Source organism: Telmatherina bonti (assembly GCF_933228915.1).
Source record: "Telmatherina bonti genome assembly, chromosome: 17".
Taxonomy (NCBI): domain Eukaryota; kingdom Metazoa; phylum Chordata; class Actinopteri; order Atheriniformes; family Telmatherinidae; genus Telmatherina; species Telmatherina bonti.
In genome coordinates this window covers 33,207,207-33,279,122 of record NC_136615.1, presented here as the reverse complement: position 1 = coordinate 33,279,122, position 71,916 = coordinate 33,207,207, and the positions used below count along the sequence as shown (strand labels likewise).

Here is a 71,916-nt window from a genome sequence, read left to right as displayed (position 1 = left end):
GTATCTGCTTCCAGTCACCTTCATCTGCTTCCAGTCACCTTCATCTGCTTCCAGTCACCAGTATCTGCTTCCAGTCACCAGTATCTGCTTCCAGTCACCAGTATCTGCTTCCAGTCGCCTTCATCTGCTTCCAGTCACCAGTATCTGCTTCCAGTCGCCAGTATCTGCTTCCAGTCGCCTTCATCTGCTTCCAGTCACCAGTATCTGCTTCCAGTCGCCTTCATCTGCTTCCAGTCACCAGTATCTGCTTCCAGTCGCCAGTATCTGCTTCCAGTCGCCTTCATCTGCTTCCAGTCACCAGTATCTGCTTCCAGTCACCAGTATCTGCTTCCAGTCACCTTCATCTGCTTCCAGTCGCCGGTATCTGCTTCCAGTCGCCAGTATCTGCTTCCAGTCGCCAGTATCTGCTTCCAGTCGCCAGTATCTGCTTCCAGTCACCAGTGTCTCCTTCCAGTCACCAGTATCTGCTTCCAGTCGCCTTCATCTGCTTCCAGTCACCAGTATCTGCTTCCAGTCACCAGTATCTGCTTCCAGTCACCTTCATCTGCTTCCAGTCGCCAGTATCTGCTTCCAGTCGCCTTCATCTGCTTCCAGTCGCCAGTATCTGCTTCCAGTCGCCAGTATCTGCTTCCAGTCACCAGTATCTGCTTCCAGTCGCCAGTATCTGCTTCCAGTCGCCAGTATCTGCTTCCAGTCACCAGTATCTGCTTCCAGTCACCTTCATCTGCTTCCAGTCACCAGTATCTGCTTCCAGTCGCAAGTATCTGCTTCCAGTCGCCAGTATCTGCTTCCAGTCACCAGTATCTGTTTCCAGTCACCAGTATCTGCTTCCAGTCGCCAGTATCTCCTTCCAGTCACCAGTATCTGCTTCCAGTCGCCAGTATCTGCTTCCAGTCACGAGTATCTGCTTCCAGTCTCCAGTATCTGCTTCCAGTCGCCAGTATCTGCTTCCAGTTGCCATTATCTGCTTCCAGTCGCCAGTATCTGCTTCCAGTCGCCAGTATCTGCTTCCAGTCACCTTCATCTGCTTCCAGTCACCAGTATCTGCTTCCAGTCACCTTCATCTGCGTCCAGTCGCCTTCATCTGCTTCCAGTCGCCAGTATCTGCTTCCAGTCACCAGTATCTGCTTCCAGTCGCCAGTATCTGCTTCCAGTCGCCAGTATCTGCTTCCAGTCGCCAGTATCTGCTTCCAGTCGCCAGTATCTGCTTCCAGTCACCAGTATCTGCTTCCAATCGCCAGTATCGGCTTCCAGTCACCAGTATCTGCTTCCAGTCGCCTTCATCTGCTTCCAGTCACCAGTATCTCTTTCCAGCCACCAGTATCTGCTTCCAGTCGCCTTCATCTGCTTCCAGTCACCAGTATCTGTTTCCAGTCACCAGTATCTGCTTCCAGTCACCAGTATCTCCTTCCAGTCGCCAATATCTGCTTCCAGTCGCCAGTATCTGCTTCCAGTCGCCAGTATCTGCTTCCAGTCGCCTTCATCTGCTTCCAGTCACCTTCATCTGCTTCCAGTCACCAGTATCTGCTTCCAGTCACCAGTATCTGCTTCCAGTCACCAGTATCTGCTTCCAGTCACCAGTATCTGCTTCCAGTCACCAGTATCTGCTTCCAGTCGCCTTCATCTGCTTCCAGTCGCCAGTATCTGCTTCCAGTCGCCAGTATCTGCTTCCAGTCACCAGTATCTGCTTCCAGTCGCCAGTATCTGCTTCCAGTCGCCAGTATCTGCTTCCAGTCGCCAGTATCTGCTTCCAGTCACCAGTATCTGCTTCCAGTCGCCAGTATCTGCTGCCAGTCACCAGTATCTGCTTCCAGTCGCCAGTATCTTCTTCCAGTCGCCAGTATCTGCTTCCAGTCACCTTCTTCTGCTTCCAGTCGCCAGTATCTGCTTCCAGTCACCAGTATCTGCTTCCAGTCGCCAGTATCTGCTTCCAGTCACCAGTATCTGCTTCCAGTCACCAGTATCTGCTTCCAGTCGCCAGTTTCTGCTTCCAGTCACCAATATCTGCTTCCAGTCGCCAGTTTCTGCTTCCAGTCACCAGTATCTGCTTCCAGTCACCAGTATCTGCTTCCAGTCGCCTTCATCTGCTTCCAATCACCAGTATCTGCTTCCAGTCACCTTCATCTGATTCCAGTCACCAGTATCTGCTTCCAGTCACCTTCATCTGCTTCCAGTCACCAGTATCTGCTTCCAGTCGCAAGTATCTGCTTCCAGTCACCAGTATCTGCTTCCAGTCACCAGTATCTGCTTCCAGTCGCCTTCATCTGCTTCAAGTCACCAGTATCTGCTTCCAGTCGCCAGTATCTGCTTCCAGTCGCCAGTATCTGCTTCCAGTCACCAGTATCTGCTTCCAGTCACCTTCATCTGATTCTAGTCGCCAGTATCTGCTTCCAGTCACCAGTATCTGCTTCCAGTCACCAGTATCTGCTTCCAGTCGCCTTCATCTGCTTCCAGTCACCAGTATCTGCTTCCAGTCACCTTCATCTGATTCCAGTCGCCAGTATCTGCTTCCAGTCACCAGTATCTGCTTCCAGTCACCAGTATCTGCTTCCAGTCGCCAGTATCTGCTTCCAGTCGCCAGTATCTGCTTCCAGTCGCCAGTATCTGCTTCCAGTCACCAGTATCTGCTTCCAGTCACCAGTATCTGCTTCCAGTCGCCTTCATCTGATTCCAGTCGCCAGTATCTGCTTCCAGTCACCAGTATCTGCTTCCAGTCACCAGTATCTGCTTCCAGTCACCAGTTTCTCCTTCCAGTCACCAGTATCTGCTTCCAGTCGCCAGTATCTGCTTCCAGTCACCAGTATCTGCTTCCAGTCACCAGTATCTGCTTCCAGTCGCCAGTATCTGCTTCCAGTCACCTTCATCTGCTTCCAGTCGCCAGTATCTGCTTCCAGTCACCAGTATCTGCTTCCAGTCACCAGTATCTGCTTCCAGTCGCCTTCATCTGCTTCCAGTCACCAGTATCTGCTTCCAATCACCAGTATCTGCTTCCAGTCGCCAGTTTCTGCTTCCAGTCGCCTTCATCTGCTTCCAGTCACCAGTATCTGCTTCCAGTCACCTTCATCTGATTCCAGTCACCAGTATCTGCTTCCAGTCACCTTCATCTGCTTCCAGTAACCAGTATCTGCTTCCAGTCGCCAGTATCTGCTTCCAGTCGCCAGTATCTGCTTCCAGTCGCCAGTATCTGCTTCCAGTCACCAGTATCTGCTTCCAGTCACCAGTATCTGCTTCCAGTCACCAGTTTCTGCTTCCAGTCACCAGTATCTGCTTCCAGTCGCCAGTATCTGCTTCCAGTCACCTTCATCTGCTTCCAGTCGCCAGTATCTGCTTCCAGTCACCTTCATCTGCTTCCAGTCGCCTTCATCTGCTTCCAGTCACCAGTATCTGCTTCCAGTCGCCAGTATCTGCTTCCAGTCACCTTCATCTGCTTCCAGTCACCAGTATCTGCTTCCAGTCACCAGTATCTGCTTCCAGTCGCCAGTATCTGCTTCCAGTCGCCAGTATCTGCTTCCAGTCGCCTTCATCTGCTTCCAGTCACCAGTATCTGCTTCCAGTCACCAGTATCTGCTTCCAGTCGCCTTCATCTGCTTCCAGTCGCCACTTTCTGCTTCCAGTCACAGGTATCTGCTTCCAGTCACCAGTATCTGCTTCCAGTCACCAGTATCTGCTTCCAGTCACCAGTATCTGCTTCCAGTCGCCAGTATCTGCTTCCAGTCGCCTTCATCTGCTTCCAGTCACCAGTATCTGCTTCCAGTCACCAGTATCTGCTTCCAGTCGCCAGTTTCTGCTTCCAGTCACCAGTATCTGCTTCCAGTCCCCAGTATCTGCTTCCAGTCGCCAGTATCTGCTTCCAGTCGCCAGTATCTGCTTCCAGTCGCCAGTATCTGCTTCCAGTCGCCAGTATCTGCTTCCAGTCGCCAGTATCTGCTTCCAGTCGCCAGTATCTGCTTCCAGTCGCCAGTTTCTGCTTCCAGTCGCCAGTTTCTGCTTCCAGTCGCCAGTTTCTGCTTCCAGTCGCCAGTATCTGCTTCCAGTCGCCAGTATCTGCTTCCAGTCGCCAGTATCTGCTTCCAGTCGCCAGTATCTTCTTCCAGTCGCCAGTATCTGCTTGCAGTCACCTTCATCTGCTTCCAGTCGCCAGTATCTGCTTCCAGTCACCAGTATCTGCTTCCAGTCGCCAGTATCTGCTTCCAGTCACCAGTATCTGCTTCCAGTCACCAGTATCTGCTTCCAGTCGCCAGTTTCTGCTTCCAGTCACCAATATCTGCTTCCAGTCGCCAGTTTCTGCTTCCAGTCACCAGTATCTGCTTCCAGTCACCAGTATCTGCTTCCAGTCGCCTTCATCTGCTTCCAATCACCAGTATCTGCTTCCAGTCACCTTCATCTGATTCCAGTCACCAGTATCTGCTTCCAGTCACCTTCATCTGCTTCCAGTCACCAGTATCTGCTTCCAGTCGCCAGTATCTGCTTCCAGTCACCAGTATCTGCTTCCAGTCACCAGTATCTGCTTCCAGTCGCCTTCATCTGCTTCAAGTCACCAGTATCTGCTTCCAGTCGCCAGTATCTGCTTCCAGTCGCCAGTATCTGCTTCCAGTCACCAGTATCTGCTTCCAGTCACCTTCATCTGATTCCAGTCGCCAGTATCTGCTTCCAGTCACCAGTATCTGCTTCCAGTCACCAGTATCTGCTTCCAGTCGCCTTCATCTGCTTCCAGTCACCAGTATCTGCTTCCAGTCACCTTCATCTGATTCCAGTCGCCAGTATCTGCTTCCAGTCACCAGTATCTGCTTCCAGTCACCAGTATCTGCTTCCAGTCGCCAGTATCTGCTTCCAGTCGCCAGTATCTGCTTCCAGTCGCCAGTATCTGCTTCCAGTCGCCAGTATCTGCTTCCAGTCACCAGTATCTGCTTCCAGTCACCAGTATCTGCTTCCAGTCGCCTTCATCTGATTCCAGTCGCCAGTATCTGCTTCCAGTCACCAGTATCTGCTTCCAGTCACCAGTATCTGCTTCCAGTCACCAGTTTCTGCTTCCAGTCACCAGTATCTGCTTCCAGTCGCCAGTATCTGCTTCCAGTCACCAGTATCTGCTTCCAGTCACCAGTATCTGCTTCCAGTCGCCAGTATCTGCTTCCAGTCACCTTCATCTGCTTCCAGTCGCCAGTATCTGCTTCCAGTCACCAGTATCTGCTTCCAGTCACCAGTATCTGCTTCCAGTCGCCAGTATCTGCTTCCAGTCGCCAGTATCTGCTTCCAGTCGCCAGTATCTGCTTCCAGTCGCCAGTATCTGCTTCCAGTCGCCAGTTTCTGCTTCCAGTCGCCAGTTTCTGCTTCCAGTCGCCAGTTTCTGCTTCCAGTCGCCAGTATCTGCTTCCAGTCGCCAGTATCTGCTTCCAGTCGCCAGTATCTGCTTCCAGTCGCCAGTATCTTCTTCCAGTCGCCAGTATCTGCTTGCAGTCACCTTCATCTGCTTCCAGTCGCCAGTATCTGCTTCCAGTCACCAGTATCTGCTTCCAGTCGCCAGTATCTGCTTCCAGTCACCAGTATCTGCTTCCAGTCACCAGTATCTGCTTCCAGTCGCCAGTTTCTGCTTCCAGTCACCAATATCTGCTTCCAGTCGCCAGTTTCTGCTTCCAGTCACCAGTATCTGCTTCCAGTCACCAGTATCTGCTTCCAGTCGCCTTCATCTGCTTCCAATCACCAGTATCTGCTTCCAGTCACCTTCATCTGATTCCAGTCACCAGTATCTGCTTCCAGTCACCTTCATCTGCTTCCAGTCACCAGTATCTGCTTCCAGTCGCCAGTATCTGCTTCCAGTCACCAGTATCTGCTTCCAGTCACCAGTATCTGCTTCCAGTCGCCTTCATCTGCTTCAAGTCACCAGTATCTGCTTCCAGTCGCCAGTATCTGCTTCCAGTCGCCAGTATCTGCTTCCAGTCACCAGTATCTGCTTCCAGTCACCTTCATCTGATTCCAGTCGCCAGTATCTGCTTCCAGTCACCAGTATCTGCTTCCAGTCACCAGTATCTGCTTCCAGTCGCCTTCATCTGCTTCCAGTCACCAGTATCTGCTTCCAGTCACCTTCATCTGATTCCAGTCGCCAGTATCTGCTTCCAGTCACCAGTATCTGCTTCCAGTCACCAGTATCTGCTTCCAGTCGCCAGTATCTGCTTCCAGTCGCCAGTATCTGCTTCCAGTCGCCAGTATCTGCTTCCAGTCACCAGTATCTGCTTCCAGTCACCAGTATCTGCTTCCAGTCGCCTTCATCTGATTCCAGTCGCCAGTATCTGCTTCCAGTCACCAGTATCTGCTTCCAGTCACCAGTATCTGCTTCCAGTCACCAGTTTCTGCTTCCAGTCACCAGTATCTGCTTCCAGTCGCCAGTATCTGCTTCCAGTCACCAGTATCTGCTTCCAGTCACCAGTATCTGCTTCCAGTCGCCAGTATCTGCTTCCAGTCACCTTCATCTGCTTCCAGTCGCCAGTATCTGCTTCCAGTCACCAGTATCTGCTTCCAGTCACCAGTATCTGCTTCCAGTCGCCTTCATCTGCTTCCAGTCACCAGTATCTGCTTCCAATCACCAGTATCTGCTTCCAGTCGCCAGTTTCTGCTTCCAGTCGCCTTCATCTGCTTCCAGTCACCAGTATCTGCTTCCAGTCACCTTCATCTGATTCCAGTCACCAGTATCTGCTTCCAGTCACCTTCATCTGCTTCCAGTAACCAGTATCTGCTTCCAGTCGCCAGTATCTGCTTCCAGTCGCCAGTATCTGCTTCCAGTCGCCAGTATCTGCTTCCAGTCACCAGTATCTGCTTCCAGTCACCAGTATCTGCTTCCAGTCACCAGTTTCTGCTTCCAGTCACCAGTATCTGCTTCCAGTCGCCAGTATCTGCTTCCAGTCACCTTCATCTGCTTCCAGTCGCCAGTATCTGCTTCCAGTCACCTTCATCTGCTTCCAGTCGCCTTCATCTGCTTCCAGTCACCAGTATCTGCTTCCAGTCGCCAGTATCTGCTTCCAGTCACCTTCATCTGCTTCCAGTCACCAGTATCTGCTTCCAGTCACCAGTATCTGCTTCCAGTCGCCAGTATCTGCTTCCAGTCGCCAGTATCTGCTTCCAGTCGCCTTCATCTGCTTCCAGTCACCAGTATCTGCTTCCAGTCACCAGTATCTGCTTCCAGTCGCCTTCATCTGCTTCCAGTCGCCACTTTCTGCTTCCAGTCACAGGTATCTGCTTCCAGTCACCAGTATCTGCTTCCAGTCACCAGTATCTGCTTCCAGTCACCAGTATCTGCTTCCAGTCGCCAGTATCTGCTTCCAGTCGCCTTCATCTGCTTCCAGTCACCAGTATCTGCTTCCAGTCACCAGTATCTGCTTCCAGTCGCCAGTTTCTGCTTCCAGTCACCAGTATCTGCTTCCAGTCCCCAGTATCTGCTTCCAGTCGCCAGTATCTGCTTCCAGTCGCCAGTATCTGCTTCCAGTCGCCAGTATCTGCTTCCAGTCGCCAGTATCTGCTTCCAGTCGCCAGTATCTGCTTCCAGTCGCCAGTTTCTGCTTCCAGTCGCCAGTTTCTGCTTCCAGTCGCCAGTATCTGCTTCCAGTCGCCAGTATCTGCTTCCAGTCGCCAGTATCTGCTTCCAGTCGCCAGTATCTTCTTCCAGTCGCCAGTATCTGCTTGCAGTCACCTTCATCTGCTTCCAGTCGCCAGTATCTGCTTCCAGTCACCAGTATCTGCTTCCAGTCGCCAGTATCTGCTTCCAGTCACCAGTATCTGCTTCCAGTCACCAGTATCTGCTTCCAGTCGCCAGTTTCTGCTTCCAGTCACCAATATCTGCTTCCAGTCGCCAGTTTCTGCTTCCAGTCACCAGTATCTGCTTCCAGTCACCAGTATCTGCTTCCAGTCGCCTTCATCTGCTTCCAGTCACCAGTATCTGCTTCCAGTCACCTTCATCTGATTCCAGTCACCAGTATCTGCTTCCAGTCACCTTCATCTGCTTCCAGTCGCCAGTATCTGCTTCCAGTCGCCAGTATCTGCTTCCAGTCGCCAGTATCTGCTTCCAGTCACCAGTATCTGCTTCCAGTCGCCTTAATCTGCTTCCAGTCACCAGTATCTGCTTCCAGTCACCTTCATCTGATTCCAGTCGCCAGTATCTGCTTCCAGTCGCCAGTATCTGCTTCCAGTCACCAGTATCTGCTTCCAGTCGCCTTCATCTGCTTCCAGTCACCAGTATCTGCTTCCAGTCACCTTCATCTGATTCCAGTCGCCAGTATCTGCTTCCAGTCACCAGTATCTGCTTCCAGTCACCAGTATCTGCTTCCAGTCGCCAGTATCTGCTTCCAGTCGCCAGTATCTGCTTCCAGTCGCCAGTATCTGCTTCCAGTCACCAGTATCTGCTTCCAGTCGCCTTCATCTGATTCCAGTCGCCAGTATCTGCTTCCAGTCGCCAGTATCTGCTTCCAGTCACCAGTATCTGCTTCCAGTCACCAGTATCTGCTTCCAGTCGCCAGTATCTGCTTCCAGTCACCAGTATCTGCTTCCAGTCACCAGTATCTGCTTCCAGTCGCCAGTATCTGCTTCCAGTCGACAGTATCTGCTTCCAGTCACCTTCATCTGCTTCCAGTCACCTTCATCTGCTTCCAGTCACCAGTATCTGCTTCCAGTCACCAGTATCTGCTTCCAGTCACCAGTATCTGCTTCCAGTCGCCTTCATCTGCTTCCAGTCACCAGTATCTGCTTCCAGTCGCCAGTATCTGCTTCCAGTCGCCTTCATCTGCTTCCAGTCACCAGTATCTGCTTCCAGTCACCAGTATCTGCTTCCAGTCGCCAGTTTCTGCTTCCAGTCACCAGTATCTGCTTCCAGTCACCAGTATCTGCTTCCAGTCGCCAGTTTCTGCTTCCAGTCGCCAGTTTCTGCTTCCAGTCACCAGTATCTGCTTCCAGTCACCAGTATCTGCTTCCAGTCGCCAGTTTCTGCTTCCAGTCACCAGTATCTGCTTCCAGTCGCCAGTTTCTGCTTCCAGTCGCCAGTTTCTGCTTCCAGTCGCCAGTATCTGCTTCCAGTCGCCAGTATCTGCTTCCAGTCACCAGTATCTGCTTCCAGTCGCCTTCATCTGATTCCAGTCGCCAGTATCTGCTTCCAGTCACCAGTATCTGCTTCCAGTCACCAGTATCTGCTTCCAGTCACCAGTTTCTGCTTCCAGTCACCAGTATCTGCTTCCAGTCGCCAGTATCTGCTTCCAGTCACCAGTATCTGCTTCCAGTCGCCTTCATCTGCTTCCAGTCACCAGTATCTGCTTCCAGTCACCTTCATCTGATTCCAGTCGCCAGTATCTGCTTCCAGTCACCAGTATCTGCTTCCAGTCACCAGTATCTGCTTCCAGTCGCCAGTATCTGCTTCCAGTCGCCAGTATCTGCTTCAAGTCGCCAGTATCTGCTTCCAGTCGCCAGTATCTGCTTCCAGTCGCCTTCATCTGATTCCAGTCGCCAGTATCTGCTTCCAGTCACACGTATCTGCTTCCAGTCACCAGTATCTGCTTCCAGTCACCAGTTTCTGCTTCCAGTCACCAGTATCTGCTTCCAGTCGCCAGTATCTGCTTCCAGTCACCAGTATCTGCTTCCAGTCACCAGTATCTGCTTCCAGTCGCCAGTATCTGCTTCCAGTCGACAGTATCTGCTTCCAGTCACCTTCATCTGCTTCCAGTCACCAGTATCTGCTTCCAGTCACCAGTATCTGCTTCCAGTCGCCAGTATCTGCTTCCAGTCACCAGTATCTGCTTCCAGTCACCAGTATCTGCTTCCAGTCGCCAGTATCTGCTTCCAGTCGCCTTCATCTGCTTCCAGTCACCAGTGTCTGCTTCCAGTCACCAGTATCTGCTTCCAGTCACCTTCATCTGCTTCCAGTCACCTTCATCTGCTTCCAGTCACCAGTATCTGCTTCCAGTCACCAGTATCTGCTTCCAGTCACCAGTATCTGCTTCCAGTCGCCAATATCTGCTTCCAGTCACCAGTATCTGCTTCCAGTCGCCAGTATCTGCTTCCAGTCGCCTTCATCTGCTTCCAGTCACCAGTATCTGCTTCCAGTCACCAGTATCTGCTTCCAGTCACCAGTATCTGCTTCCAGTCGCCAGTATCTGCTTCCAGTCACCAGTATCTGCTTCCAGTCACCAGTATCTGCTTCCAGTCACCAGTATCTGCTTCCAGTCGCCAGTTTCTGCTTCCAGTCGCCAGTTTCTGCTTCCAGTCACCAGTATCTGCTTCCAGTCACCAGTATCTGCTTCCAGTCGCCAGTTTCTGCTTCCAGTCACCAGTATCTGCTTCCAGTCGCCAGTATCTGCTTCCAGTCGCCAGTATCTGCTTCCAGTCGCCAGTATCTGCTTCCAGTCGCCAGTATCTGCTTCCAGTCGCCTTCATCTGCTTCCAGTCGCCAGTATCTGCTTCCAGTCGCCAGTATCTGCTTCCAGTCGCCAGTATCTGCTTCCAGTCGCCAGTATCTGCTTCCAGTCGCCTTCATCTGCTTCCAGTCGACAGTATCTGCTTCCAGTCGCCAGTATCTGCTTCCAGTCGCCAGTATCTGCTTCCAGTCACCAGTATCTGCTTCCAGTCGCCAGTATCTGCTTCCAGTCGCCAGTATCTGCTTCCAGTCGCCTTCATCTGCTTCCAGTCGCCAGTATCTGCTTCCAGTCGCCAGTATCTGCTTCCAGTCGCCAGTATCTGCTTCCAGTCACCAGTATCTGCTTCCAGTCGCCAGTATCTGCTTCCAGTCGCCTTCATCTGCTTCCAGTCGACAGTATCTGCTTCCAGTCGCCAGTATCTGCTTCCAGTCGCCAGTATCTGCTTCCAGTCGCCAGTATCTGCTTCCAGTCACCAGTATCTGCTTCCAGTCGCCTTCATCTGATTCCAGTCGCCAGTATCTGCTTCCAGTCACCAGTATCTGCTTCCAGTCACCAGTATCTGCTTCCAGTCACCAGTTTCTGCTTCCAGTCACCAGTATCTGCTTCCAGTCGCCAGTATCTGCTTCCAGTCACCAGTATCTGCTTCCAGTCACCAGTATCTGCTTCCAGTCGCCAGTATCTGCTTCCAGTCACCTTCATCTGCTTCCAGTCACCAGTATCTGCTTCCAGTCACCAGTATCTGCTTCCAGTCGCCAGTATCTGCTTCCAGTCACCAGTATCTGCTTCCAGTCACCAGTATCTGCTTCCAGTCGCCAGTATCTGCTTCCAGTCGCCTTCATCTGCTTCCAGTCACCAGTATCTGCTTCCAGTCACCAGTATCTGCTTCCAGTCGCCTTCATCTGCTTCCAGTCGCCAGTTTCTGCTTCCAGTCACAGGTATCTGCTTCCAGTCACCAGTATCTGCTTGCAGTCACCAGTATCTGCTTCCAGTCGCCAGTATCTGCTTCCAGTCGCCTTCATCTGCTTCCAGTCACCAGTATCTGCTTCCAGTCACCAGTATCTGCTTCCAGTCACCTTCATCTGCTTCCAGTCACCAGTATCTGCTTCCAGTCACCTTCATCTGATTCCAGTCACCAGTATCTGCTTCCAGTCACCAGTTTCTGCTTCCAGTCGCCTTCATCTGATTCCAGTCACCAGTATCTGCTTCCAGTCACCTTCATCTGATTCCAGTCACCAGTATCTGCTTCCAGTCACCAGTATCTGCTTCCAGTCACCTTCATCTGATTCCAGTCACCAGTATCTGCTTCCAGTCACCTTCATCTGCTTCCAGTCACCAGTATCTGCTTCCAGTCGCCAGTATCTGCTTCCAGTCGCCAGTATCTGCTTCCAGTCGCCAGTATCTGCTTCCAGTCGCCAGTATCTGCTTCCAGTCACCAGTATCTGCTTCCAGTCACCAGTATCTGCTTCCAGTCGCCAGTATCTGCTTCCAGTCACCTTCATCTGCTTCCAGTCGCCAGTATCTGCTTCCAGTCACCTTCATCTGCTTCCAGTCGCCTTCATCTGCTTCCAGTCACCAGTATCTGCTTCCAGTCACCAGTATCTGCTTCCAGTCACCAGTATCTGCTTCCAGTCACCTTCATCTGCTTCCAGTCGCCAGTATCTGCTTCCAGTCACCTTCATCTGCTTCCAGTCACCAGTATCTGCTTCCAGTCCCCAGTATCTGCTTCCAGTCACCAGTATCTGCTTCCAGTTGCCAGTATCTGCTTCCAGTCGCCAGTATCTGCTTCCAGTCGCCAGTATCTGCTTCCAGTCGCCTTCATCTGCTTCCAGTCACCAGTATCTGCTTCCAGTCACCAGTTTCTGCTTCCAGTCACCAGTTTCTGCTTCCAGTCGCCAGTATCTGCTTCCAGTCACCTTCATCTGCTTCCAGTCGCCTTCATCTGCTTCCAGTCACCAGTATCTGCTTCCAGTCGCCAGTATCTGCTTCCAGTCACCTTCATCTGCTTCCAGTCACCAGTATCTGCTTCCAGTCACCAGTATCTGCTTCCAGTTGCCAGTATCTGCTTCCAGTCGCCAGTATCTGCTTCCAGTCGCCAGTATCTGCTTCCAGTCACCTTCATCTGCTTCCAGTCGCCTTCATCTGCTTCCAGTCACCAGTATCTGCTTCCAGTCGCCAGTATCTGCTTCCAGTCACCTTCATCTGCTTCCAGTCACCAGTATCTGCTTCCAGTCACCAGTATCTGCTTCCAGTTGCCAGTATCTGCTTCCAGTCGCCAGTATCTGCTTCCAGTCGCCAGTATCTGCTTCCAGTCGCCTTCATCTGCTTCCAGTCACCAGTATCTGCTTCCAGTCACCAGTATCTGCTTCCAGTCGCCTTCATCTGCTTCCAGTCGCCAGTTTCTGCTTCCAGTCACAGGTATCTGCTTCCAGTCACCAGTATCTGCTTGCAGTCACCAGTATCTGCTTCCAGTCGCCTTCATCTGCTTCCAGTCACCAGTATCTGCTTCCAGTCGCTTTCATCTGCTTCCAGTCACCAGTATCTGCTTCCAGTCACCAGTATCTGCTTCCAGTCGCCAGTTTCTGCTTCCAGTCACCAGTATCTGCTTCCAGTCCCCAGTATCTGCTTCCAGTCGCCAGTATCTGCTTCCAGTCGCCAGTATCTGCTTCCAGTCACCAGTATCTGCTTCCAGTCGCCAGTTTCTGCTTCCAGTCGCCAGTATCTGCTTCCAGTCGCCAGTATCTGCTTCCAGTCGCCAGTATCTGCTTCCAGTCGCCAGTTTCTGCTTCCAGTCGCCAGTATCTGCTTCCAGTCGCCAGTTTCTGCTTCCAGTCGCCAGTATCTGCTTCCAGTCGCCAGTATCTGCTTCCAGTCCCCAGTATCTTCTTCCAGTCGCCAGTATCTGCTTCCAGTCACCTTCATCTGCTTCCAGTCGCCAGTATCTGCTTCCAGTCACCAGTATCTGCTTCCAGTCGCCAGTATCTGCTTCCAGTCACCAGTATCTGCTTCCAGTCGCCAGTTTCTGCTTCCAGTCACCAATATCTGCTTCCAGTCGCCAGTTTCTGCTTCCAGTCACCAGTATCTGCTTCCAGTCACCAGTATCTGATTCCAGTCGCCAGTTTCTGCTTCCAGTCACCAGTATCTTCTTCCAGTCACCAGTATCTGCTTCCAGTCGCCAGTATCTGCTTCCAGTCACCAGTATCTGCTTCCAGTCGCCAGTATCTGCTTCCAGTCACCAGTATCTGCTTCCAGTCGCCAGTATCTGCTTCCAGTCACCAGGATCTGCTTCCAGTCACCAGTATCTGCTTCCAGTCGCCAGTATCTGCTTCCAGTCACCTTCATCTGCTTCCAGTCACCTTCATCTGCTTCCAGTCACCAGTATCTGCTTCCAGTCGCCAGTATCTGCTTCCAGTCGCCAGTATCTGCTTCCAGTCACCAGTATCTGCTTCCAGTCACCAGTATCTGCTTCCAGTCGCCAGTATCTGCTTCCAGTCGCCTTCATCTGCTTCCAGTCACCAGTATCTGCTTCCAGTCACCAGTATCTGCTTCCAGTCACCTTCATCTGCTTCCAGTCGCCTTCATCTGCTTCCAGTCACCAGTTTCTGCTTCCAGTCGCCAGTTTCTGCTTCCAGTCACCAGTATCTGCTTCCAGTCCCCAGTATCTGCTTCCAGTCGCCAGTATCTGCTTCCAGTCGCCAGTATCTGCTTCCAGTCGCCAGTATCTGCTTCCAGTCGCCTTCATCTGCTTCCAGTCGCCAGTATCTGCTTCCAGTCGCCAGTATCTGCTTCCAGTCGCCAGTATCTGCTTCCAGTCACCAGTATCTGCTTCCAGTCGCCTTCATCTGCTTCCAGTCGCCAGTATCTGCTTCCAGTCGCCAGTATCTGCTTCCAGTCACCAGTATCTGCTTCCAGTCGCCTTCATCTGCTTCCAGTCGACAGTATCTGCTTCCAGTCACCAGTATCTGCTTCCAGTCGCCAGTATCTGCTTCCAGTCACCAGTATCTGCTTCCAGTCACCAGTATCTGCTTCCAGTCGCCAGTTTCTGCTTCCAGTCACCAGTATCTGCTTCCAGTCGCCAGTATCTGCTTCCAGTCGCCAGTATCTGCTTCCAGTCGCCAGTATCTGCTTCCAGTCGCCAGTATCTGCTTCCAGTCGCCTTCATCTGCTTCCAGTCGCCAGTATCTGCTTCCAGTCGCCAGTATCTGCTTCCAGTCACCTTCATCTGATTCCAGTCACCAGTATCTGCTTCCAGTCACCTTCATCTGCTTCCAGTCACCAGTATCTGCTTCCAGTCGCCAGTATCTGCTTCCAGTCGCCTTCATCTGATTCCAGTCGCCAGTATCTGCTTCCAGTCGCCAGTATCTGCTTCCAGTCACCAGTATCTGCTTCCAGTCACCAGTATCTGCTTCCAGTTGCCAGTATCTGCTTCCAGTCGCCAGTATCTGCTTCCAGTCGCCAGTATCTGCTTCCAGTCGCCTTCATCTGCTTCCAGTCACCAGTATCTGCTTCCAGTCACCAGTATCTGCTTCCAGTCGCCTTCATCTGCTTCCAGTCGCCAGTTTCTGCTTCCAGTCACAGGTATCTGCTTCCAGTCACCAGTATCTGCTTGCAGTCACCAGTATCTGCTTCCAGTCGCCTTCATCTGCTTCCAGTCACCAGTATCTGCTTCCAGTCGCTTTCATCTGCTTCCAGTCACCAGTATCTGCTTCCAGTCACCAGTATCTGCTTCCAGTCGCCAGTTTCTGCTTCCAGTCACCAGTATCTGCTTCCAGTCCCCAGTATCTGCTTCCAGTCGCCAGTATCTGCTTCCAGTCGCCAGTATCTGCTTCCAGTCACCAGTATCTGCTTCCAGTCGCCAGTTTCTGCTTCCAGTCGCCAGTATCTGCTTCCAGTCGCCAGTATCTGCTTCCAGTCGCCAGTATCTGCTTCCAGTCGCCAGTTTCTGCTTCCAGTCGCCAGTATCTGCTTCCAGTCGCCAGTTTCTGCTTCCAGTCGCCAGTATCTGCTTCCAGTCGCCAGTATCTGCTTCCAGTCCCCAGTATCTTCTTCCAGTCGCCAGTATCTGCTTCCAGTCACCTTCATCTGCTTCCAGTCGCCAGTATCTGCTTCCAGTCACCAGTATCTGCTTCCAGTCGCCAGTATCTGCTTCCAGTCACCAGTATCTGCTTCCAGTCGCCAGTTTCTGCTTCCAGTCACCAATATCTGCTTCCAGTCGCCAGTTTCTGCTTCCAGTCACCAGTATCTGCTTCCAGTCACCAGTATCTGATTCCAGTCGCCAGTATCTGCTTCCAGTCACCAGTATCTTCTTCCAGTCACCAGTATCTGCTTCCAGTCGCCAGTATCTGCTTCCAGTCACCAGTATCTGCTTCCAGTCGCCAGTATCTGCTTCCAGTCACCAGTATCTGCTTCCAGTCGCCAGTATCTGCTTCCAGTCACCAGGATCTGCTTCCAGTCACCAGTATCTGCTTCCAGTCGCCAGTATCTGCTTCCAGTCACCTTCATCTGCTTCCAGTCACCTTCATCTGCTTCCAGTCACCAGTATCTGCTTCCAGTCGCCAGTATCTGCTTCCAGTCGCCAGTATCTGCTTCCAGTCACCAGTATCTGCTTCCAGTCACCAGTATCTGCTTCCAGTCGCCAGTATCTGCTTCCAGTCGCCTTCATCTGCTTCCAGTCACCAGTATCTGCTTCCAGTCACCAGTATCTGCTTCCAGTCACCTTCATCTGCTTCCAGTCGCCTTCATCTGCTTCCAGTCACCAGTTTCTGCTTCCAGTCGCCAGTTTCTGCTTCCAGTCACCAGTATCTGCTTCCAGTCGCCTTCATCTGCTTCCAGTCGCCAGTATCTGCTTCCAGTCGCCAGTATCTGCTTCCAGTCACCAGTATCTGCTTCCAGTCGCCTTCATCTGCTTCCAGTCGACAGTATCTGCTTCCAGTCACCAGTATCTGCTTCCAGTCGCCAGTATCTGCTTCCAGTCACCAGTATCTGCTTCCAGTCACCAGTATCTGCTTCCAGTCGCCAGTTTCTGCTTCCAGTCACCAGTATCTGCTTCCAGTCGCCAGTATCTGCTTCCAGTCGCCAGTATCTGCTTCCAGTCGCCAGTATCTGCTTCCAGTCGCCAGTATCTGCTTCCAGTCGCCTTCATCTGCTTCCAGTCGCCAGTATCTGCTTCCAGTCGCCAGTATCTGCTTCCAGTCACCTTCATCTGATTCCAGTCACCAGTATCTGCTTCCAGTCACCTTCATCTGCTTCCAGTCACCAGTATCTGCTTCCAGTCGCCAGTATCTGCTTCCAGTCGCCAGTATCTGCTTCCAGTCGCCAGTATCTGCTTCCAGTCGCCAGTATCTGCTTCCAGTCACCAGTATCTGCTTCCAGTCACCAGTATCTGCTTCCAGTCACCAGTTTCTGCTTCCAGTCACCAGTATCTGCTTCCAGTCGCCAGTATCTGCTTCCAGTCACCTTCATCTGCTTCCAGTCGCCAGTATCTGCTTCCAGTCACCTTCATCTGCTTCCAGTCGCCTTCATCTGCTTCCAGTCACCAGTATCTGCTTCCAGTCACCAGTATCTGCTTCCAGTCACCAGTATCTGCTTCCAGTCACCTTCATCTGCTTCCAGTCGCCAGTATCTGCTTCCAGTCACCTTCATCTGCTTCCAGTCACCAGTATCTGCTTCCAGTCACCAGTATCTGCTTCCAGTTGCCAGTATCTGCTTCCAGTCGCCAGTATCTGCTTCCAGTCGCCAGTATCTGCTTCCAGTCGCCTTCATCTGCTTCCAGTCACCAGTATCTGCTTCCAGTCACCAGTTTCTGCTTCCAGTCACCAGTTTCTGCTTCCAGTCGCCAGTATCTGCTTCCAGTCACCTTCATCTGCTTCCAGTCACCTTCATCTGCTTCCAGTCGCCAGTATCTGCTTCCAGTCACCTTCATCTGCTTCCAGTCGCCTTCATCTGCTTCCAGTCACCAGTATCTGCTTCCAGTCGCCAGTATCTGCTTCCAGTCACCTTCATCTGCTTCCAGTCACCAGTATCTGCTTCCAGTCACCAGTATCTGCTTCCAGTTGCCAGTATCTGCTTCCAGTCGCCAGTATCTGCTTCCAGTCGCCAGTATCTGCTTCCAGTCGCCTTCATCTGCTTCCAGTCGCCAGTATCTGCTTCCAGTCACCAGTATCTGCTTCCAGTCGCCTTCATCTGCTTCCAGTCGCCAGTTTCTGCTTCCAGTCACAGGTATCTGCTTCCAGTCACCAGTATCTGCTTGCAGTCACCAGTATCTGCTTCCAGTCGCCTTCATCTGCTTCCAGTCACCAGTATCTGCTTCCAGTCGCTTTCATCTGCTTCCAGTCACCAGTATCTGCTTCCAGTCGCCAGTATCTGCTTCCAGTCGCCAGTATCTGCTTCCAGTCACCAGTATCTGCTTCCAGTCACCAGTATCTGCTTCCAGTCGCCAGTATCTGCTTCCAGTCGCCTTCATCTGCTTCCAGTCACCAGTATCTGCTTCCAGTCACCAGTATCTGCTTCCAGTCACCTTCATCTGCTTCCAGTCGCCTTCATCTGCTTCCAGTCACCAGTTTCTGCTTCCAGTCGCCAGTTTCTGCTTCCAGTCACCAGTATCTGCTTCCAGTCCCCAGTATCTGCTTCCAGTCGCCAGTATCTGCTTCCAGTCGCCAGTATCTGCTTCCAGTCGCCAGTATCTGCTTCCAGTCGCCTTCATCTGCTTCCAGTCGCCAGTATCTGCTTCCAGTCGCCAGTATCTGCTTCCAGTCGCCAGTATCTGCTTCCAGTCACCAGTATCTGCTTCCAGTCGCCTTCATCTGCTTCCAGTCGCCAGTATCTGCTTCCAGTCGCCAGTATCTGCTTCCAGTCACCAGTATCTGCTTCCAGTCGCCTTCATCTGCTTCCAGTCGACAGTATCTGCTTCCAGTCACCAGTATCTGCTTCCAGTCGCCAGTATCTGCTTCCAGTCACCAGTATCTGCTTCCAGTCACCAGTATCTGCTTCCAGTCGCCAGTTTCTGCTTCCAGTCACCAGTATCTGCTTCCAGTCGCCAGTATCTGCTTCCAGTCGCCAGTATCTGCTTCCAGTCGCCAGTATCTGCTTCCAGTCGCCAGTATCTGCTTCCAGTCGCCTTCATCTGCTTCCAGTCGCCAGTATCTGCTTCCAGTCGCCAGTATCTGCTTCCAGTCACCTTCATCTGATTCCAGTCACCAGTATCTGCTTCCAGTCACCTTCATCTGCTTCCAGTCACCAGTATCTGCTTCCAGTCGCCAGTATCTGCTTCCAGTCGCCAGTATCTGCTTCCAGTCGCCAGTATCTGCTTCCAGTCGCCAGTATCTGCTTCCAGTCACCAGTATCTGCTTCCAGTCACCAGTATCTGCTTCCAGTTGCCAGTATCTGCTTCCAGTCGCCAGTATCTGCTTCCAGTCGCCAGTATCTGCTTCCAGTCGCCTTCATCTGCTTCCAGTCACCAGTATCTGCTTCCAGTCACCAGTATCTGCTTCCAGTCGCCTTCATCTGCTTCCAGTCGCCAGTTTCTGCTTCCAGTCACAGGTATCTGCTTCCAGTCACCAGTATCTGCTTGCAGTCACCAGTATCTGCTTCCAGTCGCCTTCATCTGCTTCCAGTCACCAGTATCTGCTTCCAGTCGCTTTCATCTGCTTCCAGTCACCAGTATCTGCTTCCAGTCACCAGTATCTGCTTCCAGTCGCCAGTTTCTGCTTCCAGTCACCAGTATCTGCTTCCAGTCCCCAGTATCTGCTTCCAGTCGCCAGTATCTGCTTCCAGTCGCCAGTATCTGCTTCCAGTCACCAGTATCTGCTTCCAGTCGCCAGTTTCTGCTTCCAGTCGCCAGTATCTGCTTCCAGTCGCCAGTATCTGCTTCCAGTCGCCAGTATCTGCTTCCAGTCGCCAGTTTCTGCTTCCAGTCGCCAGTATCTGCTTCCAGTCGCCAGTTTCTGCTTCCAGTCGCCAGTATCTGCTTCCAGTCGCCAGTATCTGCTTCCAGTCCCCAGTATCTTCTTCCAGTCGCCAGTATCTGCTTCCAGTCACCTTCATCTGCTTCCAGTCGCCAGTATCTGCTTCCAGTCACCAGTATCTGCTTCCAGTCGCCAGTATCTGCTTCCAGTCGCCAGTTTCTGCTTCCAGTCACCAATATCTGCTTCCAGTCGCCAGTTTCTGCTTCCAGTCACCAGTATCTGCTTCCAGTCACCAGTATCTGATTCCAGTCGCCAGTATCTGCTTCCAGTCACCAGTATCTTCTTCCAGTCACCAGTATCTGCTTCCAGTCGCCAGTATCTGCTTCCAGTCACCAGTATCTGCTTCCAGTCGCCAGTATCTGCTTCCAGTCACCAGTATCTGCTTCCAGTCGCCAGTATCTGCTTCCAGTCACCAGTATCTGCTTCCAGTCGCCAGTATCTGCTTCCAGTCACCAGTATCTGCTTCCAGTCGCCAGTATCTGCTTCCAGTCACCAGTATCTGCTTCCAGTCGCCAGTATCTGCTTCCAGTCACCAGTATCTGCTTCCAGTCGCCAGTATCTGCTTCCAGTCACCTTCATCTGCTTCCAGTCACCTTCATCTGCTTCCAGTCACCAGTATCTGCTTCCAGTCGCCAGTATCTGCTTCCAGTCGCCAGTATCTGCTTCCAGTCACCAGTATCTGCTTCCAGTCACCAGTATCTGCTTCCAGTCGCCAGTATCTGCTTCCAGTCGCCTTCATCTGCTTCCAGTCACCAGTATCTGCTTCCAGTCACCAGTATCTGCTTCCAGTCACCTTCATCTGCTTCCAGTCGCCTTCATCTGCTTCCAGTCACCAGTTTCTGCTTCCAGTCGCCAGTTTCTGCTTCCAGTCACCAGTATCTGCTTCCAGTCCCCAGTGTCTGCTTCCAGTCGCCAGTATCTGCTTCCAGTCGCCAGTATCTGCTTCCAGTCGCCAGTATCTGCTTCCAGTCGCCTTCATCTGCTTCCAGTCGCCAGTATCTGCTTCCAGTCGCCAGTATCTGCTTCCAGTCGCCAGTATCTGCTTCCAGTCACCAGTATCTGCTTCCAGTCGCCTTCATCTGCTTCCAGTCGCCAGTATCTGCTTCCAGTCGCCAGTATCTGCTTCCAGTCACCAGTATCTGCTTCCAGTCGCCTTCATCTGCTTCCAGTCGACAGTATCTGCTTCCAGTCACCAGTATCTGCTTCCAGTCGCCAGTATCTGCTTCCAGTCACCAGTATCTGCTTCCAGTCACCAGTATCTGCTTCCAGTCGCCAGTTTCTGCTTCCAGTCACCAGTATCTGCTTCCAGTCGCCAGTATCTGCTTCCAGTCGCCAGTATCTGCTTCCAGTCGCCAGTATCTGCTTCCAGTCGCCAGTATCTGCTTCCAGTCGCCTTCATCTGCTTCCAGTCGCCAGTATCTGCTTCCAGTCGCCAGTATCTGCTTCCAGTCACCTTCATCTGATTCCAGTCACCAGTATCTGCTTCCAGTCACCTTCATCTGCTTCCAGTCACCAGTATCTGCTTCCAGTCGCCAGTATCTGCTTCCAGTCGCCAGTATCTGCTTCCAGTCGCCAGTATCTGCTTCCAGTCACCAGTATCTGCTTCCAGTCACCAGTTTCTGCTTCCAGTCACCAGTATCTGCTTCCAGTCGCCAGTATCTGCTTCCAGTCACCTTCATCTGCTTCCAGTCGCCAGTATCTGCTTCCAGTCACCTTCATCTGCTTCCAGTCGCCAGTATCTGCTTCCAGTCACCAGTTTCTGCTTCCAGTCACCAGTATCTGCTTCCAGTCGCCAGTATCTGCTTCCAGTCACCTTCATCTGCTTCCAGTCGCCAGTATCTGCTTCCAGTCACCTTCATCTGCTTCCAGTCGCCTTCATCTGCTTCCAGTCACCAGTATCTGCTTCCAGTCACCAGTATCTGCTTCCAGTCACCAGTATCTGCTTCCAGTCACCTTCATCTGCTTCCAGTCGCCAGTATCTGCTTCCAGTCACCTTCATCTGCTTCCAGTCACCAGTATCTGCTTCCAGTCACCAGTATCTGCTTCCAGTTGCCAGTATCTGCTTCCAGTCGCCAGTATCTGCTTCCAGTCGCCAGTATCTGCTTCCAGTCGCCTTCATCTGCTTCCAGTCACCAGTATCTGCTTCCAGTCACCAGTTTCTGCTTCCAGTCACCAGTTTCTGCTTCCAGTCGCCAGTATCTGCTTCCAGTCACCTTCATCTGCTTCCAGTCACCTTCATCTGCTTCCAGTCGCCAGTATCTGCTTCCAGTCACCTTCATCTGCTTCCAGTCGCCTTCATCTGCTTCCAGTCACCAGTATCTGCTTCCAGTCGCCAGTATCTGCTTCCAGTCACCTTCATCTGCTTCCAGTCACCAGTATCTGCTTCCAGTCACCAGTATCTGCTTCCAGTTGCCAGTATCTGCTTCCAGTCGCCAGTATCTGCTTCCAGTCGCCAGTATCTGCTTCCAGTCGCCTTCATCTGCTTCCAGTCACCAGTATCTGCTTCCAGTCACCAGTATCTGCTTCCAGTCGCCTTCATCTGCTTCCAGTCGCCAGTTTCTGCTTCCAGTCACAGGTATCTGCTTCCAGTCACCAGTATCTGCTTGCAGTCACCAGTATCTGCTTCCAGTCGCCTTCATCTGCTTCCAGTCACCAGTATCTGCTTCCAGTCGCTTTCATCTGCTTCCAGTCACCAGTATCTGCTTCCAGTCACCAGTATCTGCTTCCAGTCGCCAGTTTCTGCTTCCAGTCACCAGTATCTGCTTCCAGTCCCCAGTATCTGCTTCCAGTCGCCAGTATCTGCTTCCAGTCGCCAGTATCTGCTTCCAGTCACCAGTATCTGCTTCCAGTCGCCAGTTTCTGCTTCCAGTCGCCAGTATCTGCTTCCAGTCGCCAGTATCTGCTTCCAGTCGCCAGTATCTGCTTCCAGTCGCCAGTTTCTGCTTCCAGTCGCCAGTATCTGCTTCCAGTCGCCAGTTTCTGCTTCCAGTCGCCAGTATCTGCTTCCAGTCGCCAGTATCTGCTTCCAGTCCCCAGTATCTTCTTCCAGTCGCCAGTATCTGCTTCCAGTCACCTTCATCTGCTTCCAGTCGCCAGTATCTGCTTCCAGTCACCAGTATCTGCTTCCAGTCGCCAGTATCTGCTTCCAGTCACCAGTATCTGCTTCCAGTCGCCAGTTTCTGCTTCCAGTCACCAATATCTGCTTCCAGTCGCCAGTTTCTGCTTCCAGTCACCAGTATCTGCTTCCAGTCACCAGTATCTGATTCCAGTCGCCAGTATCTGCTTCCAGTCACCAGTATCTTCTTCCAGTCACCAGTATCTGCTTCCAGTCGCCAGTATCTGCTTCCAGTCACCAGTATCTGCTTCCAGTCGCCAGTATCTGCTTCCAGTCACCAGTATCTGCTTCCAGTCGCCAGTATCTGCTTCCAGTCACCAGGATCTGCTTCCAGTCACCAGTATCTGCTTCCAGTCGCCAGTATCTGCTTCCAGTCACCTTCATCTGCTTCCAGTCACCTTCATCTGCTTCCAGTCACCAGTATCTGCTTCCAGTCGCCAGTATCTGCTTCCAGTCACAGGTATCTGCTTCCAGTCACCAGTATCTGCTTGCAGTCACCAGTATCTGCTTCCAGTCGCCTTCATCTGCTTCCAGTCACCAGTATCTGCTTCCAGTCGCTTTCATCTGCTTCCAGTCACCAGTATCTGCTTCCAGTCACCAGTATCTGCTTCCAGTCGCCAGTTTCTGCTTCCAGTCACCAGTATCTGCTTCCAGTCCCCAGTATCTGCTTCCAGTCGCCAGTATCTGCTTCCAGTCGCCAGTATCTGCTTCCAGTCACCAGTATCTGCTTCCAGTCGCCAGTTTCTGCTTCCAGTCGCCAGTATCTGCTTCCAGTCGCCAGTATCTGCTTCCAGTCGCCAGTATCTGCTTCCAGTCGCCAGTTTCTGCTTCCAGTCGCCAGTATCTGCTTCCAGTCGCCAGTTTCTGCTTCCAGTCGCCAGTATCTGCTTCCAGTCGCCAGTATCTGCTTCCAGTCCCCAGTATCTTCTTCCAGTCGCCAGTATCTGCTTCCAGTCACCTTCATCTGCTTCCAGTCGCCAGTATCTGCTTCCAGTCACCAGTATCTGCTTCCAGTCGCCAGTATCTGCTTCCAGTCACCAGTATCTGCTTCCAGTCGCCAGTTTCTGCTTCCAGTCACCAATATCTGCTTCCAGTCGCCAGTTTCTGCTTCCAGTCACCAGTATCTGCTTCCAGTCACCAGTATCTGATTCCAGTCGCCAGTATCTGCTTCCAGTCACCAGTATCTTCTTCCAGTCACCAGTATCTGCTTCCAGTCGCCAGTATCTGCTTCCAGTCACCAGTATCTGCTTCCAGTCGCCAGTATCTGCTTCCAGTCACCAGTATCTGCTTCCAGTCGCCAGTATCTGCTTCCAGTCACCAGTATCTGATTCCAGTCGCCAGTATCTGCTTCCAGTCACCAGTATCTTCTTCCAGTCACCAGTATCTGCTTCCAGTCACCAGGATCTGCTTCCAGTCACCAGTATCTGCTTCCAGTCGCCAGTATCTGCTTCCAGTCACCTTCATCTGCTTCCAGTCACCTTCATCTGCTTCCAGTCACCAGTATCTGCTTCCAGTCGCCAGTATCTGCTTCCAGTCGCCAGTATCTGCTTCCAGTCACCAGTATCTGCTTCCAGTCACCAGTATCTGCTTCCAGTCGCCAGTATCTGCTTCCAGTCGCCTTCATCTGCTTCCAGTCACCAGTATCTGCTTCCAGTCACCAGTATCTGCTTCCAGTCACCTTCATCTGCTTCCAGTCGCCTTCATCTGCTTCCAGTCACCAGTTTCTGCTTCCAGTCGCCAGTTTCTGCTTCCAGTCACCAGTATCTGCTTCCAGTCCCCAGTATCTGCTTCCAGTCGCCAGTATCTGCTTCCAGTCGCCAGTATCTGCTTCCAGTCGCCAGTATCTGCTTCCAGTCGCCTTCATCTGCTTCCAGTCGCCAGTATCTGCTTCCAGTCGCCAGTATCTGCTTCCAGTCGCCAGTATCTGCTTCCAGTCACCAGTATCTGCTTCCAGTCGCCTTCATCTGCTTCCAGTCGCCAGTATCTGCTTCCAGTCGCCAGTATCTGCTTCCAGTCACCAGTATCTGCTTCCAGTCGCCTTCATCTGCTTCCAGTCGACAGTATCTGCTTCCAGTCACCAGTATCTGCTTCCAGTCGCCAGTATCTGCTTCCAGTCGCCAGTATCTGCTTCCAGTCACCAGTATCTGCTTCCAGTCACCAGTATCTGCTTCCAGTCGCCAGTTTCTGCTTCCAGTCACCAGTATCTGCTTCCAGTCGCCAGTATCTGCTTCCAGTCGCCAGTATCTGCTTCCAGTCGCCAGTATCTGCTTCCAGTCGCCAGTATCTGCTTCCAGTCGCCTTCATCTGCTTCCAGTCGCCAGTATCTGCTTCCAGTCGCCAGTATCTGCTTCCAGTCGCCAGTATCTGCTTCCAGTCGCCAGTATCTGCTTCCAGTCGCCTTCATCTGCTTCCAGTCACCAGTATCTGCTTCCAGTCACCAGTATCTGCTTCCAGTCGCCAGTATCTGCTTCCAGTCGCCAGTATCTGCTTCCAGTCGCCTTCATCTGCTTCCAGTCGCCAGTATCTGCTTTCAGTCGCCAGTATCTGCTTCCAGTCGCCAGTATCTGCTTCCAGTCACCAGTATCTGCTTCCAGTCACCAGTTTCTGCTTCCAGTCACCAGTATCTGCTTCCAGTCCCCAGTATCTGCTTCCAGTCGCCAGTTTCTGCTTCCAGTCGCCAGTATCTGCTTCCAGTCCCCAGTATCTGCTTCCAGTCGCCAGTATCTGCTTCCAGTCGCCAGTATCTGCTTCCAGTCGCCAGTATCTGCTTCCAGTCGCCAGTATCTGCTTCCAGTCACCAGTATCTGCTTCCAGTCGCCTTCATCTGCTTCCAGTCGCCAGTATCTGCTTCCAGTCGCCTTCATCTGCTTCCAGTCGCCAGTATCTGCTTCCAGTCGCCAGTATCTGCTTCCAGTCACCAGTATCTGCTTCCAGTCACCAGTATCTGCTTCCAGTCGCCAGTATCTGCTTCCAGTCACCAGTATCTGCTTCCAGTCGCCAGTATCTGCTTCCAGTCGCTTCCTTTAATAAACATCTGGAGTGGAGACCGCTGCTGTACGGCGGTTCATCTTTTCAGGTTTATCAAAGCCCATGAGGAAGAAGATCCTCCAGCAGAACCAGAACCAGGAGGAAGACCTGCATCTGAACCAGGTCCCCCTCCAGGTCACACTGGACACCTTAAACCACCAAGCAGCTCAGGTTTTCCCATGTTTCCATGTGATCGGTTGGATCTGGTCTCTGATGCGCAGAAAAAACATTTTTAATCTTCACTGCAGAAAAACAAACAAACCGGAGGTCCAGAGCTCTGAGTTGTTTCCATGGAAACAAGGGGGGTAACAGATCTACAAAGTTCAGGAGCTAAAGACGAAGATCACCTCCCTGTCGGAGGAATTCCAGAGCATTTGAAAGTACGACACATCACTGCATTAACAGCTAAACGTCCCACCTCTGGACGCTCCGACTGAAGGCCAGGAAATCCCAGATGGAAGATCTTCACACCAATAAACCACCAGGATCTGATGGATTTCCTCCACAGTGGTGCACGGACACAAAGAACGCCTGCTGCTGGGAGAAAACGGCCTCATTGAGCTGCACCTACAGTCCCGGTATGTACCGGTTAAAGACGGAACATTTTAGTGCCTTTTATCTTCATTCACAGCTTCCAGACAAACCAGAGCGGTCCTCGTGATCCCTGCTGAGAAGAGATCTGGTTCAGCGGAGTTTTCTGTCAACAAGCTGCGAGGATTAAAGTCAACCGGAGCTTTTCAGTGGCAGACTGCAGGCGGTCTGGTGGTCTATCCAGACCGCCACTCGTCTTCACATCCAGTCACACGCTGCCAGAGACGAGCAGGTTTACAGGCAGTGATGACAAACTAAACATCCTCATACACAGAAGTCCAGGTAAAAACTCAGCATGGAAGTCTTTTATCACACTTTTCTCATTTAACACATTTTCCCTACATTTATTAATAAATACACACTTTCACACACACACACACACACACACACACATTTCTACACGTCAAATATAACATTCATTCTAAATATTTACATATATCTGCTGTCAAAGCTGAATGTTTAGATTTAATATCTTAAATCTAAATATTTTGTAAATTCTAAAATCTTAAATTTTAATTTTTATATTAAAAATAAGTCGTATCTAAATCCAAAATCTTCTATTTAAATGTAAATTTTACATTGAAACCTAAAATCAAATCTAAACCTTTAATATTTCTAATATCTAAATGTTTTGAATATATGCTAATTGGCCCCGCCCCTTGTATCCCCACCAGTACACACACACACACACACCCACACACCACCACTCTGTGTGTGTGTGTGTGTGTGTGTGTGTGTGTGGGAGTGCTTGATGGGATAAACTTCTGCTGGTTGATCATGGCAGGTTCTCTCCCAGTAGTTTGTCCCAGTCTGCACTGGTCCATGTTACAATGATACAGTAATACATCATAAGGCAGTTCCCAGTAGAAGCACCACTAAATCCAGTTCAACTGAGTGGAACCAACGGCAGAGATGAACTGGTGAAGGCACAGCAGCATACTGGTGCTTCAGGGACAACATGGTTCGTCCAGTCCAGTCCAGTCCAGTCTGCTCCAACTGGAAACGGAAAGCGGCTGATAAATGGTTCCACCAAAGAAGAAACGAGGACTGATCTTCAGCAGGGATCAACCAGGACTCGGCTCCCACCATGGACCCCCTCACGTCCAGCAGAAGCCAAACCTGCACCAGTCACCTGACCTGGAAACGACCCCTCCCTCCAGAGGGGAGCGCTGTCACCCTCCCCGTCAGCCTTCACATCTTAGATCATAAAAACAGGGACGGGATCCGGTTTGACGGCGTCAGGAGGACAGAAGGAAGAGACTGGAGATGAAGCCTGGACAAGATGGGAATGTAGGGATGAAACTGGAACAAGTCCAACAAACTTTCTTAAAGTTTTACATCTAATATCAGAAAGTTTGGTTTGAACTTTGGTGAAAATGTAAATTCTCCATTATGGCAGATTTTTTTATTTCCAGCAAACCGACATGAAGTGGTTCAGTTCTCCTGCTGCAGAATCTGCAGATTATTTCCTGGGAAAGAAGAAGAAGAACATACACACTTTAGATTTTTTTTTTACCTGCTTATCTGTAAAAACCTGTAAAAACAACACATTTATTTCGGAAAGTCAACCAGTTGATGCTGGTTTCAGCCAGAACCTGAGGCTCCTCATGGAAACTACCAACTCCGTCCTCACATGGAGACATGAACTTCCACTCTGCGCCTCTAGATGGGAAGAAATCTGGGAAAAATATCACCATCCGGGATAAAAAGCCAGTTCCAGTCTGCATGTAGTTTACTGTACATTTTAATGTCTATCTGGTCTCGTGTCCGGCTTCCTGCCCGTTTCTGTCACAAAACCACATAAAATAAAGTCAAATCTGATCTTTCCAGGAAAACAAAGAATCTTTAAAATCCCAGATGTTTGGAGGAATCGACCCAAACTCATGAAACGTCGTTCAACCTTAAAACTTTGCTTGGAAATGATCAGAATAAAACATCATTTCAACATATCCTGTTATTTATTGACATACAGAGGTTCTCCAGTCCAGATCAGCAAGTCCACCAGTCTGTTAAACACATTTTACCAGTTAAACCAATACAAACGCATGGCTGGTCAACACAAAATGGTCATCTCCATGTTGCTTTCTCTGCAACACTGGTTTCCTTTCACATCACCGTGTTTAGTGGTCGACGATGCCGCGTCTGGAGGTCTCCAGAGCGCCGCCGACTCGGACGTCGCAGGACAACCACGTCTTCCTGATCAGAACCGAGTCAAAGACAAACAATGACGAGGGAAACGAAGGATTACGGTGATGCTTTCATTCCTGTTTTACAGCAATCGTGTTGCAGTTTGAATAAATCATTAATGACTAAAAGCTACCACAGGTTACAGAAATGTTAGAAATATAACATCTAGTCGTAAATACTTCACTTAGTTTCCATCAGTTCTGCTCCTAAAAGGATAATTCTGGAGAATTACAACTCATTCTCAGTGTTTTTAGAAGAACAGAAGTCCAGGCCAGGCTTGCTGCCGAGCAGCTTGGAGCTGCAGATGTTGCCTGTTCACACAACTCAGAGATAAACAATCATTTATGTTCAGTCAGAGGCTTCTTCAGCAACTGGGATACATGAGAAGTATTTAGTTACATCACTCCGCTGTAAACTGTAAATAACAGCAGAAATACGATTTCCAGTTCAGACCAGCTCACATTTTATTCCCAGTAGAACCGAAACACCAGAAAACGGGACGTTTTATCATTTCATGGAAAAGCTGAGCTGATGGTGATGATGCAGGATTCCAGCTGCTTCCATGAAGCTCCAGATGTTCTGTACTGGTGAAAACATCTGGACTGCAGCAGACCAGTTCTCCTGTTCCACCATCAGGATGTGGTCCAGCATGGTCCAGTTCTCCTGTTGCACCATCAGGATGTGGTCCAGCATGGTCCAGTTCTCCTGTTCCACCATCAGGATGTGGTCCAGCATGGTCCAGTTCTCCTGTTGCACCATCAGGATGTGGTCCAGCATGGTCCAGTTCTCCTGTTCCACCATCAGGATGTGGTCCAGCGTGGTCCTGCTGGACCAGTTCTCCTGTTCCACCATCAGGATGTGGTCCAGCATGGTCCAGTTCTCCTGTTGCACCATCAGGATGTGGTCCAGCATGGTCCAGTTCTCCTGTTCCACCATCAGGATGTGGTCCAGCATGGTCCAGTTCGCCTGTTCCACCATCAGGATGTGGTCCAGCATGGTCCAGTTCTCCTGTTCCACCATCAGGATGTGGTTCAGCGTGGTCCTGCTGGACCAGTTCTCCTGTTCCACCATCAGGATGTGGTCCAGCATGGTCCAGTTCTCCTGTTGCACCATCAGGATGTGGTCCAGCATGGTCCAGTTCTCCTGTTCCACCATCAGGATGTGGTCCAGCGTGGTCCTGCTGGACCAGTTCTCCTGTTCCACCATCAGGATGTGGTCCTGCTGGACCAGTTCTCCTGTTCCACCATCAGGATGTGGTCCAGCTGGACCAGTTCGCCTGTTCCACCATCAGGATGTGGTCCAGCATGGTCCAGTTCTCCTGTTCCACCATCAGGATGTGGTCCAGCGTGGTCCTGCTGGACCAGTTCTCCTGTTCCACCATCAGGATGTGGTCCTGCTGGACCAGTTCTCCTGTTCCACCATCAGGATGTGGTCCAGCTGGACCAGTTCGCCTGTTCCACCATCAGGATGTGGTCCAGCATGGTCCAGTTCTCCTGTTCCACCATCAGGATGTGGTCCAGCGTGGTCCTGCTGGACCAGTTCTCCTGTTCCACCATCAGGATGTGGTCCTGCTGGACCAGTTCGCCTGTTCCACCATCAGGATGTGGTCCAGCATGGTCCAGTTCTCCTGTTCCACCATCAGGATGTGGTCCAGCGTGGTCCTGCTGGACCAGTTCTCCTGTTCCACCATCAGGATGTGGTCCAGCATGGTCCAGTTCTCCTGTTGCACCATCAGGATGTGGTCCAGCATGGTCCAGTTCTCCTGTTCCACCATCAGGATGTGGTCCAGCATGGTCCAGTTCTCCTGTTGCACCATCAGGATGTGGTCCAGCATGGTCCAGTTCTCCTGTTCCACCATCAGGATGTGGTCCAGCGTGGTCCTGCTGGACCAGTTCTCCTGTTCCACCATCAGGATGTGGTCCAGCATGGTCCAGTTCTCCTGTTGCACCATCAGGATGTGGTCCAGCATGGTCCAGTTCTCCTGTTCCACCATCAGGATGTGGTCCAGCATGGTCCAGTTCGCCTGTTCCACCATCAGGATGTGGTCCAGCATGGTCCAGTTCTCCTGTTCCACCATCAGGATGTGGTTCAGCGTGGTCCTGCTGGACCAGTTCTCCTGTTCCACCATCAGGATGTGGTCCAGCATGGTCCAGTTCTCCTGTTGCACCATCAGGATGTGGTCCAGCATGGTCCAGTTCTCCTGTTCCACCATCAGGATGTGGTCCAGCGTGGTCCTGCTGGACCAGTTCTCCTGTTCCACCATCAGGATGTGGTCCTGCTGGACCAGTTCTCCTGTTCCACCATCAGGATGTGGTCCAGCTGGACCAGTTCGCCTGTTCCACCATCAGGATGTGGTCCAGCATGGTCCAGTTCTCCTGTTCCACCATCAGGATGTGGTCCTGCTGGACCAGTTCGCCTGTTCCACCATCAGGATGTGGTCCAGCATGGTCCAGTTCTCCTGTTCCACCATCAGGATGTGGTCCAGCGTGGTCCTGCTGGACCAGTTCTCCTGTTCCACCATCAGGATGTGGTCCAGCATGGTCCAGTTCTCCTGTTGCACCATCAGGATGTGGTCCAGCATGGTCCAGTTCTCCTGTTCCACCATCAGGATGTGGTCCAGCGTGGTCCTGCTGGACCAGTTCTCCTGTTCCACCATCAGGATGTGGTCCAGCATGGTGGAACCTGCAAGGTCTTCCCTGAAAGAGACGTTGTCTGGATGGGAGCAGATGTTTCAGCATTGATGGAGCTTCCCAGATGTGGAAGCTGCCCACGCCATCGGCACTAATGCAACCCCATCCCATCAGAGATGCAGGCTGATAACAAGCTGGATGCTCCCTCTCCTCTTTAGTCTGCAGGACACGCCGTCCATGCTGTCCACAAACTATTCCACATCTTCATCCAGGTTTCCACTCAGAACATTTTCACCCAGCGGGGAGAGCTGGACAGGTGAGAGGCAGGTACACCTGGACAGGTCAGCAGTTCCTCACAGGGCAACGCGGAGACAAACAACCGTCCACACTCACTATTTAGAGTAATTAACCTGCATGTGGAAGAAGCCGGAGGAAACCCACGCATGCACAGAAAGGCCAACATTCAAACCTCCCCCCAGCCGAGGATCGAACCAGCGACCTAGCTAACCTCTACTCCACCACTAAATTTAGTTAAGGGGCGAGTAAAGGCTCCAACCGTGGTCGCAGATCGGGATTTCTGGAGGTTTTCCTGAGTCCATGCAGTGTTTCCAGCTGAGAATCATGTCTGCTTTTAAAGCAGAAGATCAGCAGCATCCAGTTTAGACCTCCAGCCTCACCCTGTGCATACAGAGATTCCTTCCATTTCCTCTGAATCTGCAGACTCTAGAATGTTCCCAGTATTCACAATCCTGCATTAAGGCACATTACACTGGCATTCCTCCACAACTTCTAGATGCTTTCGCCGAATGTCGCTGGATCTCTTCACAGCTTAGAGACTCTGCCTCTTTAAGGTGCTCTTTACTCACATACCTGTTATGAATTCAGCTAATTAGCTGCAACATGCTCCTCCAGCTTCTTCTAACTAGAACTTCTTACTTTTCCAGCCTTTTGCTGCTCCTGTTCCCACGTTTTACAGAGGAGTTGCAGCATCAGATTCACAGAATTTTCCATGAAATGATAAAGTTTATGTTGCTTATCTTCCACTGGTTTCTAAGACCACTGGTTCACTGTTTCGGTTTTTTCTTCCTCCTGTTCAGTCCTTCCTCCTTCCCAGTGGCGAGACCAGGAAACTTTCATCTATTCTTACTGATGAGGCTGATCCAGGTTGTAAGGAAGCAGAATTATCCTTTTAGCTTCGGATGCAGATTATTTAGCAGCACCATCGCTGCTGGAGTCTTCTCCTGTCCCGACGTCCGTCATGGGAGAACGGGGGTCAGTCCAAGTTTTAGGGTGGCTGGCTTCCCACCTGCAGCAGGCGGTGAATCAATAATCCTTCATATCATTTTTCCCTTTGCTGGCCAATTGTCAAAAATAAACTCTTTTATAAATAAATACAATATTTACAGACTGAAAATTTGGTACTTTGTTGACTTTAACTTCACTGCTTCCGCTTGTTTGTGTCTGAGGTGCAGGATGGATTCTGATCACATCATCATTAGAAAACACTGTTTGTAAACCTTGTTATGTACATCAGGAGGACTACCGGCTGAGGTAGCGAGGAGAACAGGTAAACTGTCACACTGCCTGGTTCTGGACGGTGAGTCCAGGAGAAATCAGTCCAGCTGGGCTCATGGGGTGCTGCTGCAGGTCCGGTCTCCGAGCCGGAGGCGAATCCTGCAGGTTCATATCTGTGGGACAAGCGGCGCCTGCTCTCCGGATCCGTTATGATACTGAAATGTGATGAAACACATCGGCTTCCTCTTCGCTGCAGCTGCACAGCTTCAGTCGCTGGCTGTACGACCAAAGATCCTTTCAGACCAGATCACTGGTTTTACAGCCGCATGACCAACAAACAGGAAGCTCAGAGGAAGAAAGCAGTCAGACCGTCTGATTCCTCCACGTTTCACGTAACACTAAATCTGTTAGAAGGAAGCAGACAGACAGGCTGGCGGTTCACATTTCTGCTGTATGATCCAGCAGACGAAGCATCAGATGCTTGTAGATGCAGGCCATCGCATCGTATCCTTCATATGGAAATACTTCCCAAACAGCTGGGTTTGGCACGACGACGTCCAGCTGGGCCGACTGCTCTCATTCAAACGACATGAGGTTTGCTGGTATCTGTTGAAAAAACAGCAGATATTAAACTAAATCAGAGGAAACATATAGAAACGAGAGGAAACCCACCCAGGACAACCTGCCTGGCACCTGGATCAGAGTCAGAAGTACTTCCAGCTTTGTCTGGTGACACTTCTCCAGCCAGTCCAGAGAAATCTGCTGCTTCTTGTGATTTCTAATCAGCAGGACCTTCTGGAGGTACCGAGATCTCGGCGGGGACAGAGCGATTGCAGTTCCTGCTCCAAAACTGCAGAATTCTCTGCCGCTGCAGATTAGAGAAGCCACATCGCTGCCAACTTTTAAAAGACCTATTTTTATGATCTGGCATTTTATCCAGTTTGAGACTCTGCTTTTCTATTCTCTCTTATGTACCGCTTTATTGTCTTTCTTTTAATCTTTTAATTTCTTTTACTTCTGATTGCTTTTATCGTTTTATCTTTTATTCCCTTAACTTCTATTGTTAAAATCTCACTGTATGTTTTTACTTATAAATACCATATACCATATAAATAAATTTCATATAATTCCATATAAATAAATAAATAAAAGTTCCATATAAATAATTTTGAGTTGAGCTGAATTAACACAATCACATCCATTCAGATAACGTCATAAAAAACAACTAAAATCCTGAGCCGAGTCAACGTATTGGTTTAAAATGATGGATTGTCACATAAAATGGTTTTAACATGATGTGATTTACATCGTAGCTCGACAACGGATGGTCTAAATGTTTAATTGTCCCATCTGGAATATTTTTTTCTGTTGCTGGTTAACATTATCCTGTCTTCTACTATCTATCTGATCTTCTGCTTTACAACCCGACTGCTAAAACGTTTAAACTCCACAAAAAAATTAAATAAAACTAAAATACATCCTTTCCAAAAATCAATAACTTGTATTGAATTCCCAGTTGACGATAAATACATCAGAAGTTACGATTTAATGGATAATATTAGATTCTCTCATTTTTTAATCTTTTGATGAAAAACACGCTGTAGATGTCGGGCTCTTCAGAGTCTGAGGAACATTTTTCTGATTTTATTCCAGAATTTTTAGTTCCAGTTTGTCTCTGTCCATTTTTCCATCTGAGAGATTCTGCCTCTCTGAAATGCTCCTTTCATGTTACTGACATGCTCCCAGTTAACCTGACTGGTTGTCCAGTGGTTTCTGACTCGTACCAGTTACTTTTCCAGCCTTTTGTTTCTCCTGTTCCAACTTTTTACAGACGTGTTGCTGCGTCACATTCATATTTTCCATTAAAATTAAAATGTCTGATTTGTTGTTTATCTTCTGTTGGGAATAAAAGATGTTTTGGTCAGATTTGGATATTTTTGCATTCTGGTTGTATTTACATTTTACACAGAAACTTTTTGGGGTCTTTCTTCATGTCTTCCTGCTTCAGGATCGCCCCCATCTTCAGAAAAAATACCCATCTGATTAAACTAAAAGCAACCCAGTGTGTGTGACGTCCTGAACGTACCAGAGGCCTCCTGCTCCTGCAAGCCTCCTCCAGGTTTTTGTGCCAGATGATGGCTGAAAACCTGGATCCTGTCTGGAACTTGTAAACATTACCTGCAACATAAAACGTCTGAGTGAGGATCTCAAGTGAAAGACGGGAATAAATCATCGGGAGTGATGGCTGACCTCTGTCTGCATCGTTGAGCTGGAAGATGTTGGGCCGGGCCGGGTCATCTGACAGAACCACGATCCATCCAGTAACACACACCTGCTTACAGGGGCTGGACTTGTACTGCAGCCGAACACAAAAAACTACAGCATCAGTGCAAGTCAGGGTGTCGAAGGAGGAAGATGAATTTTTCCATCTATACTCTGAGTTTTAAAGCCATTTAACTCAGAAAGTGATTCTGGTTTGAGCTGATGTCTTACTGTAGCTGCACCAGTCACCTGAACTGGGTTATGATGTCCAGGACGGTCTAAACGGTCTGGGTTTAGACCTGTATGGCTCATACGGTCTGGATCATATTGGTACAGTGTTCCAGATCCTTCTGCATGCAGCAGCTAACGCAGACTTTAGTTTTCTGTGTCGCATTTCTCAGGTTTACATCACCGATAAGAACCTCAGGGGGCTCGATCAATCGTCAAAAAGAAACAACCGGTGAAGATTTGTGGTTCTTTAAACCTCTTTAATGTTCAGCAGAATATTCTGGAACATTAGAGGATTTTTTTTAGTTTATTGTAGAAACTAATAATGTGAAGTTTAGATTGTTATATAAACTCTTTTTTTGACGATTAAAGCATCATATTTACTGACGTTCTCATTATTTTTCAGAAGAAATTAAGAAAAACAGCGTCTGAAGAACCATCTGGAACACAGAGTAGATAAAACCACATTAAACCACATGACTCACCTACTCCCTGGACTGTGTGTGTGTGTCTTGTTTGATTTGTGCTTAGATGTACAATGTTTTTTTTCTCCCTCTGTCTCTCCGGACTGCGTCATCTAGTGGCGCGGTCCGAAGTTACATGATTTTCTTATCTGTTCTTATCCGTTATAAGGCGAAACCGGTAAAACTGGCTGCGGGACCTAAGCTTTAGTTTAGTTCTGTAATTCCTTTTGTCATTAATGTTACATGTCTGTATGTCAAAACTTAAACAAGCTGGCGTGAACCTTGAATTTCCCCTTTTGGGTTAATAAAGTATCTGATTTGATTTGATAAATAATTTATTTTTCCATTTCATCTCATCAACATGGACCAGTTTGTGTAGGTTCATTACATATAATACATATTACTAAAAGAATGCTGATCAATTATTTACTTTCTTAAAAAGCTGATATGAAATATTTAAGAAATTATGAAATAATAATTGAACTGCACATTTAAATATTTTATGCTTGTTAATGTAATTTATTTAGGCACTTTTCTACCTCCATACATCCCAGCTCAGGAGGCATTATTTTGGTACATTTCTACCTCCATACATCCCAGCTCAGGAGGCATTAAATAATTATGTTTTTACATCAATTTAAGTAATTTAAATTACTTAAAATATAAGAAATTATTAAATGAATAAACTATTTATACATTTATACTTCAAATTTTATTACAGACATTTATTATGCTTTTAATTTAACATATGTATTTATTTCCTCTTTTAGTTTATTATTTACACAGTTAAGTACGTATTGATGACACCTTTAATTATCACATGCTGTATTTATGTATTTATTTCTGTTTTTTTCTCCCTTCGTACCTTCATGAGTCACATTATAAAGTCTGATCTCAGAGCAGAAACCTACGTGTTTCCTCTCCGAGGCCCTCAGAGCTTTGGCCCCGTAGAAAATGAGCGTTGATCCAGACAGGCAGATCCAGAATCTGGTCCATGACGACAACTGCAGACAGAAAACATGGAGACAGGCTGAAAGCAGCTTGTTCAGTCTGAGCCTGGAATTTAAAGCGCCGTGTCTCACCTTGGGCTTTCGTCCAGCTTTCAGCAGCGTCTTCCTTCGCAGCGGCCCTTCAATGGTCACGCTGCTGGCGTCGCTGCATCCGTGATAGGAGCTGGCAGCAGAGAAGCTGGAGAGCAAGTTTAACACTGAGCAACCGATGCAGGAGACGCTGACAAAACACTTTGCTGTGGTGAACACAGATATCCACAAAGACCCACAGATATCCACAAAGACCCACAGACATCCACAGACACCCACAGACACCCACAGACATCCACAGACATCCACAGACACCCACAGACACCCACAGACATTCACAGACATTCACAGACATCCACAGACACCCACAGACATCCACAGACATCCACAGACACCCACAGACATCCACAGACATCCACAGACACCCACAGACACCCAGAGACATCCACAGACATCCACAGACATCCACAGACATTCACAGACACCCACAGACACCCACAGACATCCACAGACATTCACAGACACCCACAGACACCCACAGACATCCACAGACACCCACAGACATCCACAGACATCCACAGACACCCACAGACATCCACAGACATCCACAGACACCCACAGACATCCACAGACACCCACAGACATCCACAGACACCCACAGACATTCACAGACACCCACAGACACCCACAGGCATCCACAGACACCCACAGACATCCACAGACACCCACAGACATCCACAGACACCCACAGACATCCAGACACCCAGAGACATCCACAGACATTCACAGACATTCACAGACATCCACAGACATTCACAGACACCCACAGATATCCACAGACACCCACAGACATTCACAGACACCCACAGACACCCACAGACATCCACAGACACCCACAGACATCCACAGACACCCACAGACATCCACAGAAGCCCACAGACATCCACAGAAGCCCACAGACATCCACAGACACCCACAGACATCCACAGACACCCACAGACATCCACAGAAGCCCACAGACATCCACAGACATCCACAGACATCCACAGACACCCACAGACATCCACAGACACCCACAGACATCCACAGACATTCACAGACATCCACAGACATTCACAGACCCACAGACATCCACAGACATCCACAGACACCCACAGACACCTACAGACATCCACAGACACCCACAGACACCCACAGACACCCACAGACACCCACAGACATCCACAGACATCCACAGACACCCACAGACATCCACAGAAGCCCACAGACATCCACAGACATCCACAGACACCCACAGACATCCACAGACACCCACAGACACCCACAGACATCCACAGACACCCACAGACACCCACAGACACCCACAGACATTCACAGACACCCACAGACATCCACAGACACCCACAGACATTCACAGACCCACAGACATCCACAGACATTCACAGACACCCACAGACATTCACAGACACCCACAGACATCCACAGACATTCACAGACACCCACAGACACCCACAGACATCCACAGACATCCACAGACATCCACAGACACCCACAGACACCCACAGACACCCACAGACATCCACAGACATCCACAGACACCCACAGACACCCACAGACACCCACAGACATCCACAGACATCCACAGACACCCACAGACATCCACAGACATTCACAGACACCCACAGACATCCACAGAAGCCCACAGACATCCACAGAAGCCCACAGACATCCACAGACACCCACAGACATTCACAGACACCCACAGACATCCACAGACATTCACAGACCCACAGACATCCACAGACATCCACAGACACCCACAGACACCCACAGACATCCACAGACACCCACAGACACCCACAGACACCCACAGGCATCCACAGACACCCACAGACATCCACAGACATCCACAGACACCCACAGACATCCACAGAAGCCCACAGACATCCACAGACACCCACAGACATCCACAGACACCCACAGACACCCACAGACATCCACAGACACCCACAGACACCCACAGACATTCACAGACACCCACAGACATCCACAGACACCCACAGACATCCACAGACATTCACAGACCCACAGACATCCACAGACATTCACAGACACCCACAGACATTCACAGACACCCACAGACATCCACAGACATTCAGACATTCACAGACACCCACAGACATCCACAGACATCCACAGACATCCACAGACACCCACAGACACCCACAGACATCCACAGACATCCACAGACACCCACAGACACCCACAGACACCCACAGACATCCACAGACATCCACAGACACCCACAGACATCCACAGACATTCACAGACACCCACAGACATCCACAGACACCCACAGACACCCACAGACATCCACAGAAGCCCACAGACATCCACAGAAGCCCACAGACATCCACAGACACCCACAGACATCCACAGAAGCCCAGAGACATCCACAGACACCCACAGACATCCACAGACACCCACAGACATCCACAGACATCCACAGACACCCACAGACACCCACAGACATCCACAGACATCCACAGACACCCACAGACACCCACAGACATTCACAGACATCCACAGACACCCACAGACATTCACAGACACCCACAGACATCCACAAACATTCACAGACATTCACAGACACCCACAGACACCCACAGACATCCACAGACACCCACAGACACCCACAGACATCCACAGACACCCACAGACACCCACAGACATTTACAGACACCCACAGACATCCACAGACATCCACAGACATTCACAGACACCCACAGACATTCACAGACATCCACAGACACCCACAGACATTCACAGACATTCACAGACACCCACAGACATCCACAGACACCCACAGACATCCACAGACATTCACAGACACCCACAGACATCCACAGACATTCACAGACACCCACAGACATCCACAGACACCCACAAAGATCGACAGACACCCACAGACATTCACAGACATCCACAGACATTCACAGACACCCACAGACATCCACAGACATTCATGGACACCCACAAAGATCGACAGACACTCACAGACATCCACAGACACCCACAGACATTCAGGTTCTCCAGAGTCATGTGTGTTCTACAGCAGTTTAAGCCTCCCTCTATAACTCTGATGCTTCTTCAGCAGCTGATGTAAAAAACTAGATTATTTATTATTTTATTTATTATAGTTTATTAACTAGATTAATACTTTTATTTTGTTTATTTAGATTATTAAACAGCTAAATTCTCCAGGCAATTTAGCTTTTATAATTAGGAAAAACAACAAAATGTGTTCTCATTGTTACGCTGATGACACAGAAATCTACATGACCATCTCACCCGGAGACTAGAGTCCGATCCAAACTGATCAGATGCTTTGATGACAGACTGGATGTGACAGAACTTGATTCAGTTAAATGAAGACGAAACTGAAATCAGAGTTTTTGGAGCCGAAGAGGAAAGAATGAAAGTCAGGTTCAGACAGAAACCTTGGAGTAGTCCTGGACTCAGAACTGAACTTCAGCATCACATTAAGACCGATCTGAAGTCGTCTTTTAGAACTTAAAGAACATAATCGAGGAATGATGACTCAGCAGGATTTAGCTTCAGTAGACCAGACCAGCGGTTTTCAACCTTTCTTCAAAAAAACAGTCAAATATTTTTTCATCCAAGCACCTCCTAACCACTGCAAAGTATTTTTTAATTAAGAAAACTCTTGAAATAAATCACTTTTTCATTTGTGTTTGGTTTATTAAACTTTTGTTTGCGTTGTCAAGGCGACAGCTACTGGCTCATAAGCGGCGGGCTTCGGTTCGAGTCGGAATGTGGGATTTTAGGAGGAATGAAATGTAAATCTAAATGTAAATTCAGTTTATGAACGTACACTCACATTTATTGAACTACATTAAACATTTATCTAATATTATATTTTTTATTATTTAATTTAAGGATGTTTTGAACAACACACAAAAAGATGTTTTCAAATAATAATTTCAAGGAATGGAATGTCTTGACGTACCCCCATTAGAGAAACAGTGGACTAGACTACAGGACCTAGGCTGTGTCTCAATTTGTTAGTGCATAGTGCGCACTACGCACTTTTCTCTGTAGTTCGCACTACGGTGGGTTAGTACTGTCCCAAATGGAACATGGACGTAGTGCACTAACCGGTCATGACGAACTCACATTTGTCCACAACTCTTCTGCCACCAAAAGTAAAACAAAGCGCTAAATTAGGAGAATGAATTTGCTTCTCTCATGAAACTACATCGCACTAAAGGTGACGAAGGATCCTCCTCCGATTGGCTAAACTGGTACGTATATTTATTTACTTGTAACGTGTATGACCCGCCTGCATACGTGCCCAGAGTGCGGACCTGTTGCCAGTCTCGCATTATTATTGGCTCATCGTTTCAGAGACGGTTCGTCCCACTAAATTCTTTTTAGGAATTTGTAAAAAATAAATGAACAAATCCAGCAAACATAACTTTATGTATCATATCATCATATATTATGGCCTACACTAGAGTGATCCATCTCAGTTGTTAACTGTACAAATCAACATGAGACTGTCATGTGTCTCTGCATGTCTCCCACAGGCTTATTAATATAATAAAGTGCAAATCAAAACACTAATAAAACAGCTTTTAAATATGCAAAGATATTTTCAGTGGAAAAAATGTCCTTTACATGAAACACGTGTTTTAACTGGTGTTTACTGTGATGCTGTGCACATTTGGCAACAGGAAACAGATTACAAATGATAATGTAGGGAATGTAATGCTGTAAAGAAGATGCTCAGACACAGAGATGCAGCAAAGTTGTTATAGAAACATTTTATTGAATCCTTTATTTAATCCCCCCCTGCTTGTAGCAGTCCATCTTCCTCATGACGCTCCTCAGGCAGCCTGTCTGAATCCACCTGCAAGCTCGCTTCATATGCTGCCTGTCAGAAGCCAGGTGTGTGTGGAGAGGTCTTTCAGGATCCTAGAGACCAGGTGGAGGTCCGTCTTTCAGGATCCTAGAGACCAGGTGGAGGTCCGTCTTTCAGGATCCTAGAGACCAGGTGGAGGTCCGTCTTTCAGGATCCTAAAGACCAGGTGGAGGTCCGTCCTCCTAAAGGCTGTGGAAGGAGGTGAAGTACGTCCACCATCCCCCACAACATCTGCATGAGCAGCGGTGACCTTCTGGAGCCAGATGATGATGATGATGATGATGAAGATGTCAGGTGGGCAGCTGGGAAACAACCAGCAGGAGAACCAGCAGCATCTCCAGGAACCGTCTGTGAGACTGATGAGAGGCAGAGGATGGCAATGATGTGTTACTCCCCAGATCATGATTGCATTTATATCTAAACAATAAATAATTTGGCGAATGGGAAACAAATTGTGTGTCTCTATATGATGAAGATCTACAATGAACTTCTCTTTACATTTTTCTAATATAATTAAATATTTTGTAATGATTAATTTATTACCATACACAAAACACACGAAACATTCAGTAAATATTACATGACACCAACTACAACGTAAACTAAACTCACTCACACACTCGATCGATTTTCAATCAGAGACAGACGAGGTGCAGCCATGCATAAGAAAGTTACACACCCTCACACTTTGCACTCTATCATACCAACTAAATTCACTACTATGTTTATTTTATATCTATATTTTCTCGTTCAGTCTCAGCAGTTCAGATCTGACGATACGATGCAGATTTATGGCATCAGTGGTAACCATAGTAACGGACCGCTCTCTAAAAACTGGCGCTATATCGGTATTAATAGTTTACGTTATAAACACCACAATGCTTCATCTGGACGTTCAACGAGGATGAATGAACATACAGAACCTATAACAGTCATCATTTATACCACATATAACCTGTATACGTCCACTACAGCGGATAAAAACTGCTAACAGTGTGCTAAGCTACGGTGCTAACTACCGAGTCTGACAAATGGTCAGATCCATAACTGTCGTCAGGGATAGATTAGCAGGCTGCAGTATACATCACAATCATAACGGAATAATTTAATACTTACATTTACACAAATGAATCCCCGCCTGGACCGGCGTTAAACTCCGCCATTATTTACCTGGTAAACTGATGGAAAGTCCATCCTCTTCCGCTACGTCAGCAAAATGGCGTCGATTTAGTGCGCGAAGTGTCCGTCGTTCCACACTGTGTTTATGGGCGGGTTTAGGGCAGCATCCGGGTACTTTCAGTGCACTGAGTTTTTGGCACAAAAGTCAGTGTAAACGCACTACACACAAAATATAGTGCGCGAAGTAGTGTTAGTGCGCTGATTGAGACACAGTCCTAAAGTCCACCAGACAGCTGCAGGTAGTCCAGAACGCTGCTGATCCAGTCCTCACTAAGACCAGGAAGGTCCAGTCCTCAGATCTTCACACTGACTTCTACATCCTGCTGGTGGTTTATGAATGGTTTCAGACCAGAATCCATTCAGGATCTTCTGGTTATGAACCATTCAGTTCTCTCAGGTCATCAGAAGCAGGTCTACGTTCTGTTCCACATGGAGGCAGCGTTCAGCTTTTCTGCAGAAACTCTCAGCAGCGTTGAAACATTTTTTCTTGCTGCTTTAAAATGAATTCTTCACAGTCTAACTTTTATTTAATGCATCTTGTTTACCATTCTGTTCTGAAAATTTAATTTCTTTCATTTTCTTATAAAAGTGTGTTTTTTAACGCTTCCTGCTGGAATGCGTTAGTGTTTTGTGTAAAGCACTCTGTCTGTACGAATATACCTGCTTTCCTTCTGTGTGGCACAGAAACCTTCCAGTCATCAATCTAATGAGAAATGAGTTTAAACCAACGGATGAAAAACATTTTCCTCAACACAAAGCGAGAGACGAAGAGGAGCTGGTGCTGAAGCCGGTGATGAGGATGAGGAGAGAGGATGATGTACCTGTAAACACAGTTTCGGCTCCGGTGGGAGTTGTGGTGAGGAACCTTCCAGTTGGGCCCCAGCGTTGCGTACATGCGGCCCCTGTTTATCACACATTGTCAGTCAGTTTACAGTTGATGGGACTGGAACAGTGCTCAGCAGAATGAAACTGGTTTTATAAAAAGTTAACATGAAATTTAGTCGCAGCCGTCTTTAAATCTGTAGCTCGAAATTTATACCTAAGAATAAAGTACGTTTTAACAGCCAGAAATTATGACAAATATGCCGGAAACAGATTATTAAAGGATATTATGAAGAACATTTCAAACAAAGTTTCCAGCAACATGACTTATTATTTATTATGTTTCTAAACAGTGTATGATATTCAGGAAAACATTCACATTGACTGAATGATGCGTTCCTCATTTAATCTGCCTCAATAAGCAACACAAAACAGGAAGTCCAGTTAAATTAAATTAAATCAAATTAAGTTAAATTAAGTTAAATGAAATCAAATTAAATTAAATAAACAATTGAATAAAAATAAAATAAAATATTGGGTCATCTTAAAAAAAATCTATGTTGTTATTTATTTATTCCAGTAAAAAAAGAAGAAAATAATTAATTAATCTAATCATCTATTTGTTTATTTATATATTTATGCAGTTATACCTCTATTATATTTATCATTTTTGTGTTCTACTTATTGAGCTATTTAATAATTTATTGAGAAATTTCAGTAGAAGCTAATAATTTCTACTCATGAGAAACTTTCTAGAAGGTTATAAAGACTTTAGGCTGTCTCAGCCCTCCTGTTGTCACCTCCACCTCTTCCTTTTATTCCCTTTCATGACGATGATGATGGCAAATGCTCCCATTTCAGAGACATACAAACCCTGAAAAGCTGAATAAATAAAAAAAAGTCTTACCTCTCCATTCCCGGTGAAAGTTCCTCCCTGAACGAGCTTTCACTGCTGCCTGTCAGGGGAAACGAAGGAAGGAAACGCATGAAGACACAAAGCCAGAACTACATTTTCCTTTTCCACGTGGCATCTCTGCTGCAGTAAACATGAGTAAGACTTTAATCCGGAGAGGAAACCAGTCTGGTACAGTGGGACATACCTAAGGACAGTCCGTTGGACACCGACGTGCTGTGAGGATCGGTCCTGACTGGACTCTGAGACTCCAAGAAGCTGTCATCCAGCAGGTGTCGAGCTTTCTCCACGGTGAATGTGGCGCTCCTGCTCTCCAACATGCCGTACTGACACATCATGCTGTGGATGAAGACCCCCCCCCCCCCATAGCATTAGATCAGGAAACACACCTTACCACCGTGTGTGCTGTCCACAGCCACGACACATCAACCGTTTCAGCTTCGAGTTTATACAAACCCAGTAAAACCATTTCAGCGTAACACTGGCAGAATTTCCGTTCTTTATCTCTGGACTGGTTTTAGCATCGATGCTACGACTCCAGCAGGTTTCAGGGGATGTTTTCTGGTTTCAGCCAGAATGGGTCAAACCTCCCGGTGTGGAGGCGATTTGGGTTTGTTTCAATGAATGAAACTAAACATGTTTTAGTTTATAAGTTTACATTTATAACTTATCGAAACATTTATTACATAATATTTACATTGTTGCTATTTTTGGATTTGCTGTTGTACCCACTGAAGTGTCTGTCATAGACTGTTTATAAAAAGATGGGCGGAGCCTCCCTGACGTCACCCGTAGGTTTCTGAAGAGCTGAATTGAAGCTCGGTGGGCGGTTCCTACCATCAGCATGTTGGCAGGGGCATGCACGCCGTCTCGTCTGGAAAATGCAAATATGGGCAAAGAGGTGGAGCTAAGAGGGGGGGCTGTGAGCGTCATGGTAGATGATTGACATCGAGCGAACTCCGAGCTTTCTGTAGCTAAGAGCTAACCTGGAAATAACAGGAGATAACCAGCTAACAGAGGTAAGCAGGCTAAAGCTAAGTCATGTTGTTAACCGGCTAAAAACCGCGGTTGTTCTACGTTCTTCTTACTTGAAGCGGGAGATCAGGTACCTGTCAATCAAAAGGACACGCCCCTAAATATGCCGAATTTCGAGATTAAATTACTTTTAAACGGGCGAGTTAGAAAAAAATTCACTCCCCCCCCAGTTGTCATGAAGGTAAACCTGACCTATTAAACCTAAAATGGATTTTTGAACCAGGCTGTAAACATGTTTATTTCTGCTGTAAACATGTTTATTCCTGCTGTAAACATGTTTATTTCTGCTGTAAACATGTTTATTCCTGCTGTGAAGTTGGTCTTTTTAACATGGGAGTCTATGGGGATTTGCTCTGTTTTGCAGCCCCTAGTGGATGAAGGGGGAACTGCAATTTTATGCACTTCTGCATTGGCTTCACTTTTAACTGCCGGAGGCTCCGTCCATCTTTCATATACGGTCTATGGTCTCCACATCCCACAACGATTACACTGATCCCCCCCACATACATTGATACACCTACCCATCTGAGAAACAGTGTCAAAAGGATTGTTTAGCGTTCCATGAGAGAAAATTTGATTTTAATTTAATGTACAATGTACAGAAAATGAAGCATTATTCCCTGAAAACAGAGATGCATACAGTTCCTCTCTCGACCCCCCATGAGAAGTTAGACTGTCTGGTAGTCCTCATCTCCACCTACAAAACCCGGTTTCAGTCACAACCTCAGAGAGAGAAGGTGGTCTCAGAAACCCTGAAATGTCCTCCGTCATCAAACATATTGATGTTTACATGTAAACATGAAAACATTAATATGAAAATGTCACAGGTCTTATCAGCCTCATCCAACGGTGCCGTTCTGACAAGACCTGGATCATGGATCATCCAGCACATCATCCAGATTCTCCAGGCTTTGGCCGTTTCTCAGTTCAGGTTCTGCAAACTTCCAAGTGCGGATTCATCGGCTACATGCGTCATCGTGGCGCCAAGTGCTGTCTCGATTCAAAGGCTCCTTCCAGTCCTCCCAGTCTGCACTTCGTTTGGCTCCAGATTATCTTAAAACGAAGGATACAAGAGATGTATCCTAAGCGCTCTCTCCTATCCCAGAATTCATTTCTCCGGTGTAGGAACCACACCAGCCCGCCCGTTTATTTATTTTTATGTATAAACACACATATTTGTCCGGGAAGACAAGCTGGGAGGACATTGTGTCCAATAACCACAAATGAATTTCATTCCAGTCGTCCTCAGATGTCTTCGTCCCTTTCATTAAAGAAAAAGTTTAATTTATTACACTCACTCGGATAACTGAAGACTGGAATAAGGAACAATAATTAAAAATGTTCTAAATTATTATTCAGTGATAAAAGACACTGTTTTGTCATTTAACTGAGTTAAAGAAAACAAACAAACAAACAAACAAATGGATCCTGGACAAATTAGAGCATTTTACTGATGAACAGTGGGACAAAATACCTGTTAACAGGTGCAGAAGTCTGACTGACAGGAACAGAAAACACCTGACTGGAGTGAAAACATTAAAGGATTTAAAAAATAAAAAAATAGTTTTTGAGTGATGTAACATATTATTTTCTTGTATTTGTTTGCTTTTAAAAAAAATCTTTCTGTTAAACCAGAATTAGAAAATAATGTAAAGATTTTCATAAAACCTTTATTTATTATGACTTTAGTCAGTTTCATCTTCTTTCCCAGGCAGCTGTTTTCTCCATCTTTAATGAGAGGGTATGAATACATATGAGGATGACTGTATATGTGTCTAACAAGGATTATTTTCCACTGAAGTTAACGTCAGGTTGACAGGATGAGCTGTCAGCCAGAGCAGAGCTCGTCTAAACCGCCTCATGTTGCTCATTTACACACAAAGGAAAACAAAAATAAATCAAAGTTAAATGACTGGCACCATTTTCTGTCATTTTAAAAATATTTTCGTGTTTTTTCTGGACGAATAAATCAGTAATTAGATAAACTTGGCATATGTAGTTGCTAGGCAACGGAGGACTGGAGCACTATGGGTAATTCTCTAGAGAGGTCGTCTCATTTTACTGGCAGTAAGCGCACTTTGGTGTGTTCAGACACAGAACACTTCGTAGCCGATGCAGTCTGAAACACTTGGAAGTGTGCAGACCCTAAACACCCTTTGAGTCGTGAAACCATACATTCAGATGTAGCATTTCATGTGTCAGCACTGCCCCCATGTGGCAACAGAGAGTAACAACAAGCCGTATGTTTACAGAAACTCTTTAGAGCTACGCAGATGTTCAATCATACTGTCCCAGTGTTTAGGGTGGGGTTGGTTTACAGACCATCTACATCAGTGACCCGGGATTCCAGACCTGCCATAAAACCCAAAACCAGATTCACAGAGTCTGTGCTGGTCTGTCGTGGTGAATAAAGTCTTGATTTACCAATCTACGTTCCTATCACCTATGGTCATGAGCTGTGGGTCGTAACTGAAAGAAGGAGATCTCGTATACAGGCGGTTGAAATGAGTTTCCTCTGCAGGGTGGCCGGGCTCTCCCTTAGGGTGAGGAGCTCGGTCATCCCGGAGGAGATCAGAGTAGAGCCACTGCTCCTCCACATCGAGAGGAACCAGTTGAGGTGGCTCGGGCATCTGGTCAGGATGCCTGAATGGATGGATTTATTTTACTTTTCTAATTATTTTAAATACCACTTCTTTATGTGTCTCTCTGTTTTTATTGTTTAGTTTGTATCCAAGAATGTTGTTTCTATAAACTCCTTAATTTATACTTTCCACCTATTTCTTGCATTTGGTTCATCTGTAACATCTTTAACCCCTCGTGGGGATCATTCATACCAGGGGCTTTGCCTGGTTGGATTGCAGGGTCGTTACCATGGGGATGGCACTGGCCTGGGGTCCTGCACCGCAGCCATATGGCTGTGGTGAGGATCCTGTCCTGCTCTGATGAGGGTTGTTCCAGTAGCGGTTGCAGTGACATCTCCAGTTTCCTTACAGCAGCATCAAACCAGGTGTTTATTTCCACATTTCCACCAGTAATGTATGTTTTGTGAGTGTGCATGTGAGAAATGTTAGGTTGTATATGTGGGTGTTTGAGGACTTGTGTTTTAATATGCGAAAACAAAAAAAAAGAAAAAAAAGAAAACCAATTATTAATAAAAAGCACTTTGTGTTACTTTTTGTATGAAACATGACTTATAAATATAATTTGATTTAATTTATTAATTATTAATAATAATGAATAATTAATTAATAACAATTAATAACAATTATTAATAAATAACATAAAATAAATAATAATACTGATTAATTATTAATAATTAATTAATTATTTTATACACTTTTTAAATTTAATTTAAATAACTAAAGAACCCCCCCCCCCCCCACCCACCCACTCCACATTTAGTAGCTGACTTGGATGGTGTATGGTGTCTTTAGACATTAGACTGGAACAAATCCAGTCAAATTCCCTAACTCCCCTACACAGAGCTCCTTTCTTCTTCTGTCCTCTCGGTTGTTCCCTTTAGGGGTCGCCACAGCGAATCATCTGTCCATCTACCCTACACAGAGCTCCCTCTGCGGCCCAATTAGCCGTTTCGCCTCGTCCGTCCACAGAACCCACACAAGATGGGTTTCTTTCACGTTCCTCAAACAGAAAAATCCTTTCAAGGTAAAATGACTGCCGATGCAACGGCATTCTTTTACCCAACGAGGAGGAGGAAGTGTTGTAGTTTCCATGGTTACCAGTAGAAATCCCATTACACTTCAAACAGACTGAGCTGTTTTTAACATTTCAGTAACTGTGTGAATTAAATCCTGAACTTAACACCAACAATGACTCAGACTCACTTGTTTCCCAGACTATGGCTTTTCCTGTGATGGGAGGGAGGGGGGGTGGGAATGTGAACCCCCACAGATGCATCTGGGCAGGTGGGCCGTCGGTTATACCTGATGGAGGCAGACACCTCTGACAGATCTGAAACAACCAGAAACTCGTCAGTTTTCTCAGCTGCACATGCGTCTGCGTCTTTTCTTCTTTTGTTTTTCAGCCTCTCAGAAACATTTCGACCATTTCTGGTCCTTCGTCATGCAGATAATCCGATGTTTTACGTGGAAAAACATCTTTATTTAGCTTCTTTTTTTTTTAACCAAAGCTTCTAAATGAAGAAAAGAGCCAAAGAAAAGAAAAAGTCTCAGGTGCGACGCTAGCGGTCCCTCTGAACCGCCAGGATTCACACTGATGTGCACGTTTGAATCAGTATCTTCGCTCAGTGAAAACTATCTCAGAACTCACTGATAAATAATATTAATGATACCCCACATGTCTGCGTTTACTTATTATTTTGTTTACTGATGAGGAAACTATTTTTAGATACACAACTACTGAAAAATCCTGGTTACAGCGAGTGAATTTATACACAAACACACAAACTGTGTGTGTCTAATGATGACGAAGGAGGGAACAAAAAGCTGCATTTCGTAATGAAAGCATGAAAAGCTGCCGCCAGGTTACCTGTAAACACACATTTTTATTTAGTGCTTCCATAAAGTCTTCAAGGTGTTATTTGATATTTTAATCAAACCTTTAAATGACTAACGAAGTATATAAGTTCAACTAGAGACCTAAGACTTTATTTAATATGTTGATTGTGTGGCCCTGCGGTGGCCTGGCGAGCTGTCCAGGGTGTACCCTGCCTTTCACCAACCGACTGCTGGGATAGGCTCCAGCTTCCCCGCAACCATTCATCGGACTAAGCGGTTAGGATAATGAATGAATGAATGAATGAATCTTGATGGTACGGCCAATGAGCATATGACATTAATCCAAAATGCAAACAAATTCCAAGAATCAATACAATAACTATTTATCAAACCCACTTTTATTTTGAAAATGTATACCGGTAATATGTATCGACTTCCCCTGTTACGTCTTCTTCAGTTGTCTCTTTGTTATAAGAATTTTCTTTATTAAAATAAATTAAATTTAAATATCTGAGCTCAGGAATAAAAAATATTAAATGATATTCTAGTTGCTTTTGTGATTTTGATGTGAAATCAAACAGCTGATTCTGTAATCCTGTGATTTTGATTTATATTCTAAATTAAAATGGGATCAGAACTGAATCAGATATCAGGAAACATCGAATTACTGTCCATTAAATCGATTTAATGTTGTGTTGTGAACAAAGTGATGATTTACAGTATTTAAATCCATCTTCCTTCTGCTTGTCTGCCTGGACTGTCCCACTACCTCCCATCCTTCACATAATGGTATGATCCTAGTCTGACTTTGAATGTGATTGGCCGCATCAGCTTCTGAAGCTGACCAGTTGAGGTGCGGTACGGTTACTGGTCACTGGTCAGTGTGAAGGAGGATGGAAACACACCTGCTGTCACATGGCGTGTGGTTACAGCTAACCTGCCAGCAGGTTTCATAGTTTTCAGGGACCATTTATATCCTGGAAGTGTTACATGAACCAGATCTGGTTTTCCAGAATGACCAAACCACGAGCAGACTGCAGCAGAGCCACTCAGGTGTGCGACTTACCTGCCAGGTCTTCCTTAGAGGAAGTGATGCGAGGAGAACTGTCACCAGGTTCAATCTTTAGAGAAAGTCTGAAAAACAAACACAGCAGCTTATTTTTGCTGTCTGATAAACACGGGATGTCACACACCCACTTTTCTGCTGTTAAATAGAAAATTGTCTTCTTTTTTTTTTTTTTTTTTTACTGTTTCCATAAAGCACCGGTCCTTATCTGGTCTAACTGATTCCCAGAGATGTTGAAATGATCCAGAAAACATTCAGAGTGTTGAAGACATTTTACTGTTTCAGAACAAACAGCTTGAATTTACCAGCAGCTACATGTTAAAGGGACATTATGCAACATTTTCTGTTTTTACTGCATTTTTTTTACGTGTTATTGTTTGTGTTTATGACCTCCGCTGATAATCTGACACGTTCTGATCCACAAAGAATTCTAGATTTGTTTTTACAACGTGTAAGCTGGTCAGGAAACGCCACGACAGTCTGCCATCTCGAAGCTACAGGTGCTGGTAAGGGACAAGTAGCACCAACCCAGTGACTGAGACACTGGAGGATGGATCAACGAGAGAGGTTACAACTGCAGCAAGATGAAAAATCAGCAGCAGTGCAGAAGCCATTTCAAACCATCACTTAGAAAAAGAAAAACAAGTAAAAGGCAACGTGACGAGAGAACAGGATCAACACGGAGCTAAACTTCCTCCGCTGGAAGCAGCTCCAGAAGGAGGAAGGTTTTACAGTTTTCTCCTCCAGCAGTCAGATAACGCTCCTGCCTGAATGAACCTGAAGCTAAGGTCGTTGCCATGGCAGCACAATAGCAGATCCTTCTGAAACACAGCAGCCTCGTTGCTACAGAAGAGGATGTTTGTGGTTTCAGTGGATTTCAAAGTAACAATAAATGGCAGCTTTTTGTCACGGTAAATGAGGTTTATCAGGCTTTTAGTCTGAGTTTACAGGTTTCAGGTGTCAGGTTTTTGCTTTACCGTCCAGCTATACCATCCGACTTTACCGTCCGACTATACCGTCCGACTATACCGTCCGACTATACCGTCCGACTATACCGTCCGACTATACCGTCCGACTATACCGTCCAACTTTACCGTCCAACTTTACCGTCCAACTTTACCGTCCAGCTATACTGTCCAGCTATACCGTCCAGCTATACCGTCCAACTTTACCGTCCAGCTATACCGTCCAACTATACCGTCCAACTTTACCGTCCAACTTTACCGTCCAGCTATACCGTCCAACTTTACCGTCCAGCTATACTGTCCAGCTATACCGTCCAGCTATACCGTCCAACTTTACCGTCCAACTTTACCGTCCAGCTATACTATCCAACTTTACCGTCCAGCTATACCATCCGACTATACCGTCCGACTTTACCGTCCAACTTTACCGTCCAACTATACCGTCCGACTATACCGTCCGACTTTACCGTCCAACTTTACCATCCAACTTTACCGTCCAGCTATACCGTCCAGCTATACCGTCCAACTTTACCGTCCAACTTTACCGTCCAACTTTACCGTCCAGCTATACTGTCCAACTTTACCGTCCAACTTTACCGTCCAACTTTACCGTCCAGCTATACCGTCCGACTTTACCGTCCAGCTATACCGTCCAGCTATACCGTCCAGCTATACCGTCCAGCTATACCGTCCAACTTTACCGTCCAACTTTACCGTCCAGCTATACTGTCCAGCTATACCGTCCGACTTTAGCGTCCAGCTATACCGTCCAACTATACTGTCCGAATTTACCGTCCGACTTTGCCGTCCACCGAACTGACAGTAAATACTTCTGGACATGTGGCAGGGTCACCAAGTGGTCTGGAGGGTAGAAAAAGGTTCTTTTTAACTTTAACAATCATCATAAAACATGGATAATAATGATTTAACACTTCAAAACTTAATGTATCATGTGATACAGTTTCTGACACCAATTTAATCACTTTATGGTCCAAACCATGTTGTACACAGTGTGATACTTGTCTTCTGGTGGACACATTTGGCAATATCAGACTTTACCGTCCAGCTATACTGTCCGACTTTACCGTCCGACTTTACAGTCCCTCCAACTCAAACTGTTGGTTTCCTTATATAGGCTATTATGAATTGGTTTTCATTATGTTTTTTTTCCTGTCTGTAAAGCGTCTTGAGATGGCATTGCCGCAATTTGACGCTATATAAATAAAGTTGAATTGAATCCAGCTATACCGTCTGACTTTACCGGCTTTAGCATCCGGTTTACCATCAGGTTTTACTGTCCTGTGGTTATGCAGTCATCAGAGAGATAAAAAACAGTGAACTTCGAAACACAGATGCAGGTACTGTCATTCTTAAAAAACTGATTGGATTTTTTGTTAAAGACACATTTTGCAACTTTCTGACTTTAAAGCTCTGTACTCCGGACTAGTTCAATCACACAGTGACATCTATCATGAGCATTTCTAGACCCACTACTGCTCAGCAGCATCCCAAGGCTGAGAATCCAACACTATACAACTTTTACATCCGGGACACGACGTACTCTGTGGTAAAATATGGAACCAGCTGTTCTGAACACGCAATGTCACCGATTCAGCAAAGAAACGCAAGATCAAAAGAGAGAAAGAGACAAAACAAGAGTCATCTTAAGATGGTCTTCTGCTGGCTGGAGAGAGCCAACAGGTCAGGTAGGATGCAGGATGGTGTGTCTTTAATGCAGTGACATATAATTGAATTTCCCTTTGGGGATTAATAAAGTATTTTTCATCCATTTTCATTTTAATCATATAACTTACTTGAAGTTGTCATCCTCTACAAACTTCTGGAGCTCCTCAATGTAGCGAACTGACAGTAAATACTTCTGGACATGTGGCAGGGTCACCAAGTGGTCTGGAGGGTAGAAAAAGGTTCTTTTTAACTTTAACAATCATCATAAAATATGGATAAAAATTATTTAACACTTTAAAACTTAATGTATCATGTGATACAGTTTCTGACACCAATTTAATCACTTTATGGTCCAAACCATGTTGTACACAGTGTGATACTTGTCTTCTGGTGGACACATTTGGCAATATCAGACTTAAACAACACAAATATGCTAATTGTGCTTATTATTGGACTAGAAAAATTAATAATTGGATTTTTATGCACGTTATATCTCGAGTCGGGCTTTAAAGCATAAATAGTTAAAACTACTTGAGCTACCTACAGTGGCACTTGGTCGGCTGGAATAAAACCTACAACTTCAGTAAAAAATGAGACACTACTATTAAATTACTAAGTTACGAATGACCTTCTTATGGCCTCAGGACTTCTGTCCGTACTTATCTTGCTTGATCTTAGTGCTACAGTTGGATCCAACTCCAACTCTGTTGGTTTCCTTATAGAGGCTGTTATGAATTGGCTTTCATTATGTTTTCTTCTCTGTCTGTAAAGCGTCTGGAGATGGCATTGCCGGGATTTGACGCTAGATAAATAAAGTTGAATTGAATTGAATTAAAATAACCATTTCTGCAAGCGTTGTAGAAAATGAACATGTAAATAGTGGAGTGTGTGTGTGTGTGTGTGTGTTTCAGACATGAGAGAATGATGTGCAGATAAGAAAAGGCTTGGTCACTGCTGATCTTTCTGTTATTTCTACAAACTTCTGGTTGCTTTTTATGCTGCTTTATCTGTTCATACATTCATTTTACATAATTTTAGCCTCAGAATCTGACAGCAGAGGCTGAAAACATCACATCTGGAGGCTGACTGGGATGGAAAGGTTCAGGATGGTTCATATGGAGAAAAAAAAACAACAAATGGAACAAAAATAGGAAAAAAAAAAAAACGTCTCGACGTTTTCAGGGTTAAGAGCAACCTCGTGGTCCTTTATGTGTTTCTGTGGAACAGACTCTCACTCTGACAAGAAGTGTCAGGTAAGTCAGTGTTAATCAGCTGATCCCACCCACATCGAGGGGATACTGTGTGTAGAAACAGATAAACCGTGGAGGGTTTAAAGCTGCTGAGGTGAACTGTACCATGTGACTGCTGCTAGCTCAGTTGATCTGCACGTCCACGGACAACTAGATAAAGTGAATTATTATTTCTTACCATACTTGCATGACATCTGCAGGTCAGCAATGACTCTCAGAAGATTGTTCATCTGATTGCTCCGCTGCTCTGTCTCTATCATACTGTCTGACGCGGGGTAGGCCGAGTCGATGTAGATCATGTCCAGCAGGTAGATTCCTGGGGAAAACAGCGCAAGAAGGGAAATGAGTTCACAAAACCCAGAAGAACTGAGGAAAACTTTGCTTTAAAAGTACGACTGTGAAACAATCACGACACATGGAAACATCTGAGTGCAAAAGGATTTGTAATGTGGACATCTGAAAGTGCTTTGCAAACTAATCCAGAGCTTTTTCAGAGCAATGCATGCAAACTTACACTTAATACAGTAAATAAATAAAATCTGGGGAGGTTCAGCGTCATCCATCACACATCAGTGGCTTCAAGGACACCAGACAAAAACAGACTCCAATCCTCTGTGGACACAGTGTAAGTGCTCCGTAGTGTCTCACTTGTCCTGTTGCCATGCCTCCCAGATTTTATAAAAGGTTTGCAAGTCCCCTTTTGTCTCTGTTATTTTGTAATTGGTTATCTGTGCTTTTTGGTTGTGAAAACATGGGATTTGTGACTCGCAGGGCAAATTATCCCCACTTTAAAGCTCATCACAAACTTCCTGTTAGGGGCCAGGGTTCCCGTCTTCTGTCTATTTACAGTAACTTTTACAATAACAACCAATTTCACAGCTTTTTAGGCACACTGTGGATTTCTTTCTGAAATTTTATCCATTTCATCTGATGGACCGATGGATGGAGGAATGGATGGAGGAATGGATTGATGGATGGATGGATTGATGGATGGATGGAGGAATGGATGGAGGAATGGATGGATGGATGGAGGGATGGATGGAGGGATGGAGGAATGGATGGAGGAATGGATGGATGGATGGAGGGATGGATGGATGGAGGGATGGATGGAGGTATGGATGGAGGAATGGATGGATGGATGGATGGATTGATGGATGGATGGAGGAATGGATGGAGGAATGGATGGATGGATGGATGGATTGATGGATGGATGGAGGAATGGATGGATGGATGGAGGGATGGATGGAGGAATGGATGGATGGATGGAGGGATGGATGGAGGAATGGATGGATGGATGGAGGGATGGATGGAGGAATGGATGGATGGAGGAATGGATGGATGGAGAGATGGATGGACTTACCGAGGTAAGGGATACAGGGAACCATTTTCAGGGAACGAATGTACTCCCGCATACGGATGTAGTTCTCCTCCTTGGAGGTCAGGTAGTTCAGCTTCTCGAAGGTGGCCTTGTCTTTGCGACTTACCAGCTACAACATACAGGAGATGGAGAGTGTGATATACAGTAGACAGGAATGATCATTCTTACTCACGTTTGCCCAACTTTAATAAATCTGCTTGTATTATTTGAATAAATTTCTTTGTTATCGTTGTGAACATGATCTCTGATAACTTCAGCTTCATGACGTCACGTCAGCCGTCAGAACGGAGGTCTGTACCTCCTGCACCAAATAATATAATAATAATAATAATAATATCAGTAACTAGTATTTCTAAGCAGTATTAGTAGTAGTATATGTTTGGAATCTTGCTACTAATATATAATGCATTAATAATGAATAATGTAGCTCTTGTTAAATCCCCAACACCTTTTAGAGCTCATAAGACGTTGTCTTACCGCCCAGGTTTTGCTGAGTCTGAAGATGGGAGCGCTCTGCAGAGCCGACACAATGGATACCAGAGAATGAAGGTTGTTCAGCTCCATCAGTTTCTGGGAACATAGATACCATACAAGCAACACGCAAAGTCAGTTTTTCATCCATCCATTTTCTATTTCTCCTCTTGTCATCCAGGGTCTCTACAAAGCCGAGTCCATCCCAGTAATCACTCGGCCCGAGGCGGGGTCCCCAGTCCATCAGAGGACCAACACGGGCAGACAAACAGCCACTCAAACTCACTCCTAGAGTCCATTTAGAGACCAGTTAACCAATCATGTGTTTGGACGGTGGGAGGAAGCCGGAGTACTCGCAGAAAGCCGACACATACACAAGGCGAAGATGCAAACTCCACACAGAAAGACTCCTGTTCAACCCTGAATCTGACTCGAAATCAGCTCATTTTTACCAGGAAGTGGTAAAATGTCTCAGTTTCAACACCTGATGTGCTGTTTATCTTTTTCTGGCAACAAAATGTGGGATGATGAGAACTGGAAATCATTGTAAAGCATTATTTCCACATATGCCACAGCGTCCCAACTCTTTTTTAGAACGGAGGTTCATATTGGGGAAAAAAATAAAAGAAGTTGCCACAATAATTCAGCCTGATGTTAAAGAATCCTGTTTGATGATGCAAACATGGCTTTCGAGTCTCAGTTTTTCAGGAATCAAAGGCGGCAAACAGTTTTGCAAAGACCCAGGAAAACATTAGGTACATTCTTTTAAAATGGAAGCACTGGTGTAACGTGCACCCACCTTTGCTATTTTGATGAAGTGGCTCAGGATTTCTGCTCGGATTTTCAGCGTCTGGGCGGTTAGGATCTCTCTCACCAGCCAAAAGCTCACCTGAAACATGAACAGGATGTAAATGTGCATAAAAAGAAAGGCCTTAGACGTTCTCTTTTACTTAATATGATCGTCTAATATCGATGTGTAATTGTATGCAAAGTGAAGAAAACTACAGGAGAATCCAGTGATGAGCTCTTTGTCTTCTGATTATTTTACTGAATCCTGGAATAAATTTATTCTGCTTAGTCAGGACTCGTGTCCAGCCTACCAGAGCAGCTTCACAATAACCCAAAATACTCTGAACTCAATGTTATTTTCTCTAATTTACTGCAAGGTCAGAAGTAACACACAGGATGAGTTACAGTGGTTTATTAGATCATAAAAGATGGACATTATACTTACCAGCAATGAAACCATTTAAGTTAAACATCAAACATGACTGATATAAGTCACTGACCTCTTCGTCACACGTTTGTTCTGCCTCCTGGGTAAAATGATTTACTCTACAGAAGGCTGAAACGTCTCAGATTACTACAGAAGTTTCAGAATCAAGATATGTGTAACTGTGTCAAAGTAAATTCACCTGCAGCACAGCCCGAAATGTTTTCTCCTTAAAAAAAAAAAATTGACTGGAAACCAGACAATAGCAGCCCAGTGCACCTCGCAATGAGTAAAGTAATACTAGGAATGAGTAAAGTAATCCTTGGAATGAGTAAAGTAATCCTAGGAATGAGTTATGTAATACTAGGAATAAGCAATATAATCGTGGGCATAGGTAAAGTAATCCCGGGAATAAGTAAAGTAATCCTGGGAATAAGTAAAGTAATCCTGAGAATAAATAAAGTAATCCTGGGAATAAGTAAAGTAATCCTGAGAATAAGTAAAGTAATCCTGGGAATAAGTAAAGTAATCCTGGGAATAAGTAAAGTAATCCTGAGAATAAGTAAAGTAAACCTGGGAATAAGTAAAGTAATCCTGAGAATAAGTAAAGTAATCCTGGGAATAAGTAAAGTAATCCTGAGAATAAGTAAAGTAATCCTGAGAATAACTAAAGTAATCCTGGGAATAAGTAAAGTAATCCTGGGAATAAGTAAAGTAAACCTGGGAATAAGTAAAGTAATCCTGGGAATAAGTAAAGTAATCCTGGGAATAAGTAAAGTAATCCTGGGAATAAGTAAAGTAAACCTGGGAATAAGTAAAGTAAACCTGGGAATAAGTAAAGTAATCCTGGGAATAAGTAAAGTAAACCTGGGAATAAGTAAAGTAATCCTGGGAATAAGTAAAGTAATCCTGGGAATAAGTAAAGTAAACCTGGGAATAAGTAAAGTAATCCTGGGAATAAGTAAAGTAAACCTGGGAATAAGTAAAGTAATCCTGGGAATAAGTAAAGTAAACCTGGGAATAAGTAAAGTAATCCTGGGAATAAGTAAAGTAAACCTGGGAATAAGTAAAGTAATCCTGGGAATAAGTAAAGTAAACCTGGGAATAAGTAAAGTAATCCTGGGAATAAGTAAAGTAAACCTGGGAATAAGTAAAGTAATCCTGGGAATAAGTAAAGTAAACCTGGGAATAAGTAAAGTAATCCTGGGAATAAGTAAAGTAATCCTGGGAATAAGTAAAGTAAACCTGGGAATAAGTAAAGTAATCCTGGGAATAAGTAAAGTAAACCTGGGAATAAGTAAAGTAATCCTGGGAATAAGTAAAGTAATCCTGGGAATAAGTAAAGTAAACCTGGGAATAAGTAAAGTAATCCTGGGAATAAGTAAAGTAATCCTGGGAATAAGTAAAGTAAACCTGGGAATAAGTAAAGTAATCCTGGGAATAAGTAAAGTAAACCTGGGAATAAGTAAAGTAATCCTGGGAATAAGTAAAGTAAACCTGGGAATAAGTAAAGTAATCCTGGGAATAAGTAAAGTAAACCTGGGAATAAGTAAAGTAATCCTGGGAATAAGTAAAGTAATCCTGGGAATAAGTAAAGTAAACCTGGGAATAAGTAAAGTAATCCTGGGAATAAGTAAAGTAAACCTGGGAATAAGTAAAGTAATCCTGGGAATAAGTAAAGTAAACCTGGGAATAAGTAAAGTAAACCTGGGAATAAGTAAAGTAATCCTGGGAATAAGTAAAGTAATCCTGGGAATAAGTAAAGTAAACCTGGGAATAAGTAAAGTAATCCTGGGAATAAGTAAAGTAAACCTGGGAATAAGTAAAGTAATCCTGGGAATAAGTAAAGTAAACCTGGGAATAAGTAAAGTAATCCTGGGAATAAGTAAAGTAAACCTGGGAATAAGTAAAGTAATCCTAGGAATAAGTAAAGTAAACCTGGGAATAAGTAAAGTAATCCTGGGAATAAGTAAAGTAAACCTGGGAATAAGTAAAGTAATCCTGGGAATAAGTAAAGTAATCCTGAAATCCAATGGAAGAAAAACAACAGTAGAGCTCAGAACGGTGTTTAATAGTGAAAGTGAGGACATTTCCACGTGGACAATGTGAAAGAACTGAAACGACAGACTGAACATCTGTGTAGCTGTTAGAAAACCAGTAATCAATAAGAATAACTGCAGGAAAAGACTTCATGCTTCTGCTGTAAAAGCCTGTGGGTCAGTCTATGATCTAGGGTTGCTGCAGCTGGTCAGGTCTAAGTTCAGGTCAGGTCTGGGATCAGGTCTAGGATCAGGTCCAGGTTGACCAACAGTATGTGCCGAAAGAATGCGGTCAGCAGACTACCGAAATATGCTGAATAAGCAGATTGTTCCATCTTCCCTGATGGTACGGCCATATTCCAAATGACACCAGGATCCATGGGATCAGATTGTGAAAGAGTGGTTCAGGGAACAGGACATGTGACCTTCACACATGTTGGCCACCACAGAGTCCAGACCTGAACCCCATGGACAATCTTTGGGATGTGTTGGAGAAATCTTTCAGTAGATCTTAGTGAAATTTAAAGGAACAAATCTTGTGACATCGCAGGAGCTTAAAGGAACAATGACACACCTTTAGCTTGGATCCCTGCAAAAACTGAAATCTAAGTAAGATTTTTTAAAATCTTAAACTGAGTACACATATGCTTTTTTTTTTTTTAAAGGTAAGATAATTCTTCATTTTTATGCAGAGAATTCCTCTTGTTTTAAGAGTATTTTTACTTGTTTTGGGAAGTCTTGACAAGACAAATTTTCTTGTTCTGTTGGCATATAATTTATCTTATTTTAAGCAACATTTACCAAATTTTTGTATATTTTTTTTCTTGTTTTTTAAGGCTGAGTTTTTGCAGTGTGGTTCAACTGCTATGCTACATGTTAGCATTGATGTTTCCTTGAATGTAGGATCTCATGCTGCCGCCTGTACAGAGGGGTCTGTGGTCTGTCATTCATTTAATTTGTTCAGTCATGTGGAACAATGTAGGTTAATAAACATCAGGACAACAAAGACGAAATAAACAGAACAATCAGTCCAAACACATCTGGTACCAAAAGGTTCCCTGTCATGGTGGCCCTGGAACCACACTGAGGCATTTATAGGAGAAGGATGAACTCCATGGAGAACTTTATATCTAAAGCAAACTCATTTTATATTGATAGAAATATAAAAACTAAAAATATTACTGAGATGAGATGTTAATGGTTTCTAAACAAAACCCTGAAAACCTTAAAAATTAATTCTGTTCATTGATTTAAACCTTGAATTTCCATTCTACAAGATCTGATGTGAGAAAGAAACCATAGAGATAAATGAATAAAAATGCACGTTTTACCTAGCTGTCAGAAATGGCATTATTTATTTAAACTATAATTAAATCCAATAGTTTTAGCAGTTTATTTTACATTAAGTCCATTACAATACTGATATAATTCAATTAAAACAACATCCAGCTTCTGCACTCTCATAAAAACATACAAACTTCTGATGGTTTTTTTTAAACACCATGCACACCAAATCATTCAACAGAAAAGGTGAATAAAAACGCTGATCCTGAACTTTATTCATGCAGCTGTAAGAGTTAAAGATGCTTGTACATTTATGTCCTGAGTAAAAATAAATGCATCATCTTCATACATTAAAACACGTTAAGTTAAATATCATATAAAAAAAAAGTGTAAATATGAGGGGTACAAGAGCCGAACCTTGAGGGACTCCAAAAGCACAATCAGGGTAAATAAATGCACATTGCTCTTTACCATTTATATTATATATTAATTATGTAACTTAATAATGAAGCACACCAAGCTGAGAAGATAAATAATGCAAGTGTTTGTGATCAATACCTGATTGAACCGGCGAGTGAATGCAACCACGTTGGGAGCCAGACTGTGTTTCTCCTTCCCATTCCACCCACAGCTGGCCAGTTCCTGGAGTTTCACAAAATCACACAACCAGATTTAAGAATCAGAAAATATGTCGGACTCTGCAAATAAAACAATGACGGTTTATTCAAAACATCACGGAAGACAACATCTTATTTCTGGATTGAGCTGAGGACAGTTTTACTTTTAGCCCTTAAAACTACAGTTTTTTTTATTTGTTATTTTTGCTTTGTCTTCATCATCATGTCCAGGTGAAAACAGAGGTCTCTTAGCAACATGGAAGTGATGAAGATGGGATAAATAATGGATAAATATCATGGATGATTGTGGATTTACCATCTAGTCTCTGAATAAACACTACATGTTGTGTCTGGATTGTAAACCTCCTGGACGGATAGAAATGCTGGAAAACCTCCGTTTATCAGCTAAAGTGTCAGATATCCATCTCAGTTTACCCCACAGAGTTACACACTGCAGTATCTGAGACACTGATGATGATAGACGTGATAGCGCTCTGAGATCCTGCAGAGGTCTGAGGGGTAATGCAACACAAACTAAAATAAATAAGATAATATAAGTAACTCTCTTCAGGATCATCAGCAGATATAGCTGATATTTAAAACACAAATAAACACAGGGGTTTTTTTGTTTAATGAAAGAAAACAGATATTTTTCACGAAAAAGAAGCAAGAAAAATATCCTGGATCTTGATTCAGATTTATAAAACAAGCAGTAAAAAATTTTTTACAACTCCATTAATACCAGGAGTTTAACCCTTTATGGGGCACTCAATGAAATACCTTGAAATGAGAAATTTTAACAAAAAATTGTCCTTCTGGTATGTACCAAGACCTCCATTCTGCTGCTACATTAACAAAAAATTGTTTCATGCTGAATATAAAAGAAAAAGTAAAAAATAGTCACTTGCCCCATAAAGGGTTCAGGAAAGAACCTTCCAACAGACTGACATGTGGACTTGAAACATCCAGGAACTCTATGGAGCTCTAGTCCTAAAGGTGCCCTCCAGCCTCTCCAGGACCAGATAAAAAACCAAATGGTGTCAGGCCGACTCAGCAGCTCAGTGAATCTCCCTAAACTCTGCTCAGACATCCTGTAATCATCATCTTCTCACAGTGAAACCTCTGGTCTGCGCTCCTATCATCGATGCTAGAGACCATCCTGCAGCAGCCAATCATAATTAACTGCATTTCAATTACAGTTCAGAACATAATAATCCAATAATGTAAATATACCTGCAAAAATTTGCTTTTAATGAGTTAAAACTACTTAAACTGAGAAGATTCAGACTGTAATCCAGAAGAATAAATTGAGATAAATTCAGATAATCTTCCTGAACTGAACATAACAGAAAACTGAAGGGAAAAGATGTTTATCTGAACCAACAAATTCCCTTCACACAACCTGCACCCGAGTCTCCACACAGACACCGTCGCGCTACAAGCTCCTCTGTTCCTATTTAGTTTCTCTTGTTTTCAGACATTTTCTCTTGAGAGAAGAGGGAAAAACAGGACAGGTTATTTTACTTAATAAAAGAACTTGAAATGAGTGTTTTATAACCTATTTTAATATATTTCTTACATGCATAAAATCCAGATGTTTTCTTATTTACCTTATATTATCTTATCTTGCTGTTTATTTCCCTGAAAACAGAATCAGAAAGACTTTCTGGCTGAATATGAGATTGTAAGTTTGGTTACATAAACCGTTTTTACCGTTTAATGATCAATCTGCACAAAAAACATTAACAAATCTTCCATTTCAGAGAAATTTAGACTTGTTTATAACATTATAAGCTTCAGTTTTTTAGCTTTGTTTTTTTAACGTTTGGCCAACATTGAACCGATATAATAACTTCTGGCATCAGAGACAGATTTTATTGCATTGGCTGCGTTTACATAATGTTTTTTAATTCGGAATTAATAATTTGTTATTAAATAATTCAGAATTAACGTACTCTCCTGCGGGTTTATAATAAAATAATTCCAAATGAAGGTTTACATTAAACACATCTCACTTAATTCCTCTTCAGAGCAGCGGGTTGGGAAGGGTTCTGATTGGACAGAGGGTGCACGTGACGTATGACGTATACCGGAAATAAAGAAAGTTGGCTCCCTGCTTCTCGTCTTTTCAGTCGTAACTTGTAAAAACTACATAATAAGTACCAGTTTCACCACTATTTTTTATTATGAATGCGAAGTAGCAGCTCAGCACCAGCATACTACTTCACTTCCTGCAGCAACTGAGAAGGAGAAGAAAGATAGACCACCGAACACGGGAGGTAAAACAACGCGCGTCATCGGGACAGGACGAGGTAACGAGCATGCTCAGAACGACTGGAATTAAATTAGAGCGGAATGAAGGTTTACATGACAGAGGAATTATATAGTTTGGAAATAAAATGCGAATAAACCAGACACTTACATCGGAATTAAATTTAATTCCGAATAGAAATTAGCATTAGGAATTGAGTGTTTACATGGTCGTTTTTCATCAGTTTAAAGCGAAATTACATTTTATTTGGAATTAAAACAGGATTTAAAACTCCCATGTAAACGCACAGATTAGCTGTTCAAATAGCATTACCATCAAAATGCAGACGTGAACTCTGCACTGCCCACTAGTGGACGAACAGACTTAACAACTCTGGCAAGACACATGGAAGTATGAGGGCAGCGACGTAGGACAACGTTTCTGTATGTAAGAGAGCAGAATTGGACTTTTGGTCTACATTTGTATTTGGTTTCTCTTGTTCTTTTACTTTTTATCTTGTAAAGTGTTTCTAAATTCAGGAAAAGCTTTTTTATAAGCAATTTTTGGTTTTTTTATTCTTATTATTATTATTATTATTATTATTATTATTCATCACAAATCCTGATATAAAGAATGAAGATGAAGATGGAAAGTTGTATTTCTTACCTCTGGCTGTATCGCTTTAAAGACCGGAGCATCCATCAGGGTAATTTGGCTCTGAAATAACAAATAAATAAATTTAGTTAGAAGAGTAAAAACATTCAAAGAAAAAAAATTCCCTACCTGGATTTAACCTCAGTTCTAACATTTTCTCTACTAAGCCGACAATGTAGAAACAGACAGAATGAGAAGATGGGCTGAATTGAAACACTCACGGCGAACTCCTCAGGCGTCACCTTGAGCACGTCGAACACGACTGCATCGTAGCTTTTAGCGTAGTCCTCACAGAGTCCGTCCAGAGAAACAGAGCTGCTGCTGGCCTATCAGAGACAAGCGTTAAACTGTCACCTACAGAGCCTCAACCAAAACTTAACATGATAAAGTCATTTTATCCCATTTAAAAGTTGTTGTTTTTTTTAACAAACATCTGAAACATCCATTTCATTTCATTAATCTGTAAAAATGATCTTGTTTATTTTATGTTGAGAGCACTGGTGTAATATTTCACGCTAACGTGGAACAAAATCTCTAAGGAATGTTTCCATCACCTTGTTGTAATTCTCACACCAAAAATTAAAGCAGTTCTGGAGGAAAAAGGGGGTCCATCCCATTCTAATAATGTTTTCTGATAAAAGTGGACATTAGTGTCTAAAAACAGCCAGATCGGACCCATCACTGTGGGATTTAAATGTTTTCTGTCCAAACCAGTTTAACAGGGAACTTGGGTCTCCACTTGAGTCAACACTGGAATTAAAGTGGATGTTTTGGCTTTGTTACCTTTTTAAAAGCAGAAGAAGAATTAGAAACATCAACAGTTTGTTGATACTACTAAAATATGCCTAGCCTTACCTCAGAGGTGACTGAATTGATGCTGGTGCCATCTGAGAGCCCGTTCCGGCGATACATGCTCACAGAGGCCTAGGCGGGGTGGACAGGTCAGCTACAGGACACACATGGTGTCTCATCCATGCCTGGAGACAGAAGACAAAAGATTTAAAGCAATATTTACCAATAAAACATATCAAATTAAGGATTCACAGACACCACATTCTTTCAAACCAAGTACAAGTACCTCGATTTCAGTACTGACTACTGATTTCATATTAGTACAATTGAATCCCATTACAGTTTACTGGTAAGGGGCATGGACCAGAATGTCAGCTGAGATGACTGAGTGGTGAATTGTGTGATTTATCAGATGTTTCATTCTGGAACATCCTCTAAATGTAAGACGGTAAAACTGTCAGAATCTCCAGAAATAAGGAGAATAAAGTGTGTTCTGGTGGATTTGGTAATAGTAGTAACAATATTAAAATGTGCCAAAAATCAGCTTTTATCACTACAATACCAAATTCAGATTTTTAATATGGTAGGAGTAATAACTTTGTTTTGTTTATCTGTTAATGCATTAAAATGCGTTGCTGACTCAGCACCTCCTTATTGCAGTAGCCCTGAAGTTTCAGTGCAAAAGAAATACAAATACAAAAATAACAACACTTCACAATTAACCACAAAGCTTCACAACATGAGGCACAACAAGGAGCCACAGGCTCAGTTCCAAACAATTCATCACAATATCACAACTTAAAGAAATTAAAAAGATTAAAGAAAGAACTAGAAAAGAACTTTATAATCTGTCAATTTTCTGCAGTAAATGACTGGAACTACTTACAGCAGATACTAAAAATCACTACTTTTATACACAAAAACAGTTCATGATTGCCATTACTCCCTCTGACCATAGCTAAACAGCAAGTTTTACTACTTTATGTCTCCAAAAATGTCCTTTTCCCGACTTCTAGCCTGTCTGTCTCCTGCAGTCTCTCCGCCTCTAGCCTGTCTGTCTCCTGCAGTCTCTCCGCCTCTAGCCTGTCTGTCTCCTGCAGCCTCTCCGCCTCTAGCCTGTTTGTCTCCTGCAGCCTCTCCGCCTCTAGCCTGTCTGTCTCCTGCAGTCTCTTCGCCTCTAGCCTGTCTGTCTCCTGCAGTCTCTTCGCCTCTAGCCTGTCTGTCTCCTGCAGTCTCTCCGCCTCTAGCCTGTCTGTCAACTGCAGTCTCTCCGCCTCTAGCCTGTCTGTCTCCTGCAGCCTCTCCGCCTCTAGCCTGTCTGTCTCCTGCAGTCTCTCCGCCTCTAGCCTGTCTGTCTCCTGCAGTCTCTTCGCCTCTAGCCTGTCTGTCTCCTGCAGTCTCTTCGCCTCTAGCCTGTCTGTCTCCTGCAGCCTCTCCGCCTCTAGCCTGTTTGTCTCCTGCAGCCTCTCCGCCTCTAGCCTGTCTGTCTCCTGCAGTCTCTTCGCCTCTAGCCTGTCTGTCTCCTGCAGTCTCTTCGCCTCTAGCCTGTCTGTCTCCTGCAGTCTCTCCGCCTCTAGCCTGTCTGTCTCCTGCAGTCTCTCCGCCTCTAGCCTGTCTGTCTCCTGCAGTCTCTCCGCCTCTAGCCTGTCTGTCAACTGCAGTCTCTCCGCCTCTAGCCTGTCTGTCTCCTGCAGTCTCTCCGCCTCTAGCCTGTCTGTCTCCTGCAGCCTCTCCGCCTCTAGCCTGTCTGTCTCCTGCAGCCTCTCCGCCTCTAGCCTGTCTGTCTCCTGCAGTCTCTCCGCCTCTAGCCTGTCTGTCTCCTGCAGTCTCTTCGCCTCTAGCCTGTCTGTCTCCTGCAGTCTCTCCGCCTCTAGCCTGTCTGTCTCCTGCAGTCTCTCCGCCTCTAGCCTGTCTGTCTACTGCAGCCTCTCCGCCTCTAGCCTGTCTGTCTACTGCAGCCTCTCCGCCTCTAGCCTGTCTGTCTCCTGCAGCCTCTTCGCCTCTAGCCTGTCTGTCTCCTGCAGTCTCTCCGCCTCTAGCCTGTCTGTCTCCTGCAGTCTCTCCGCCTCTAGCCTGTCTGTCTCCTGCAGCCTCTCCGCCTCTAGCCTGTCTGTCTCCTGCAGCCTCTCCGCCTCTAGCCTGTCTGTCTCCTGCAGCCTCTTCGCCTCTAGCCTGTCTGTCTCCTGCAGTCTCTCCGCCTCTAGCCTGTCTGTCTCCTGCAGCCTCTCCGCCTCTAGCCTGTCTGTCTCCTGCAGCCTCTCCGCCTCTAGCCTGTCTGTCTCCTGCAGCCTCTCCGCCTCTAGCCTGTCTGTCTACTGCAGCCTCTCCGCCTCTAGCCTGTCTGTCTACTGCAGCCTCTCCGCCTCTAGCCTGTCTGTCTCCTGCAGTCTCTTCGCCTCTAGCCTGTCTGTCTCCTGCAGTCTCTTCGCCTCTAGCCTGTCTGTCTCCTGCAGTCTCTTCGCCTCTAGCCTGTCTGTCTCCTGCAGTCTCTTCGCCTCTAGCCTGTCTGTCTCCTGCAGTCTCTCCGCCTCTAGCCTGTCTGTCTCCTGCAGTCTCTCCGCCTCTAGCCTGTCTGTCTACTGCAGCCTCTCCGCCTCTAGCCTGTCTGTCTCCTGCAGTCTCTCCGCCTCTAGCCTGTATGTCTCCTGCAGTCTCTCCGCCTCTAGCCTGTCTGTCTCCTGCAGTCTCTCCGCCTCTAGCCTGTCTGTCTCCTGCAGTCTCTCCGCCTCTAGCCTGTCTGTCTACTGCAGCCTCTCCGCCTCTAGCCTGTCTGTCTACTGCAGTCTCTTCGCCTCTAGCCTGTCTGTCTCCTGCAGGCTCTCCGCCTCTAGCCTGTCTGTCTACTGCAGCCTCTCCGCCTCTAGCCTGTCTGTCTCCTGCAGTCTCTTCGCCTCTAGCCTGTCTGTCTCCTGCAGCCTCTTCGCCTCTAGCCTGTCTGTCTCCTGCAGCCTCTTCGCCTCTAGCCTGTCTGTCTCCTGCAGCCTCTTCGCCTCTAGCCTGTCTGTCTCCTGCAGCCTCTCCGCCTCTAGCCTGTCTGTCTCCTGCAGCCTCTTCGCCTCTAGCCTGTCTGTCTCCTGCAGTCTCTCCGCCTCTAGCCTGTCTGTCTCCTGCAGCCTCTCCGCCTCTAGCCTGTCTGTCTCCTGCAGCCTCTCCGCCTCTAGCCTGTCTGTCTCCTGCAGCCTCTCCGCCTCTAGCCTGTCTGTCTACTGCAGCCTCTCCGCCTCTAGCCTGTCTGTCTCCTGCAGCCTCTCCGCCTCTAGCCTGTCTGTCTCCTGCAGTCTCTCCGCCTCTAGCCTGTCTGTCTCCTGCAGTCTCTCCACCTCTAGCCTGTATGTCTCCTCCACTTAGGTGAAGAAACAACTGGAGAACTAGAACCAGAAAAAGGCTGCACATCCAGATGGCTTTACCTCCAGGGTTTTGAAAACCTGCTTATAACCACCATGTCAGATTCTTCAGCATCTTTTCAACCCCAGCCTGAGTCAGAAAAGAGTTCCTGTCTTGTGGAAAACATCCCAACCATCATATGACTACAGACCAGTTGCTCCTAATGTCTCAGATAATGAAAGTCCTGCAGAGACTTTTATTGGCTCACTTCAATAAACATTTAAACACCTTTCAGGCCCTTTACAGTTTGCTTATCATAATTTTTTGGCTTTGAAGACACCAACTTTTATCTGGACCAATCAGGCAGCACTACGAGGATAATGTTTTGTTTTTTTTCCCCCAAGAATTTAGCTGCTCTGTTGAGTGAGAAGCTCCATAAATTCCAGATGAAGACCTCCACACCCACCTGGGTTTATGGCTACCTAGCAAACAGACTGAAAGGTTGTGTGTCTGAGATGGCGGTCAGCAGGACCGCAGGGGTATGTACATTCACCATTTCGCTTCACACTGAACACCTCAGACTTCCAATGCAACTCCGAGTCATATCGTCTGCAGAAATACCTTGAGTTGTTTGGGTCATCTCTTCTATACAAACAAAAGAACTTCAGGTGGAAAAGGGTTAAAAAAAAAAAAACACTGTTTACATCTTTGGAGAAGAGGTGGAGGTGGTGGAAGAATACAAGTACATCAGGATGCTCAAATCCAGTCCTAGGGCTCTACTATCCTGCAACTTTTACATGCATTACTTAAACAGCACACCTAAATCAAATGGCTGAACTTCTTACCTGTGTGCCATTCAGCTTTGCAAAGGCTAACAAGCTAACAAGCCGTTCATTTGATTCAGGTGTGTTGGAGGGTTGCATCTAAAAGTTGCTGGATAATAGATCTCCAGGACCGGACTTGGGCACTCCTGATTGAGAAGAAAGGAAAGAGCAGACTCTACTTTTGAAGCAAGCTGAGATCCTCTCATGTCTTCACAAAGATGTTGCAGATCATCCATCAGTCTGAGGTGGAAAGTTTAATCTGCATTGTTGCATCAGCAGAACCAGAACCAAAGCCTTACAGAAGCTGAAAAAACTGGTCCAGAGTTCTGGTTCTGCTCTGAGGACTGATCTGAAGCTGAGTGTCCAGAGAAGAATCCTGCTGAAAACTGAACCAGACAGTGTTCAGCCAGAGGCTTCTTCAGGTCTACTGCAAGACAGAAATGTTCAGGAGGCAGTTCCTGCAGCAGACATGAGCCTCTAGAACAAAAACCGACTAATAATTAATAATTACTCTTTATTATTCAAATCTGAGCAATAAATGGGCCAAATAAACATTTTTATTTACTTACATTTTCCAAAGGAGAAAAATAAATCTACAAAGTAATGCATAAAAGCCAAGAAAATAAAAATAAATTCACAGGATGTGTGAAAAAGTAAAATTGATTGTAAAACGAGTAAAAAAATAAATATATATATTCAGCACTTTTCATGAGCAAAACAGTTTCAATCTGAATACAAAAGAGTAAAATTGAGAAGAAATGTTTTTGTGTTAGCCGTTTAAATTAATAGTTTATTTATGTACAGCTAATCAAAGACCTGAACACAAAAAGAGAATAAATGAGAGAATTAACAAACCTTATTATTAGATCTACTGATTAAAACCTAAATAAATCTTTCCAGTGGTGACAGTTCATGTGCGCGTGTGTTGTTCGTGTGTTATTAAATGTTCGTGTGCGCTACAGTGCGCGTGGTAGTACGTGTTAGTAGCGTGCGTGTTGGCGTGCAGGGGCGCGCGTGCTGTCGCAGCTGTTTTCGTTTTGGTTTCAGGACACCTTGTGATGTTATGTGCGTGCGCGTGCAGGCCAGGTGAGGTGTGGAAGGGGGGGGGGGGGGGGGATTTCTCTGTCTCACCAGAACACCGCAGCCCCCCCACCGCCCTACCCCACCTACCCCACCACCACCCACTGGAAAGGGAAAAATCTGTCCGCAGAAAATACTCGTGTCACGACGGCAACTCCGTGTGGCGCGAGCCTTTCACTTCATATGACAGTAAACACACACACGTACACATGCTCGCGCAGCTACCTTTCCAGCAGCAGTTCTTCCTCCTCCTCCTGGGGTCTAAACAGAGGGAAGATCCAGACCAGGTCTTCGGTAAAAACCCTGGATCCGCTCGCGGTTCCTCCTCATTTCAGCCGAACATGGAGCCAAGGTCGGAGCGTCCGGTCCGCAGGATCCTCCAGCTGAGCCGGACTCATGAGACGGAACCAGAAATGGCAGCGCCGAACCGAACCAGCACCAGAGAGCAAGAAATAAATAAATAAAAGGAGAGGATTTAATAAGTATGACTAGCAGGAAGTGACAGGTAGGCGCTCTTATGTTGACAGCCAGATTTATTGCCTAATCATCCGATCGGTTCCACGGAGAGCTCGTGCCTCTGAGAAAAGTGGGCCAATCAGAGACAACCTCTGAGACGGCGTCTTTCAGACGCAGGTGCAGCCGATGCTGCCTTCACTGGCCCCATGTTTGCACGTTCATCACAGCTTCTCTCTGAGGGTGGTTCCTGAAAATATGCAGGAAAACAAAAGATAACTTCAGAGCTGAGAGAGAAATCAGACAGAAGAAAGGAGACATGCACCCTGAGTCTCCATAAAACAGCTCACCCTGTTTATCTTTCTACTGCCAAACAAGCGCGTGCACGTTTTAGAGAGACGTGACCTACAACGTCCCCTGTCACTGTTAAGATGCGTTCAGGTTCAGCAGCGGAGACGGAGCTGAAGTCAGCATGCGATTCGTCGTCAGCTTAAAGGGCTATTCCGCTGTTTGCTGGTCCTAAACCACATTACTCAGACGTTCAAATCCAGACTGGGTTATGCAGCAGATGTTAAACACTAACTAGTTTGATATTTCAGATTTTTTTCAAGATGTAATCAAGGGTAATCTCTTTTAATATTTTTATTTCCTCATGCAGAACACATCAGACCAGGTTCTGTTGAGAAACTATCGAGACTCTTCAAATCTGGGCTTGATAATTATGCAAAAATTAGTGATTATAACCGCTTCTTAATTTCTAACATATTTATCTATTTTTTAAACGATAAATGTG

At 46.1% G+C, this 71,916-nt stretch overlaps 1 protein-coding gene across 1 annotated transcript; it reads right to left on the bottom strand.

Moving 5' to 3' along the window:
- Positions 1-32,876: 32,876 nt before the first annotated feature.
- LOC306768311 (ras-specific guanine nucleotide-releasing factor RalGPS1-like) lies at positions 32,877-65,568 on the bottom strand. The gene is made up of 18 exons (XM_079256615.1): positions 65,506-65,568; positions 64,872-64,976; positions 64,663-64,713; positions 61,687-61,770; positions 57,392-57,481; positions 56,599-56,691; positions 56,104-56,230; positions 54,922-55,059; positions 53,622-53,715; positions 50,843-50,910; positions 49,144-49,270; positions 44,451-44,602; positions 44,258-44,306; positions 43,350-43,430; positions 36,447-36,552; positions 36,276-36,368; positions 34,497-34,766; positions 32,877-33,016 (listed from the first exon to the last, which is right to left on the bottom strand). The coding sequence occupies exons 1-18, from the start codon at positions 65,560-65,562 to the stop codon at positions 32,987-32,989; spliced, it is 1,815 nt and encodes a 604-aa protein (XP_079112741.1). The 5' UTR covers positions 65,563-65,568; the 3' UTR covers positions 32,877-32,986.
- Between the last annotated feature and the right edge of the window lie 6,348 nt (positions 65,569-71,916).

Excerpts from the sequence above, each read along its gene's own strand:
- LOC306768311 (XM_079256615.1), bottom strand. The coding sequence starts at position 65,562 with ATGTATCGCCGGAACGGGCTCTCAGATGGCACCAGCATCAATTCAGTC. Across the intron at positions 56,231-56,598 it reads GACTCAGCAAAACCTGGGCG|CTGGTAAGTCGCAAAGACAA; the intron begins GTAAGACAACGT and ends TGTATGTTGTAG. Across the intron at positions 43,431-44,257 it reads CTTTCACCGGGAATGGAGAG|GGGCCGCATGTACGCAACGC; the intron begins GTAAGACTTTTT and ends TGTGATAAACAG.